A 60634-nucleotide genomic window follows, 5' to 3' on the forward strand; every position below is an offset into this window, starting at 1 on the left:
TCACATATAAAAGTAGGACGGTGGCATATGTTAGACAGTCTGTATAAGTCTTAAGAATTATGATGTTATTAATCTAATTATATTAACTAAGTTTATTAATTCAGTAGGTAATTAAGGTTCGGCATATATGTATAATCTTTAACAATAAGTTTCATATTTTGTATAATATAGAACTTGTTTAAAGGTACTATTTCGTTTACACTTTTAAAAATATGTTATTTATAACATTGGCACAAAGAACAATAAAGACTAGGTAAGTTGTAACTTACCCTAATGTACAATCGAGGTTTCCAAAAATCTTTTGTAGGGCATTACATACATATATCTAACTTATAACAATATCCAAGATAACATTGAAGCAGCTTCAGTGCCTAATTAATAATATTTTTTTGTATTTTACAAAATAACGTTTCTGTGCACGAGGTATTCATGAGATCACAGATAATGTATGGCATATCCTGAGTATGAAGCGATCGATATCTGGCTCATATAGCATACTTATAATATTAAAAACTGTCGTGGGGTGCATAATTGCCTAATAACAAAATACAGACGACGAAATAATACCACCACTTCAAGTTCTCAATTATTTATTTCTATTAACTAACATCAATATACACGTCACAAATAAGATCATCGGTGCACGTTTCAACACGTTTAAAACGCACATCAGCGCCTTCCAAAACCCAAACGGAAGTAACCATCACTACGAAGAAAAAGTAAGATTTTTCATTGATGAAACTCGACACGGCTATCTTGATAATTTAATCTGCTTCGTCTTCTTGTGTAAGACCTATGAACAGAAAAATATGTTGGTAATTCTTCGTTTGTTCACAGTCAGTTATGTTAAGTTAGACCATTAAGTTCGAATAAAACAGCTTGTCTCATTGTTATTGTTACATTATGTATGTTGGGAAAATCATTCTTGGGAGGTTCTGCCTTATACTAGTACTAGCTTAACACGGCGACGTCATATAGAAATCATAGGACTTCTATTAGGCAAAAAATTAAGACCTATAGTGGTTTGGTTTACAATACGTATCTATATAGAAAATATTAAGTGGAAATCCATGAACAAATGGAAATGTATAGACATTATCAACATTATTCTAGTACAGTAAGCAAGTATTGAAATATAAATAGGTCACACAATGCTATGATTACATATCTGAATAGGCGTAAGTCTGGCCATAGAATTAATTTAAAGATTACGTCAATAAATTTTATCGTAACGATTTTTGAAATAAACTATTTCTTTTTATTTTATTTATATTGCCCTAGATGCTATATACTTTTAAGAATTTATTATAATAATAACGCCTGTAAACATTTTCAGGGCAATTAACTAAGTTCGCCGAATGCTTCTATAATCTGTAAAGGTACATAGGTGATAGCAGAACAGAACTAGGAAAATAAACGTATTTCGAATACTTATTTCGGACGAGAAAACTGTCCGCGCTTGAATGCTACATTTGTTTACATTAGATCAAAATTTGATTCAAATGAACGTTTTCAACGCTCTGGCACATGAGGAAGCGAGAGAAAGGAGTTACTGTACCTATTAGATTTTCTTTAAACAAGGAAAACCAGCTTGTATTGGACCTCGATTCTAGACAAGCTGACGGCCACATTTGTAAATGAAATACAAAATACTTTAAAAAACAATGCGCTCCCTGACAACACAGCCATGACGAAAATCCATGAACTACAGTTTTAAATGCTTGACTATCATTATTCACCAAATGTAGTCCCCAGTGTGAGAATTTAGTCAAAGGAGGGAGGCCATTACCATAAAAAATTATCGTTTTGAACAGAAATATACCGAATGCTATTTAAGGATTAAATACATCAGAAAATAATGGAATCCGGAAACGGATCCTAAAGGGTTACGGTATGGGTAGGCGGTACCTGATGGTAAGTGGTCACCATTAATAGCCCTGTAAGAAATAACCATTACTTACATCACAATGCACTACCAATCTGTCGTGATATTATGTCAAACACGCGTAGGCAGGAAGTAAGAAAAAAGTCTTAATTGTATTCCATTAATTCCAGGTACAGGACAAAAGCAATAAATAATAAATTTCATAGATATCTGAGAGGCAGTCTACTTAGCGTTGTCTTACAGCGCACTCGCGTCGTCTTTGTTACGTTTAAGCGAAAAAGTAGAATGTCTGGAATATGCTTTACAAGCTTATAATAGGAGTAAATGTATTTGGAATAGTCTTAAATAGTTTAAATCGATAAGATAGTATACGGATACTAAAATATATAGATATTTTGAGATGCCTGCGGGCAGCATGGTGGAATTGAATCCAAACCTTTCTCCTCAATTACTAGAAAATGTTTTATCCAACAAGTGGACATTTAAAAGCTGTACATTTTTATAAAAATAAACTATTAAGTTTTAATATTTTTCTAAAGTAATAAAAAAATAACAGCAGTAATATTTACACCTAATTTTAGTCTAAAATATCTCTTCCAATTATGTTTATTGTTACTTTTAGTATGTACTTAAAATAAATCAATAAATATTTTTCCAAACTTAGCTCATTAATCTTACTTTCAGCAATTATTTACAGAGTGACTATGATTCTGTGATTCTAAACACATTTCCCTAAAACATCCAAAGATAAGACTTCTTAATGAGAGAATATTCTCACTATACACTTTATTACTACTCTACAATTTATTACTACTCTACAATTACTCACTATAATTTAACAATTCTTCTTGAGAATTGTTCATGAAGCAAGCATCGAACCAACGCTGGCTCGCTGCGCTTACTGCCGCTCCGACTCCGCCACTGGTTGTACCCTGATTGCCGCTGGGCCCAGCGTTTTGTGGACAAGCGACTGCATTTTGGACATTGGATCCGCATTTGAAACATGTCACGTTCCGGATATTCTCTCGATTACCAGTAGTAGCAGTTCCAGGCATAGATCTGTTGTAGGCTGCCGTCTGCCTGGCATATCGTCGGAAGCGGCAATTTGAAGCTCGATGGCCAAATTTACCACAATTGAAGCATTTTATTGAATAATTTGATTTTCTTTGTTTATTATGAGTCCTTCCATCAATCGACGAAGCTTTTCTCTTTAAGAAAGAATAAGCTTGTAATTCTCGTTGCATCTTGGCCAGTGTGGACATGTCGGTGGTAAATGCTAAACGCTGCAGTCTTGTGTCAAATTTTGACACTTGGGACAGAACCATTGCAATTATAATCTGCTCAGTTGTCAAACCGTGCAAGCTCGACATAAGCCCGGTCGCTAAGTGAGTAGCATATGCCGGTAATGATTCGTCTTCTGTAGGTCGACTATTCCGAAAATTTATTACCACAGCTGCCGGTGTCTCGAAACAATATCTGGTTTTAAACATCTTTTTAAAGTCTGGCCAGGTCATATCTTCATGAGACAGCTGAGATAACCAACGCAAGGCACTACCTTTCAAGGCTGTACTGATGACCATGAATAATGTACTGCCGCGTAGGTTACGTTCCGCCATATAAATGTCAATGAGATCACACCACGTACGTGGATCAATATCAGATTTGTCTGGATTGAATTCAGGTATCGGAATCTTTTCTTTACACTCCTGTGTTTTCATTAATTTGATCAAGTCCGTCAAGTTCTGATGATGGGACTTCAAGAGACTGACTTGCGACTTCGTATGCAAATAAGTTTCATCTGAACTTGATGAACTGGACGAGGTCGTGTCTTCTCGGGTGTCGGGGCTGGGCGGCTGTGATGTACTGGAGTCCTCATTACCCATTGCAATGCTTGTAGACTGATCCACGCGAAGAATAAATACTTCGATAAGATTATAGATCACGCGATCACGGATGATGTAAACGTGCGTTCTCTTCAAATTCTCTCTTGTAACTGAATTTATTTTCGAAAATGCGCATCTACGGTTTAATCCAGGCACTGAAAGTTATCGATCCTGTCTTGTATAACCTAACTATTGCCTACTATAGAAGACTTTAAATTGAATTATTCTAGTCTTTGTACGGAATATGTATTAGCGAATGCCATTCATGAACCTGTTGAGCTGACGGCGTTTGGTAATTGAATGGATAAATAAAAACTTGTTGCCTGTGACATAACCTAACTATGCTGATCAAAATAAACTGTGCTGTATCTACGAAATTTACTAATCTATAGATTGAAATAGTATTTTATCATTTATTGTTAGTTTTAATGAAAAAATAATCATGATTCTACTTTGCAATCAGATAAAAATAATATAGTAAATATAAGTTTGAAAAGTTGGTACGAACATTTATCTCTTAGAACAATAGCTTCATTATACTATACCATAGTCTTTTATAACTAAGTTCTGGTGCGAAGAAATCCCAGGAACAGCCGGAAAGCAATCAGCGACAGGTAGGAACAGTAACTAAAGTAAAAAACGTGATGTGTCGCGTCCCTCGTCCGATTTACTTTACACAACCTCTTAAAACACCTTTTTATTATATACGGCAATAGTTAAGAAATTTTAAATTTTTATAATATAATATTCAAAATTTAAATGTCAGCAAGTTTAAAAAGGTTTGTTTTGTTTTGTATGTAAAATTTATACATAACTTTTGATCTGACTTATCTGACTGATTCAATAGATCAAATCAAATCAACATATTCAAGTAGGCTTTTACAAGCACTTTTGATTCGTCATTTTACAATTAAGTGAATTTTATCTTTGAATTTTATAATTTTAAAGATGTTTTTACAGAGGTTTTAATGAATTGTTACTTTTAATACCGGAACAGGCGATCTTTTGTAAGGCTTTGTTGACCTAAGATATACTCAAAACACATTAAGGTACAAACACTAAATCATATACAATTTCTTAGTACAAGTTCATGTCCTCAAGTCTAGCTTACTTACATTAACACGGTGTACAAAGTTATCTCGTATCATAATCAATTTAGTAGGAATTGAAAGACTTTTTATTTATATACCACATATATTTAAAAGTATATATTTTAATTCTTAATTCATCTTATGAAATAACACAGATTTTTAAAAACATGTAGACTTGATTCTCTAACAGCGGGCACGTAAATACGAAACCCCAGCAGATATATGAAGGAGGACAGCGCTGCACCGGGCTGGCGGCAACCGCTGCGGCGACCGACGGCCGCGCGACCGCCCTCGACGGACAAATGTTACAACACGGTTCGACAGAGTGAATTTTACATCAAAGTCTTAAGATATAGAGTACACAAGTAAGATTTCATTGTGGCGGTTAATTTATTATAATAGTTTTAATCAAACAAATATTTAATAAATCTACCTTAATTAGCTAGTACGATCACTTTGGGAGCCTATACACACAGATTGATGGTATTACATAATATCTACTAAACTATTCGATGGGTAATATTTAGTACTGTGCTGGGTAAATTAAAAGAAAATTTCAACATTGAGCTTTGTCTCCAGAAATAAACTCGTTTACTCCACTCGTTAGACATAGTTTATCGTTAGATAAGTCTTCTTTAGTAATGGAAAAAGATCACATAGTTCCGAGGCTGATAATGAGGCTAACTGAAATTCCTTCCACCCTTGGACTAGATATAATCGACAACTAAAGCTTGAGATTTCATGTGTTAATTGACTAATCAAAATCTAATGTATAAAAATAGTTAACAAAATCAAAATTACACAACACCCAGGCCGCCAGACCGCGTTATCAGCCCCTCGCGATCGTTACCAAACATACATTCTCTAAGACATGAACTTATAGACAAACTTGTAAATAAATTATTTCTTTAATGTCAGGAATAAAATACAATTTATACGTAATAAAATCGAAATGATATATTTCGCTAGTATTATGCAAAAATCACAGAAAATACAACTTTTCGAGGGATGTACGCAGTACAACGTGCGTATGCCCGGTTTCTGAAGCTTTTTGTGGCAGTTTTTTATTTATTAGTTCTAGCGGTTCGGTAACGTTCAACGTATCCCAACATCATAGCGTAAACCAGTATCAGTTTCACTGGGGTTAACTTAACAACCCATGTGTGCCGTTTATTGGTACTCCGACTATATTTTACGTTTCTTTTGTTACAAACTTAACTCAGTAACTTTGTTGCTTTGTAAATACTTTTAAAAATTAACAGTAAAATATGTATGAATATTATTTAAACGCTAACACAGGTAATATTTACATTACTCACCAGAGTCTGAATCAGAAAGTACTAGAGTTTAATTATTTAATATCAGTACCCTGAAACCGAAGCTCCAAGAGAAGACTACCCGGTATGTTAACGGGTGTAGTATTGGGCGTTGATATATTGTTTTGATACCAGTTATTTAGCGTATACTCACCTGACGATCAATTGCTTTATTTTGATTTTATTTACGAAATTTTTCACAATAAATATAAGAGACATATTTTTTCACAAGAACTATTAAGTGGCACATAAGGAACTGGCTGTCGGTTCCATAGTTATTGAATAGCTTGACGACGTAAATCTATTGCACAACTCTGAAGTAATAGTGAGTGCGAACTAAACTGGGAAATTCAAAAACCGGGCATTGGAACACTCGCAGAAGAGAGGGGGCACTTTAGACTAAACATTTACACATACAATCCGTTTATATCGTGTTATTATAATTGTGAATCACATCTAATATATTTTATTTACACGACGCTGCAACTCAAGCTTTACATCTCAAATAAAATATAATAAAACCGTATCATTTCAAACATACTAAACTCATACAGCATTAAAATTAACGTTTGCTCTTTATTAAATAAATTCAATTATACTCGAAGCCTTATTTCCCTTTGCGGCTAGAAAACGATAAATAAAATTATGAAATGTTTTCGTTAAAAAAAACTGATAAGAAAAAGCGCTGATAAGATTAAAGTGAATATACTTTTTGATAGATTCTCTATTAGACACATTAAATTAGCGCTGATATTCTACGACTAACCTACGAACGCCTATTATCATATTATTTTAAAGACAATGCTCTATCTCCTTAGAATTCATATTTTAATAGATAAACTGTGAAATCAATATAAGATGATATATCGAATTCGAAATAAAATATACTCCGCTAAAAATTTAGCTAATATACTGCAAAGGTTGCTTAAAAGTCGATTTTGTTAAATCAACCCCAACAGTACGTAGGCTCATTTAAAAATTTAACTAAAATATACTATAAAAGATATACAATATTTACAAAACTGAAATTAATTAAACTTTAGATTAAAAAGTTTCTGGTCGTGATGTCATAATAATGACATTCATAAACAACTAGAATATTATGTACAAAATATTTACAAAAATTCATTATCATACCCTATATAACGCAGCCTTACTCGAGCAAGTGACGTTTGTCATCGCCGCTGCGCTTACGGCCCTTCGCGTGAGCTAACATAGTGACGAGTTTCTTGTGACTGTCGCCGACTATCCAGCCGTGCTGCTGGGGGTGTCCCTGCTCGTCGTCGCCCTCCGACCAGTAGTGGGGCGGCGACCGCGGCCGCGCCGGCAAGCCACTTCCTGCGCTGCGATTACTGCTATCTACCCTGCTTTCATATTCGTGTTTCTTTGTAGAGACCAGCCTGCTCGCCTTTCGATTGCTGCTCGACTGACTGTCTCTCTTCCTACTTTTCTTTTTGCGTCCGCTACCAGCGGCTACAGATTCGGCACTGTTTGGTCGTGGAGGAGCACCGTCCGGTTCCGATTCGGAGCTCCAAGTCTCAGCTAGAACATTTTGCTTTCCAACAGTACATTTTCTGCGTGCTCTCTGTCTAGCAACACCAGCATCTTCCGACAAAATGTGGTCGTAAGAGTCCACGTCGTAGTCATAACTGTCATACTTGGGTGTTTCTCTCTTTTTCTTATCCGATTTATCTTGGTAAAACAAATCCTTAGATTTTGGTTCCTCGTAATCAAACTCATCACTTTGTCTACGTAGAGCGTCATCTGTATCTGGCGCAGTGAGATTTTTATTGCTTGATTGTAAAGGTTCGTATTTCTTTGAATGTATCTCGATTGGCGATTCAATTTTTTTATGGTCATCGTTTCGTTTCGAGAGTACTTGGTCTGAAATTGAAACTGGGTTGATATTTGGTTCCAGTTTTCTTGGGGGTGTTATAGACTTACGCCTTGTTGAAAATGATGCCAAAGATGGATGTAAAGTCGGTGAGGGCGTACTGTACTTTTGAGTCAATCCAGTTTCACTCGTCAGAGTCAATGCTTGATCAGATCGTTTCAAAGATTTGTTAAAACGGGATTGATCTTCTTTTTGAGGTGATATGCTAAGATACACCCGTGATGGTGGACCTTCATCTTTATCACTAGATACTTCATCATTTGCGTCTTGAGAGGTTTTAGGTTCATTTTCCAGTAAACTATCAAACAATTGGTCTAGATTAGCTTTAGGCTTTACGGTCTCTACACTTTTTGGACTTTTTCTTTCAGTGCGCACAGCGTTATTTTTGAATATTTTTCCCATCACAGCATTTTTCTCTGTTGCTTCTTTTCTTTTTACCAGAGTCGATATTTTGTGTTCAATGTTTCCTTTTCCATTGCCTAATTCACAAGATAGCATACTGTTTTCGGTTTCGTCGTCACTACAGACATAATCATCTGACATATAAACGAAGTCATCGCCATCAGACCCGCTTTCACTCGATACTTCAGCTAATTCGGTTTCATGTATCGTTTTAGATGTACTTGGTAATTCTTTATTGTTAATGCTTTTAAGTCTTTCCATAAGAGTTGATGGTCTAAATTCAAATACCTCGGTGTCTTCGGTATCCATAAACTCGTAGACGTCAACTTTTTTCTGAGATAAATCTTTTGTGCTATTATTACTTTCACGGTAGCTACTTTTTTCGGAATTCGTTCGTTCTCTCTTCTTTTTAGAACCACTCTTTCTTTTTTTCCTGTGAACTTTTTCGATTGGTACGATCGCTGACATATTAATATCGGATGTTTGAATTGACACCTTAACACCATCGAATCCTTTTAAAGCACCCTTGGTTGGCACCGTGTTTTGCCCTTTCCTATTGTTCACTTTTTTCTTTTCTGATTTCTTTCTATTTTTATAACTGCAACAACAAATATATTTTAAAGGTCTTAAATATAAAAAATACAGACAATTAGCCAACAGAATAAAAATAAATATGTACTTCTATATAGAAATATGAAATGAAAAATTTGATATTAATATAATTATTTAAATAAGATAGTACCAAAAATATTTTTTACCTGGCGTTTAATTCGACGTGCGTTTGAACTTGTTTGGCAGCAGCTGCTTGAGACCGACACTTCCTTTTTATTTTATCAAATTTATCTTCGAACATATCTATGTTTTCGACGACGTCAGGATATAATTTGTCTTTAACTTCAATATGCGGTTTATAGTTAGATCTATTAGACTCTTCTGTTATTTCATAAGTAGATAAAATGGTTTGCGAATCCGTTATAGTAGTCAATTTTTCCGGCGATTCTAACTGATTACTAGTTAATGGTCCTTTAAGTCCATTCGCTTCTTTTAGGTTGGATATTAAATCGTTCTCTAAGTTTCGAACTTCCTCACTTTCCAAAATCTTTTTTGCTGTCACCGAGTCCATTTCCTCATCACTTTTTATAGCACATCTGTCATCAAGGATACTTTTTTCTAACAACGCTAACTCTTCTTGGCATGCTTGTTCACAATTAAAGCTATTACATTGACGGACTCGCTTGACTGGTGTACCTTGATTTTGATGAGATTCTTTTAACATTTCACAACAATCTATAAATAGTGCCTCATCTCGACTTAAGCTTCGACGAGAAAGTTGTTGCTCTCGTATAGTTCTTTTTACATCAGCTAAAATTTCTTCAAGCGTTGGAAGAACAATATCTGCAGTAGATAAACAATTCTTTTTCCGTTTCGCTATTTTATTTTGAAGCACTTTTAATCGATTAAGTTGCTGTCTATAGGCGAGCAAATAGTTGGGTTCCTCTTCAATCAGTACTGTTTTAACTTTTAGTTCAATTTCACAAAGTCTTGAAATATGATATAGAGATAATAAATGTCTTACATAATTATCCCACCTACGAAAAAATTTTTTACAGACAGTGCAAAAACTGGGTTGAATTATAATGGTAGTTTTCTTTTTCCTTCCTCGTTTTGTAGCTTTTTTGGGAGGCGAGACGGTACATTTTGATTTCCTTAATGACAATGCCTGGTCCTCTTTATTACTGTCATTTGCAGATTTTTTTGTCACACGATCTTTGGAAGCATAATAAATTTCATCGTTTTCAATTAAATTGTATGTCTCTGAAATTTTCTTAGTGGCCAATAAATTAGATTTTCTAGGTTTTCTTTCGGAGAAGAAACCGAAACTTTCCATAAACTGCTCGGAACGTAGCTCTTCTTCATTTTGTGTCTTATTAATATTATTTTTTAAGTCATTGTTGTTTATAGATTGGGTTTGCTTATATTTTTTACGAGATTTTGATTTTTCGTCTGTTTTACTGTTTTCTTCATTATTAAGAGATTTTTCCAGCCGTTCTGATGTAGGTGATATTTCCATGAGCTTCTTTTCTTTTTCTTGTACATATATTTTAAGTGGAACATCGCTTTTTGAAGATGCATCTGAATCGCTGCTGCCATCTTTCGTATCAACATTAGAGTTATTATTATATTCAGATGTATTTCTTTTATCGAGATTATCATCACTGACATCATCAACAGGTGGTTTAGCCTCGGATGGTAATATGTCAATTATAGCTGAAGGTGCAGTTTTACTTAATTTTCGAGTCTTTATTGCAACGACCGCTTTCGATGTATTGAACTGAACTGAAGATACGTCTATCCTAACAAATGATTCGCTTTTATCGATCACATCCTCTAAATCTTCAATTTTATCAATATCGTAAGGATCATATAATTCCGTTCCGGAAGATTTTACACAAACTGACTTTGATCGTGCTCGCCTTATTGCCTTGTTGTAGCAAGTTGTATTTCGTGTAGCAACTATTGTAGGTAAAGAATCTATGTTTTCCTTCAGTTTTATTTCAGTTTCAGTAATTTTTATATCTTCTTTACGTTCTGTATGTGAAACTACGGTGACTTCATCGTTTAATTTAGGTTTCTTTAGTTTCAAAATTGGTAGCATTTCATCTCTATTAGGAGAATTTGATTTTCGTTTTTCAATTACTTTTTTAGTAATGACAGTGCTTGGTATTTCAAGATTACCAGTTGAATCTGTTGGATTTGTAGATATTATTTTAGTGTCATCAATTTGAGAAGTCACTAAAATTGACGAAACCTTGCTGTCGGGTGTTTTCTCTGTTCTATTCTGTTCTAGACATTGTATCTTTTCATCGGCTACTTGTTCTTCCGGTTGTTCATTAGTTATTTGAACATTCGTAATGGACTTTTTCTTTTTCAATTTCTTTTTGGATTGGGGCGACTTTTTTCTTTTATTACATTTAATTTCATCAGTTTCGTAATTATTAAACTCACTATCACGATTATTATCCACTTTATTTTCATTAATGGCCTTTGATATAGATTCGGAAATTGGTTTATCAGCAGAAGTGGTCAAAACTGGTTTTTTATGATTTTCTTCATCTTGCAGAAGTTTAGAAAAAATTAATTGCTTTTTTGTTAGTGGGGCTCTTGGCTCAGCATTGTTATCAGCATTTAAAGAATTATCATTCAAAATAGATCTACTATCAATAAACAACGATTTTCCTCGTCTACTTCGTCGCAAAGGTGTGAGATTAATTTCATCTATTTCGGTTTCATTTTTATTTTCAAGAGAATTTTCCACAGTTGCTATGCTGGGACAAATATTTTTAGATTCCACTATTTTAATGATATTTGCTTGATTTTTTAAGTCAATTACCCGAGTTTCGTCTATTTTCACTTCTTCAGAAGACACCACATCTTTGGAAGAAAGTTTCTCTCTCTCTATAGCTTCAATATCATCCTCAGCCGTTGTATGAGGTAATCTCATAAGTTTACATTCATTTGAATCTTCTGTAACGTCTTTCTGGCTTCTAATATTTGCTTCGAAATTTGATTTTTCCTTGATAACGTTTTCTGAAGTAAGGGAATCACTATACGAACTATGAGTTACTTCTGCTTTTTCTTTTCTTGCAGTTGTATTCGGTACAATTTCTTTTTCATTTTCTATATTTATTGGTGTTGATCGATTATTATCTGGTTCAACTTGTTCAGAATTAACGGAATTATTAGATACCTCCGTATTTTCTATACTTTCAATATACATATTGTTTTCTTTATTAATTTCATCCTCACTCTCAGCTTTCGTGTTCAATGTTGGCCCTTGGTGCAACACATAGTTGGTACTCTCTATAATATTCACGCGACGGCCTTTTCTGCCTTTTTTTCTAGTAGATAATTCAGACAATTTGGTTTGATTTTCATCACTTTTTATTTTTTTTGTATTATAACTGGTATCACTTGAACTTTTTAGTAATTGTGTTTCACATAAGCTGCCAATTTCCGAAGATGATGTTTTGTTAAACGACATTTGGTTTTTTTGGTCAGACGACTTATTCAATGATCCAATTTCTTTTGTTGTATTTATCTTTTCTTTTAATGTTTCATCGTCGCGAGATGCGTGTAAACTACGTCGTTTCTGTTTTACAATAACAGCTAAAGTCACATCATCTTCAGAATCATCATCATCTACGGTAAATGCTTTTTTTGAGCCAGGGGATATGAAAAATTCAGTCTTAGTCACAACTTTATCCTTTAGTAATCCATCACCAATTTTTGAGTGAGAGCAGTAATCCTGTTCAATGTTTTTCGAAAATCTTACATCAATCGCATTTAACGACACGGGAAGTTTTGATGATTTATCGGTATTAGCATGGTGCATATTATCTTTTGTTATAATATCATCTTTAAAATTTGAATGTGTATCTTTCGAAAGAGACGAAGTTACTATATTTTGCTTCTCAGGTAAACTATAATTTACATCATAATCCTTATTTTCATCAGTCACTTTATCTACTGGCATTTGTTTATCGTTTAAAATGCGTTCGTTTGGACACAAATCACTCCTCACATGGACAGTTGGAGACGTTCTTATAGCTGGACGATGTTGAGTGCTACTTATTTCATCTTGTTGGATAGCCATAGTTATTTCAGAACTTTTATTTTGAAGTTCTTCTTCGGCTAAGTGTGAAGTACTATCGACGTGTTTTTTTGCCAGTGTATTTTCAGTTAAAACTGTTCGTTGCCGTTCAGATGAAGTTTTGATACGTACTGCCCTTAAACTTGCTGTTTTGTCACTGTTCGTCTTTAATGCTTTGGATTTAGGAGCCGCAATTGAACTCGGTATGTCCTTTGAGGTGCGAGTTAAATTCGCGTATGGTTCCATATTATACGAAACATCAGGAGTGTCTGGTGAAAACTCATCACCCGTCAAATCAATTATGCGGTCTTGGCGATTATATTCGTCTAATGTTGTTGGATAAGAGCTGGCTTTTAAGTTATCACTAATCATAATATTTTGAGGAGTTTGTTCATCTATTGAAATTCTAGACTTCCTTCGATATTCTATTGATTTAATTTCACTATTTTCATGGGTTTGATTTGAATGTCGATCTGACAGTTGAGGTGTAGGCGGTGTTAAAAGTATAGAACTCGAAACCGTAGGTGATGTTTCAACAAATTGTAAAATTTGAGAAGATGTAGTTTGATTTGGTAATAAAGATAGACTTTCGGATGATTTTAGGTCACTTTCCGAATGATTGCTTATAAGTGACGGTGACGAAGAATTAGCGGAAACACAAGTCGAGTTACGCCTCACACTTCCAGTATTTTGAGATGACACTGGCGATGTTGATGACGATACATATTGAGGCAACACATTAAGAAGTTGAATGCGATGATCTGCGGGCATTGTCCCTAAAATTTCTACGAGCTCTTTGGGTAACATAGCTATCTTTTTAGCTGTTTCTGGATCCTGATCTAAATTAGTTTTATTGTAATTTTCTTTTAGAGTCTCCATATTACAATTATCCATATCTATTCTATACGTAGAAGCGGGGCTTTTTTCCTTTGATAAATCATTTTCAGAAGATAGTTTTCTGTTGTTAATATTAATAGCTTTATGTCCTAATGGAGGAGAACTTGATTTACGAACAACAGTTGTTTCATTTACAGGCCTAACTGGTGAAAATGCTTTTGATGTAAGACTTAAGTTGGAATTCGTGTTTGTACTTGAGGGTTCTGCTTCTTTATATTGCGATAACGTACAAGCTTCCTTAGCATTTTCATATTCATAACGGCTTGGTACTAATTCACGATGCATTAAGCTGCAAATTTTCGTCTCACCACTCTTTTTAGTAGATAAGCTCAGTGGCTCATCACTAATCAAGTAAGTCACATCATTGCGATTACCACATTCTTTTATCGACGGGCAGTTAATCGATATAGGTAAGTCACATGGTCCAGAAGGTGTTGATACTAAGCCAGCCGTAGTCATATTTTGTGTTTCATTTAACAATGGTTCAGAATACGTGATGATAGTTCTTGGTTCTAATGCAGCTGCTTGGATTGGTACTTGCGCTGTAAGGTTGTAGTGAGCACCTATAATTTGTCCTGAATCTATGGAGCTTAGATGTGCTTGTGGAGCTATACCATCAATAACGGGTCTTATTTCATGATTATTTGAAACCACTGCTTCTAAATATTGAGGAATTCTTTGCTCATCTAAATAATAATTATTATGTATTGTGTCTTTATTAGTACTAGACAAATCAGCTGGAATTTCTTCATCATTAGGACCCGATTGTTTGTTGATGCTATTTGAATGTGTGCGGTTAGAAATATGTTGCTCTTGAGAGATGCAAACACTTGAAATATTCGATCTACTCCCAATTCTCCGAATAGATAAATCAGTCGGTTCTTCAGTATCAAGGTCCTCCCTTTGGGGAGCAACCATACACATATCTCGTACATGGGTTGTTGGATGAGATAAATCTTCAATGATATTAATTTCTACCGAACTGTCGTGTGTATAAAGCCTCCTTTTTTCATAAGTATCCGTCAATAAGTCGTTCCTTCTCATTGACAAATCTGTTGGTAGGCAGTCGTCTGGTTCATATATCCATCTCTCAGGGTGTCCATACGAGAAATCAGTTGCATTACCCTCTAAGTTATTACTCCTCTCTGACAATGCTGTTGTTGTTGAGTGTGATGGCAACAATTGAGAACTATTATTTACGCGTAAGTCTACTACTTCATCATTATTGTTGCAAAGATCTTTTTCTGGCTCAACAATATTTATACTTTTATTAGATAAATCTAATGTTTCATAACTATCATAATTGCCTTCACAGTATATTACTTCTTCTGTAATGTAGTGTCGTGTATCTTCCAAGCTAGTTGTTTTGTTAGAGAGGTCAAGAGGTGCCGTCGACGTTGAATCTATATTATAATGAACAGGAGCAACATCATAATCGTTAGCGTATTGCATCATGGGCACATTTGAACACATATTTGAACACAACTGTTCTTCGGGCATATCACTCGCATGTAATATTGGTTTTTCCACGCCGAGTTCAGTTGTTTTATCTTCTATCCTCTCTTGAACATAATAATGATCGGTTTTTTCATTCGTTGAAGTCATGTTGTTGATTACAGTGCTATGATCAAAATTTCTTTCATTTGTTTTTGTGTTAGGCGGTGCATCGACATCTGATATTTTTTGATGAGTATTTCCTTGAGAACTATTTATATCAGTAATTTTTTTTTGTCGTGTTCTTGTAGTAGCTTTATTTTTAGGTTTCGTCATACTATTATTAGAAGTAGATCTCGTTTTAGGTCCTTCCTGACGACTCTTTCTTGATGTTTTATGAGTTATTTGAATGTTTGTTGGTACATTGGGGTATTGGTAATCAGGTAGGTTTTTAAGATTTCTGTTACTTTTAGACAACATTTCTAGATTCATTGCATGTTGTAGTAGTAACTCTTCTGTTGAAACAACAGATCTTCGACGAGTTGATTCACGTTTGTTAAACCTTTGGCTACTTTTATTGGTAGGTAAAATTTGTTTATTATAATAAAATTGATTCCAATACATAAAATCATTATTTGGTTGTACATCTATGATTTTTTCACGACGAGAACTGTGTCCATGTCGTGTTGAAGATCGGCGTGTTACACGGCTGCTGGTGTCATAGCTTAAAGAAGTATCCTCCACACTTCTATTAGGATAAAACATTTGCATTGACCTTTGTGCAGTTTCTATATTTGAATCAGTTGTTGAACGTCTACGCTCGATCACAACAGGTTCTGGCCCCAACGGCTCGTCGCTGCCACATTGTACGGATACATGTCCTGGTAAAATATTAGAATTCGGTTCCACTAATTTATTTCTAAGCATTGCAATACAATCATTTAATCCTTTACGAGGTTTGTTTAATTTGTTTCGTTGGAAACTTTGCGCATCTAATACTTCTGAATGATTGAAATGTAAAGGTGGCTTGTCCAACTTAGTTACCACAGCTTCATTTTCAAAAAGCATACGTTGACCCGACGGCAAATGTTGATTAACATTGTTACATTCTTGTTGAACTAAGAACAAATGGTGGAACTGGACAGATTTATCATGAGTCTCAGAACTTGCAGTTAAGCGAGCAATAGAATGCTTTAAAGGAACGTTCTGAGACGGAGCAAAAGAGTCGCGAGAGTTACTGTTTTGTCCACTGCAACCTGGAATTTGGCCGTCTTTGTTGTTTGATCCACTACTGCGATTTCCGTGTTCTCGTGAGCTAGATGAACCGTCGTTAATATTTATTCTCTCCGAGCTGTTATTGCTTGTAGACATTTGATTTATTTGTACATTATCCTCATTTTCTAGAGGTTGCAAAGGTAAATCTGAGCATTCCTTCAATCCATCGTCTCCACTACTTCCGTTTTTTCCTTCGTTTCCGTCCGTGCCATCATTTCCGTCAGCGTCGTCATCTCCCTCAGTTCCGCCAGTTCCATCATTTTCTCTAGTACCACAACTTCCATCAGTTCCGTCAGTTCCACCAGATTCCATATCTTTAGTGGCGAAGACTTTTTTTCTATTCTTGCTGATAGTATTTTTTTTTATCAAAGAACTTTTATGGCTTAAAATTCCTGATGATGCTCTTTTCGCCGAGTGGGTTGTAAGTTGAAGAGCTTTATTTTCAGGTTTCTTCAAATTGGACGTACTTTTTTGCCGGTCTTCATTAGTAGAATTGCTAGTTTGCGGCAAGTCATTCGATTTTGGTTTTTTTAACATCTCATCAATCGCTCTTTTCTTAATAACCATCTTTGACCGTTGTTTGTTAAGCTTTCTTCGGGGGCGTAAAATGGGATTTAAGGGATTTACTATCGCTCGATGACGTTTAGCCGGTAAATCTGCTAGCATTTTTCTTATAGTCTCGGCTGAAAAAAAAAAGATAATATTATTGTCAGTTTTACAAAGTAATTTCAATTTATAACAATAATAATATTATTTTATATTACTATTACTTGACAAACAAAACTTACCGTCTCCAACTTCTGTTCTTATTTTTGGTCTAGGTCTCATATGCGTTTTTCTATTATGCCTAGAATGTCGAATATCTTTACGCATTTCTTGCCGTATAGTATTATCTGGAAGACGAGGACGACGCTTTCGAACACCAAATGGACGATATCTACATTTTCTTCGCACAGTTGGTGTGTCACCTGCACAATCTAGCATATGCTGATGCAGATCTTCCAAGGAAACTCCTTTTCTACATTTTGTACACTCTCTGAATCCTCGAAGAGGCCGAGTTCTGTTATTCAGCTGACTTGGAGGCACATACAAATGCTTTAAAATATCCGAATTTAATAGAACTTCGCCAACTATTTCATAATGTTGTATTTGCGCATTAGGATGTTGAGTAGAAATGTGAGACGAGAGAGCTCTAGAGTCACGAGTTTGCGCTCCACAAGCACAACAAACATAGCACCGCGGCCTCACCCACTCACCGCTTAGAACCGCTGGCTTTAAGTCAAAATTAGGTGCATTTGGTACTAAGCCGAGCGAAGCAGGAAAGTCGGAGCTATCACTAGTTTGCAACGTAGGGCCAGTATAATTTACTACCTGAGAAGACGAAGTTGGAAGTTCTCTGCTCTCTAATATTTCTTTCAATTCGTTTCCAATAATGCTTTGTTTTTCGATTCTTTTCTCTAGGGGTGTCGTAAATTTTTCTTCAAATTTACGTCTCATGCAAAGTTGAGTCCATATGTCTAAACTGGAAACCAGTGTAATAATGCAATTGTTTGTGTGCGAGTCACGCTTTATTTGTTCGGGGCTCATTAAGTTTTTGTCACTTTCAAGATTGTCCCATTTCCATTTATGCTTTGGCGCAATACTTCGTGGCATGTAGCCATCAAAAACGTTCCTAGAGAACTGATCAGATGCTAACAGAATAGGAAATCCTTCTACTGTATTAATAGCAACACTATTTTTCGCTTTTCTTGTTTTTATAGTGTTTTCCGGATCTGGATTAAAGTTAAAAGAACCATCGAGAAATTTAGCTAAATTCTCCTGAACATTACTAGCCACTTTTGAGTAGAAACTTGTATCAAAACATTTTTCAAATTTTTGATTTGAATCGTCGATATGTTTTAACCAATCCTTTCTATTGTTTTCTCCTGTCCTCGGCGATCTGTGGACTACTCCCAGTCTAGATAGTATTTGATCAGCGTCTGTGTTGTGAAAAGAGAAATTGGGCGGTATCCTCTTATTCCACTGCAAATCGTCTAGGACAATGATTGCATTCTTTTCGATAACATTTACACTGCCCAAGCTCTTTCCAGGCGGCAGTATTAAATTAGTCGTTATGTTATCTTCAATGTCGATTGGATCGTGTGGATGCGAAGGCTTAAGTTCACATGATATAACGATACCGTTAAAAGCATGTCCGGTATAATTTTTATCATCGTTTTCAAACTCTCTATCATTGATACTCCTAGCCTTTTGGCTCTTTTTTGGAGTCGTTTTCTGGCGCAACTTGTTACGGTATGGTAATTTAGGATTTTCACACACATTAAGCTTATGCTCTGCTAGTTCCGTAGTAGAAGGAAATCTTGTGTGACAATCGTAACAAGCGAAATATTGATTTGGATGGTTATCGACCATGTGTCGAATAATATCGTTACTGTCAGCTTCCGTGTGGTTACAAAACAAGCAGTTAATAACGTTATCTTGCTTTGAACTCAAAATGTGAATGCGTCGAATATGTTTAGAGACAGCTTGCTTAGAAAAGAAAGACTTATCGCAGTAAGTGCAAAGAATTTGCGGAGCAGGTGAATCAGACTTGTCAGTGAGATCATCAAGTTTATTTGGAGACACTTTGGACGGGGTGCTAGATTTTTTAGGTTTGTCCTGAGCAGATTTGGAGTCCAGTTTGCGTATATTTGTAGTTGTTAGAGGACTGGGGATGGTAGATTTTCTCGGTCTCAACCTTCCATTTAAACCAGACGATGGTTCATCTTCACCCGTACTCATCGTGGTCAGTTCCAGAATTCTAAAAATAGGAACAAGTGTAAGTTATTTTTATGCCAGAAATACTGCATTGAATTGATCTCGGTAGAGGTATTGTTTGCTATATTGTATGGATATACATAAATGTACTCTGTTTTATTTTATTGGTTTAATTTATTTGCTTATTATTTGATCTCATTTAAAACATGTTTTGTTGTCATCTTCTTCTTACCCAACGATTTCAACAAAATATTAAAAAAAATTAATAAAAAAAAAACAACAAACTATAAAGTAACCGTCGTGTCCACTGGTAATATAAATGTTTATATAACCTTTGACCAATTAGTTTTATTAAAACTCTTTATTAAAAAATAAAATATTTGGGCACTTTGCATAACGACCAAAACGCGACTGAATACTTACAGTACTGAATACAAGACGTGAATGTGCAGGTCTAAATTATTGTGGTTATAAAGCGTTAATTTAAATCTTCGAGATACACCGAATGAAAGTAATCCTGACATATAGTTTGTAAGAGGCTGGTGAACACGTTGGTATATGAATTGCTCTTATTTTATATCGACGACGGTTAAAGTTCAGATCAATACGAATCAATGTAGTGCAGACCTATGTCGATAAGTTAATAATAAGTGCTGTGTCGCTGCGTTTTTGTGTGAAAACGCTTGCATAAATACTATTTTCAATTCTTTGGTCATCTGCGGTCGAGACTGCTTAAATTAATAGGGAAACAAAGGATGCCTGCCTGGGTTTAAATCCGAAATCATCGGTTAAGATGCACGCGTTCTAATCACTGGGTCATATTAGCTCTTTATTTATTTATTTAACATTAATATTTTCCGTTGATGTATTTATATTTAATGCTTGCAGCAAGTAGTATGAGATATAGTCCAGCGACCAGTATTAAGTAAGTATTTTTCCGCGGTCTTTCTCGATCATTATTCGAACAATGAAGTCCCAACCCGTGGGGAGATGTGGTCTGTAAGTCCTATGCGAGTCACTTTTTCATAAATCCAAAGCGCTACCAATTGACAATGCTACGCTCTGAAGGTAGTAAGCGTGGTCATTTATGTTTCTTAAGGTACGATTACTATTATCAATGATGAATGAACGACATGAGCATATCATATAGAAATTGTGTTCACCAACTCGCCAACCATAGTGGTCACATGGTCTACAATTACTTTTGTTTTAAATTAATTATATTTGAAAGATCCCACGAAACGCTAACAATTCAGTGTTACTCCAATTGCACAAGAAATACCCACCGCTTATAAACTGCAAGGCTAACTATGGAGTAAGATTTTTTTATATTATGCTTTGTTATTGTCATAAATACTAGTGATAAAATAATATGTAAATATATGTGTCTGTTAGTCTGTGGTCGAACAAATCATATTCCCCTTAACCTGGAGGACTATAATGAATTTTCTCATCTCGGATCGAAAACACCAATAGCAATTGTCAGTTACATCCGTCCCGGTTGCCGAGTTCAACAGCGTGGACTAATTAACTTGCTATGGTTACGCGGAGGCACCGCGCTTTCATGAGCTTGACCTGTCTATAGTCTTGAGCATTCTTCCAAACGGTGTTAACCTACATTCTCCATGAGTACTCATTTAGTATTCAATGAAATGTAGGGTTGCTCGAATCAGATCCGACATCTCTCGAATGCACTGCCTTATTCTTATACGTTTGCAGTCCAAAACGAATGCGTTGGGATGTAGCTAATGTTCCCTTTCGTGTTCTGGACAGCTATCAAACAATCGTCGCTTATAAATTCAAAACACATGTGCGTCAAGAGTGACTCTAAGGCTCTTTCTCTCAGGTTTAAATATATTTTATAAATATAAAAAGAAATCGAAATATTCAGACCACGCCGTAAAAAATATATTTTTTTTTTGTTTGAATTAAAGACACATAGAAAGACATTAAATTTAAAACATATAACAATATATAAACACAATATCGATATTTAAAAAAAATAACATTGGATATAACATGCGAAACATACAGTGCATGCAACTAACAAATAGAAGTTATCGACCGTCTACAAATTTAATAAATATAGTAAAAATGTTCATCAATAAGAGCAGCTTAGACGTTTTAAAGGATCTGACACGCCCGTGGGACCCCGCACAGACACAAGACTCATTAACTTATTAGTCTTTGTTGAAGGTACGGCCGTAAGCGGTCGGTGCCGCGTTACTCGGTCACGCAGTTACGCTATGTATGATCCTTTAATTATTTTCAAATTACACTTCAATTATCACAATCGTAACCTTTATTACTGATCATAGGTTAACGAAAGCAATATTAAACGTTCACTTATTTTTAGACTTACCTGCTTCGTACAAACTAAATGTATGGGGTGTAATAAAAAACACTATATTATGAGCATTTATTGAATTGATAAAACATATCAACTGAAAGTAAAAACTTTCATCTGTGTCGTCTCCTGGACTACAAATATCAACCTAACGTTCCGACGGTGCGTGTTTATATTAAACTCACACATCGATATAAACTTTAACAAACCCAAACTATGGTCACCCAAAAATTATAATTATTAATTTAAAAAAATATTTTTTTTAAGAAAACGAAACGAGGACTATCATCATATTTCACGATTATTCGAGTACGAGTCTCTATAGCGACATTGGCCGAACATAGCGTAACTAAGATGTTAATGATTACGTTCGTTTTAGAAACGATAGCTTATTCTCAAAAATTTCGAGTATATATTTAATACGTTTATTAATATATTTAAAAGCGGACCTAACCCAGTAATAACCTAACATATAACCTGATAACTGGCAATTAATCGATAAAAATCGGTCGACTTTTTATAAGATTCGAAATAAAATTTGTTTTGGTTTCCATATATGCAAAGGAAAAATCGAACCATAATATAAAGATTTTTGTAAAAGTCGATCAAAATGAAAAAATATCGAAAGTAGTATTAATTTTCTTTCGTTAATTATACGTTATTTCAATAACAATGTATGTCGATGCTTCTATTTTAACACGGATATAACATATTGATTGCAAACTCTACAGACAGATCATTATGTTATTTAAAAAACTATATTATAAGAACAGAAAAAATAGTAAGTTTCACTGCCTTTTTTAATCAAAAGATAATTAAATAAAGAAAATCTATGTCGAAAGACAAATAAGTTTAAAAAATATATATAAAGTATTTTTATAAATAAACTTTTTTCCCCGTTTCTGTACGACTTCTAAAGAGCAACAGATTTCGTCTCTATTAATGTAGAAAATAATATTTGGACGAACGCGATAAATATCGAATTATTTTTGTACTTAGCATTACAGATTATTATATATTTTTGAACGTATAAGATAGACATGTATAAAATTAATTTACAATGTCAACATGGAATTAAAGTGATCGCTATGTATGATCACCCTTTTGGTCATCGCGTCGTTTACATTAATAATTTAGCAAACAACATCAGCAACTCGCGTGCAACAGGTTTGTTTACAAATATTCTCGTTCTAATGGAACAAAGTTCTTGTGTATGTGTTCTGCGTTCATGAAATATTACGATACAGAAAAAAAAGACCTACATGTTTGATGATACTCAATGTTCTTGAATAAAAAGCTGATAAAACTGACTAAAGTCGAGAGTAAAAGTTTGAAATCAACGAACGCGATGTTCATTTGCTCTGAGGTTATTCAGTTATTTGAATATTCATTTATAATTTGACAAAGTATTTGTTAACTGTATTAGTTAATTACCTTAAAATAATTGTTAGGTAATTAATATGTGTAATCTTCTCCTTCTTCTGCAAAGCTGTGTCCAAGTTTGCTACAAATATTCTTTTAATTCGTCTTCCTTAGGACATCTCCAAAGCGTTACTTTTGAGTTGCTTCTCTATTATGTCAGCCTCGCTACGTTACTTATAAACAAATGTAACTCAAGGTATGAGCTGCTGTTGTTTGTATTCTCAAAGAGTCCCATTTGATCTAGCTTCTTTATCTTGGGCGTGCTACGTCTGGGCCTCGCAGGTGTTGATTTGTATTTAGGATTGGACATTTTATCACTGCCGCTATATTAAATTCGGTAGGAGAATAAAGACCTTAACCAGAGTAATCATACTTATTGGCTTTATTTATGTTACTTTTGAATATATCTTTTAGACTGCAGTATTTGTTCCATGGTTTCGGTAATCTTCAGCATATTGTTCGTTATTGTTTATACTTTTGTCAAAACTACAGGTTTTTTTTCAAAGGGATAATTTTCTATGTATCAAAGGAAGTCTACTACTTTCATTATCTCATTGTGTTCATTGACAAATAATTGTAAATGTCATACTAACAGTGGACTGGACGGAGTGTCCTAGGTTTTAACTTTAACAACACGTTTATCTTCTCGCACCAGTCTTGTTCGTAAATGATAGCTTCCAGACACGTTGTATTATACCATACAGAGGTACTTGGGAAAGCTTGAACTCCTAATTTTATTTTATCTATATATTTATTAGATATGCTTCTGATGACCTCCATATTAGCTGAGCTGATTCCTCGTTCTTTCAAGCTTTTCTATAGGAAATATATGCCTATATATGCATATATTGCCTACATGTGTTAAGATGTCTTTGATGTGTCTTCCTATTATGTTTTACAATATCTCTTTACTATCCTCGATCTATCGTTTTAAAGTTCTATTGCCTGCCTCTTGCCTTTTATTATGTGCTACGGAGTGATTGTTTGCTTTCCACGAATTACTGATTCAAAAAAAATGTTAGCTGTAGTGTATTTAATTGCTTCTTTTCGACTATGGAATTTTTTTTTAAACATAGTATTCAAGTTAAATGATGTATAAGATCTTTATTGTTTTTTCCGGCGAAAACAACAATCGTCTAGTCTTTTCATGAGATCTCGTACATATTTTGTTTTTTTTACTATGATTTTATTTCTTTATACAATGCGGTGACTTCGAGAGATACCGTTTTTCTGTTCTTTATTCTTCTCATATTCCTAATAAAGTTAATGAGAACAAACCGATAAGTTTTTAAGTCGTTCACGTTCACCTACCAGTGTTTGGTTTATCAAGATAAAAACGCTACTTTCAAAAGCTTGAAACATCAAGTTTTGATATGTTGTCGGGACACGTCTGTATTGATGAGTTTTCCTGGCAAACAAATTGGTCAAATAGCATTGCTGATAAGTTGTCATTCTAGTTCTATATTTGTTCTTCACTCTTTAGCTGACGTTCTTGTGTAAGTCTGAATTTGTCTTCTACTCTCGTTCTGATTATTTCAGCCTGTTATGGTATAGCTGAGTGGTTTACCAAGTCCGCGTCTATGTATTGGAATATTTTCTGTTTGTAGGACAATCTCGGTTTCCCTTCACCATCAAGGATCACCATATCCATCTTCGATTTCATTTTTGATACATGTTATTTATGGTAGAAATTTTTTGTCGAGTTTTATAATTCGTATTTTCTCAACTCGCTCGCTGCTTAGATTTGCGTACACATATCCTTGTGACTATCAAGTCACCAAATAGGCTTGTTTGTTTTGTTGTTATTTATGTTTAGTACTGCGACGCTTCTACCGTAATTACCTAATACACACCAGATAGAGAGTATAATTTAAAGTTTACGTCTTCTTCCATTTGGTCAACAAGCTGTTCTCATTTTGTAGACCTATTCTATTCTATTCCTTAAGTAATTTAATTCATTGATTTTTCTAATTCTATGAGCAGCCGTATATCGCAGCAGTAAGGTTCTGACATAATAAATTACAATTTGTTTTGAAGTGTTTGGTTATATTCTTCAACTGTGGTGGGCCGAGGTGGCAGATGCATTGTGTTTAGTTACTTTACTTATTGATGTTACTATGTTTACTTGTCATGATTACTGTTTGCATTGCTAGGTACTGACTACTAAAATGTTTAATAAATATGAAAACGATTTATTATGTAATATTTTTAAAGCCTGGAGAAATGAAGCTTTAATTTTTTTTTATAGAACTATTGTTATAATTGTGATATAAATTAACACGTTCTGTAATTATCGATTATATCGACAATAAGTAATGTGCGTTCCATCGAAGCAAACATGTTACCGCAATGCAAAATAATTACTAAAGCTACGGTTACACCTTTAGTAAGAAGCGTGACCGGTAGAACGAAACGATTTCGCCGTTAGTAAGTGGTAAGAGACTAAGCTTTCACTTAGCCATAACATGCTCGGACTCGTGATGACATCTTATAGTTTTTGGTTTCAATGTTGATAAAACAACACACCTGAGTTTTTACATAGGCCGTTCTTGTCACAAGTCAATGTCGGTTCGACATTCCCAATATTAAACGCCTGGATTTGAGCGAACCTCCACGTGAGAGCGAGCAACTCTTTGACGTCTATCAAACCCGTCAGCGATCGCAAAGCGTTTGAAATACAAAACAGCTTTTTCGCTTTTCTTTGTGAAAATTTTCACAAAACGCAACAAACAATACACATATTTAGCGTGGTCGATTACCAATAAACACGAACGAGTTGTAATTGACACATACATCTAGTGAAACGGCGACTGGTGGAGGGTGAAAGCTAGATATCCATACAATCATGCAGACAATACCGATATACAGTTCTGTAAGAGTGGCAGGCGGCACCACGTACTCACTTGGTCAACAGGAACAGGCGATCGGGTGAAAAGTCATCTAAACAATCGTCTGATGCGAACGGCAGCGGCTCGAAGTCTTTCGACTCTACATCATGCTTACAGCCCAACGTCAATAAATCATCTGGCAGGTATCTGGACCAAAAGTTCACCTATTAACGTATAGGCACAGCCTCGTCAAAAAGCTAAAGAAAAAAGAAAAAACAAAAATAAATAAATCGTTCAAATGATAAATGTAACGCAAATTAAAATTAAACAATAATAAATTAGTAAAACGCATAATTAAAAGTTCGCTTTGCTCGTAAGATACAAGATTAAACAAAAATGTTTCTCATATAAAACACTAATATGTATACAAATGTAAGTTAAGTGGTATAGAAGGAATGAAAAATTATAAAGTGAACGGGATTTAAAATGTTTTATAAAATACACGCAATAAACGGACTGGGTGCGTTCAGAAACGGCTCGCCCACCGACCACCCCCTCCGGGCTACGGCCCACGTGCCCCCACCCCGGGCGCCGCTTGCCGCCTCCCACTCCGCCCACAGCGTGAAACCCGACTCCCTATCATCGAATGCATCACACAGGCACACTAAGCCCTTGTTAATGTTAAACCTTAATTGATAAATATCAATAACTATGATGGTATGCAATTTAATAATTTTTCTAAAATTGAAACAAATCATTCATTCGCGATGGCGTAATGTAGCGGCTTATAATATCACGTAAAATTAGAAGCAATATATAAAACAGCGCGTCATCGTCTTCACCGTAATTATTCAAAGACCAGCCTACAACACTCAGCATATCAGTGACCCACTTTAATCACATACGAATATCACAAAGCAACGCCTCGCAAAAACTATTGCTGTCATTAGGAGACCGTCAATTTTCTTATTATATGGGAATATATTTTATACGACTTTTTTTTATTTTGACGGTGACATACGATAGTATTAACAATATCCAAGCGATATTACGAGTCGATTAGCGAGTCGCTCGAACAGCACAAACAATCCAATCGTGGTGCTTTGAAAAATTATCTCTACCTAATTGAGCGATTATGCCCGATTACAATACAAACTTCGACCGACACTTAGTTTTTAAGTTTGGTCAAATATATTTATTAATTAATTCATTAATTACTTACAAAGATTTAAACGCAAAGCGTACATAGTATGTAGGTCATAAATAAAAAGTGTCGCATCGAAAACATACGAAAGGAAAAAACAAGAGTGAAATAAGTCGTCGCTAGCGGCGAGTTAGCGGCGAGCTACAGGCGGCTACGGGCGGCCACAGGCGCCGGCACGCAACACGTACAAACACTTTCGCACCACGTGCTCTTGTTTATTCGGCGATTGCGGGGATTCGAACGCTTACATAGCTATATATATTATAACTGCCGTTTTTCAGAGTCAGATTTAAAATTACAATGAAATAAATTCGATAGAGTGATGTGTGAATGAAAGAAAAGAATAAATCAAAAACGCAAATTACAACAGAGTCAACAAGACGACGAGACTAAGTTTGCATTAGGTCAGCAGTGGGCAAAGCATTCGTATAGATCTGACTCAATAATTAAAATTGATACAATATGATAGTACTCACGGATGCAGATGCGGGGCGGCGCAAAGCGCCCGCCCCCGGTTGTACGCAGGGCCACACGTGGCTCTTCTCCGCGGTGGCCGCTATGCAAACAACTGCTACGAACGATTTCACAGCGGAACCGCGTAACAGCCAGGTTGTTGCAGCTCCTGGCCGATATCAGTGGATATCACCTGTAACACCACAATCCTTCAGCAGCCCGCACGACTGAACATTTTACCGTGAAACTTACTCGGTCTTTTAAACGATGTTGTTACTTTGAAACTTAATTGAGTAGCACGAATCAAAAAGAGTCAGCAAAAATACAAAATTCACAGATTTTACTTCGTTTGGTCATGAAACCACAATATCGCGAGTAAGATTTACTTTATTTAATGTATATAAATAAACAAAAAAGTTTTCATATACTTGAGAAATTGACAGCATTTATAAAGAAACTTTTAAATATTAATAAAGCAGTTAATATACTGGTATACTTAAAATATCGCTAGTCATTAATTAAATTAATTTTTCAACAAACCGAAAATACGAAAAGCATAAACAACATACACGAAAGCAAGCAACGACGCGCGGTAGTGTGGCGAGTGCCGACAGGCGACCGTCTGCGAGCAGCGCTCCGTGATATATGACAGATGAGGCTCGTCTACAGGACGGAGCCTGCGGCCGGGCTGGGCGGCTAGCGTCCGGGGAAACGAGAACTAAAGCCCTAGAGCGCACGAGCGAACTGAACACTACTTTTTTTTTAAACTCCCGGTGCGAGCTGGCAATTACGTAGGTTCCGTGATAATTTTCATTATGATGTCCTAAACAAATACGATTCGTAATAGAAGTGCATACGACTCAAATCCGCCGCGGATGATGACTCTCTGTTCGAGTTTTATACAATAAAGGTTACAAGTGTCATTGTTTTAGTACGTCGGAAATTTGATATACTTTTGTAACGTTCATTACGTTCGTTTTATTTCATGTTGATTAATTAAAGCGAATTTAATAACGAAAAGTTATTGATTACTTGCATTGCGCATGGATATGTGTTCCTAGATTTTCTTCACCTGAGTCGAGCTTCCCTTTGGGATTATTTTTTCTAATTATATTTCCTATTTGCAATTTAATAAATAATTCGATTGAAAAGCAAGTTCACTTCAAAATGAATTCAGAAATGTGCTATATGTCAGCCGTGTATGATTTGAAGTTTATGTGTCGAGCAATGAATATTAGAGTGTGTTTTGTGGCCACGCCAGTGTTCATTGTAAACAAAGATAAAACGTCAAATACTACTGCGATTATCTTTTAATCGGCATTACCCTCCTCAAAGCTAACGCTACCGCGCATTGGGCCCACATTCCTGCCCGGTTGACTTGCTCGTTTGGGCAAATCTATACTTCGATTTCGATACAGTTACTATAAGTACACTCAATGTATTGATGGACATCATATTGCAGTACCTTCAAAACTCTTATAATCTGAAAATTTTCTGGTTCCTAGTCTTTTTCGTCTTTACGAATACAAGAGCTTAAATTTATTTGAAAACTTAAACTTATAGAACTAAGAGGTTAAAAATAAACTTCGCTATTACATGTTTTACAAATTCGGACCCGTTTTCACAAGCTGTATTTAACCTGTTATTTCTTCAACAGTTCTAAGTCCTAATTATTATGTTATCATATAATTCAAGAATTATATTTGATTTAGAGGTGTGTCGCCAAAAGGCCGTCAAACAATGATAGTAGGTATTGATGTCTTGAGGTTGGAAGGATGGTTGGCCCAGTGTAACTTCAGGCACAAGGGAGATAGGTATGACAAGCCATGGCATCTCATTGGCGATGTATCCTGTTGGCCAGTCCGTCTACCAATAATGTAAAATAATTTAAAAAAGATAATGTTACTTTATTTTGAAATTACTTCAACAAGAAACATACCTGATTCTCTCACGTATTTCACAAAAGTAAGGCAAGCAGAACCGTAATTTAGTACAAAATATACAGAAATATTTCCTATCTCACTTGAATACAACTTTGAACCCTTGTTTTCACTAATGTTATTTTTTTTAGAAATATTGTCAACAATTGATAAAATAACTATACTATCTTAAATTATCTTTAATCGAACACCAAAAGTGGATAACAATTGACTAGTCACCAATAATATAACCACATTTTGTATCATAGTTTATTTGACTAAGTATTATCTACATATATAAAATAACAAGACCTGACTCATCATCGCCGAGCTTAAACTGCTAAAATGAGGGCCTTGAAAATGGAGAAGCAGGATTGACTTATCGAGTTGACACTAACTAAGAAAGGAATTTTGGAAATTCTACCTTTTAAGGGATGAAATAGGGGTTGAAAGTTTGTATGCTAGTCCGTCATTTTTTTAATTTAGTGACATGAAATTTTATTTTTGGGATACTGATTAACATAAATCGATACCTATTTCAGCGTTTTTAAATATTCTATCCATAAAGGGGTGAAATAAGGGTTGAAAGTTTGTACGGTAGTCCGTAATTTTTTCAAGTTTGAGACAAGAAATTTTATTTTTGGGATACTGATTAAACAAAGATCGAAACCTATCTCAGCGTTTTTGGATATTACACCTCTAAAGGGTTGAAAGTTTGTGTGAAAGGTTTATAGTTATTTTTGGAGTACTGATTAAAAATAAGTAAATACATATATAAAGCCTATCCGGATATTCTAGACCTCCATTTCACCCTTTAGGTCTGTGATTGCTTATATTGATTGGTATGGAAATTCGCCATTCTACTCCTAGGAGGGTAAAATAAGGGTTGAAAGTTTGTGTGAAAGCCTGAGAAAACCTGCATGTATCTAATTTCATAGAAAATTCTGCCATATGTGTATTCCACCAACCCGGATTTCAACAGCGTGTTGGAATATGTTCCAAAACTTCTCCTCAAAGGAAGGAGGCCTTAGCTCAGCAGTAAGTAAATTTACAAGTTGCTGTTGTTGATGCTTAAAAATGAGATATTTATTTAAACGTTTTTGGATATTCTACCCCTAAAGATTGAAATAAAAGTTGAAATTTTGTATGTAGGTTAGTATTGAGATCCGTCATTTTTAAGTTAAAAGATTGTCGTGCCAAGAATGTTACTGAGTGATTTAAGACCTCCATATGCAACGGCACCAGACTAATAGTTAAGGCACTCAACCGGAATGTCATAGAGGTTATAGTTATCACTTGATGATGGATGGATAGATGAGAAATAGTGTAATATATCTTTTAAGTTTAACAGAGAACAGTTTGCGCTTAAATTCAATTAACAAAGTATAAGGTCAATCCGTTAAAATGGACTACATGGATTGAATCGTCTTAAATTAATGTCATATTTTAAATTAGTCTGTAAAGTAATATTCAGTTACTTATCACCATATTTTACGTGCGCAAAGCCGCGGGCAACAGCTAATCGGATATATAAACAGGGTATATAGCTGGTACCATAAAAGAAAGTCAGGTTAACTACAATGATTGAAATAGTTGATTGATTTATGCGATATTCTGTATACGTGTCACATTACGTAGAATTACGTACACAGATACATACATGTAAATATAAATTTACAAAATAATTACAACACAAACAATTATAGAATGTACAAAGTTGCATTAGGTGTAACAGGCGAGCTCATCGCCAAGGCAAAGACATCTGCCAGGCAAGTATCTCTACCAAATACGTATATTATATATCGAAAAGGTCTATGTTTATTTTACCGATAATTTCATGTCGTTCATTCGTTTACGGTTCCATATGACAAAACCCCGCGGATAGAATTGGCAATGGGTAAACTTATCCACCGCAACTGGGAACTCTTTAATCGCATATTATATAAGACATTAATCCTACGGTATCAAATTGATCAGAAAGAAAATGCAACGGAATGAAGAAAAATGAACGCACTGTTAAATTTTTCGATGAACCAAGAAAGAATCAAGGAGATTAGAGCGCTTGAGTCCGGATCCCTTTATGCAACTCACCGTAAAACTATCTTTTACAAGTGGTATGGTTGTATACGTGTTACAGTTTTAAGAAGGTCGACCATCAATTGAAGACTACCCAACCCTTGGAATACTGATTGATGGATTAAAATTTTCGAAAAATCGAGTAAATGAAGCTGAAAAAATATTTACAAGAGTATGAAAAACCATTTTGGGACCAAACAAGAAGTTATAACGAAATTGATCGTTGTAAATAACTAATGATTCTTAGAGATTTGTATACTTTATATAACTATTTGACTACATTACCATTAAACTTTTATTGTTTTTGCTTATTTATTAGAATTAACTTTATCACATGATAGTTCATAACAGTACAGTTTTTATTAAGGTTTATGGACTATTTTCACTGTACGGGTCAACTGGAATAAATAATTTACAGAACTCCGTTCATCATGGTCCCAGAAATTCTTGCTTTTCTGTACGTACTACAATAATCATCAAAAGTACTACTTTCATAGTAGCTGAAAGAAGACCAAATTATTGGAATCGGGGAAAAAGCTCGAGAAAATTAATCCAAAGGTGACAAGGCAGTGCGCTAATTCTCGACAGAAACTTTGCAGTGCTCGCTTTGCTATTCTATATTAAATGAATTTGGACCTCTTGTTCAGCCACACTACGCCTGGACCCCATTGAACTAGTTTGTTTAACCAATGTGTTAAACAATAAGTATGGAACGAAAAATATCCGACGATAAATGTCGCCAATGAGGCCATTTTAAGGACTATGATGTGATTTAATAAGTTTAACCCAATTATCGGGTTAATTCAAGGGAAGCAGCAAGCTACAGACCATAAGTAGTTAAAATTTTCATCAGCTAAAAGAGTGCGGCAACGGAGGCTATCCCTACTCCTTATAACTTGTAATACCGAAAAGCCTTGCATTGTTTTCCTAATCGCTGTCATACCCATATAATACCCGTTTACATAGGAAAGTATGAGAAGTTATTTCATTCAAAATGTTTTAACTGATACCAATTATTATTACAACAAAACGCGTGCAAGCAATAATTTATAATCCACATATTTTACAATACCTTCAGAATTATATCGTTAGATCTTTTATAAAGTAGAAAATAGTCTAAATTGAAAGTTAAGCGGGTTAAGCTTATGTCCCTTATATACTAAAACATTTTTCGCAAGTCGCAGAAACTTCTGGTATAAGTTTTATAGGCATTGGTTTATTTGGGGATTTTCAGTGAGACATCACAAACCATCTTCTCATTTATTCATATATATGAAGCCTAGCGTATTTAATAAGTGTTCATTTGTCACGAGAGGTACCTACAAGACGAACTTGTAATACCAAGTTTCCGTCCATGACAATTCTTGCTTCCATGGGGAAAGTCTTCGAACCTTTAATCAAATTTCGCAGATATATTTCGTTGATAATAAATGATTATGATGAGTAACGATACTCAGATGAGTGGTACAGTTTCAAGTATTTTGTATTTTTCAAATACCCAGCAACCTATTGTATTATATTCTAACTAAGTATACTATACCAGGGAGTATGTACCAACACAAAATTATACAATAATGATTGATTTTGAACATCGTATAATAATACAATAATATAAGTAAATAATGACTTGAAAATCAGGATCAATAGAAAACGCAATACTTTTTAAAAATATTCTATTTGTTTTATATTGCTTCTAAAATGCATGAAAAGCACGTAAGCCATTATACTTTGAATCTGAGCCCTGTCGCCACAAGAAAGATGTGGTACCAGGTTTTTAATTTTTTTTTATAATTAGTTGAGGTTCCTTCAACCCAGTGTTTGTAATTCTGGTACATATTTTCTGTAAAATATAAAATTAAAACTCAATATTTAAATAGCGCGCCAAAACTACAACAATATTAATTAAAATATAGCGCTAATGGGGTCGGTGACGTCACTTGCTTGAAATGCGTTATATGTGCCACAGATTACTGTGGCACAATTAAAACATACATATGATGCAACCAAAACACAAGTGCTATAGGATTTACATTTTAAAAGTGATTCATGACCTAACTTCTGAATTTCTTTGCCAGCCAGATCACATGAAAATAATATAAGAAAATCTTATTAAAACAGTTTCAAAAACTAATATAAAGCATGTAGCTGCAAGTAGGCAAACTAGATTTACAAGCAATGCTTTTATAGTGACATCACCATAAACCCGACCAATCAGAAGCGACAAAGTTTGAAAATATTATGCTTTCTTATTTACGGACTTTTAAATATGTTAATAAATAACTATTTTTAACACTCATTGTATATACTGATAACAGTAATTGACACTTTATTTTTCCCATAGTCAAATAAATAGCCTAATCGGACTTTGGATCGAACATTCCTTAGGAAAATAGAATACCAGAAGAATTAATAATGGGATATTTATTTACTCCAAAGTGCTGATGACATACGCAAAAGACAGTAAAATTAGTTAAAATTATTAAAATTCAATAAACAAACACATGTTCTTGTACCTTCATTTTTACTACTAGGCGCTTTTGGGTCGTGTCATTTTAACTTTGCAAGATAAGATAAAGAGCTTCTACTTCAGTTTTCAATTAATTTAAACGTACAAACATTGCAAGTTTAGTAAATATCACCAAAATACATACAAAGTCGAAAAGAATGTGAGCGCAAAATGGTCTGATGATGGATCTTCAACTTAAATATTGTTTTGGCGAAAAATCATTACGATTTTTTATTTTAATGTGACTTGATTACAGTTTATTTATATTTATCTATCAAAATAATTATTTTTCAATAGTAAATAACTTTTCCAATGAAATCTACAGATTTAATCTTCTCATTTCATTTAAGAGGATCAAAGGACTCGGTTGGATCTTTTACTTGAATAATATTAATTAAAATAATTATTTGAAAGGCTTCTTTTTTCAATTACGAGAAATTGTATGCAGTATATTCTCGGATATTTCCATGGAATAAGCTGAGTATATAGCGATCCTCTTAGCTTATTTTAATAAAATCTTTCGTTTATTTCAATCGCCTCATATATTTTTCAGCTTTTATATTAACCGTCAACAAAACATTTTTGTTGTAAGGAAATTGATTGGGTTTCGCGTATAAAACTTTTAGCAAATAAAACAACAAAAATACTTACCTTCTTAATTTTTTTATGGATCCTTTATGTGTCTATACCAATATATGTATATGGTATTTGATCGTTTTACATTGTCTATTCTATTCTACACGCTAGACTGTATTCCTATCCTGCTTAGTTCCTATTAGCTTATACCGTCAGGTTATTTTTCACACAACGGACTTTCCATAAATCTGTACGCTAAATTAATTCAATAAAAGCTTTCGCAATTCACTCACTCTCGTAATCTAGACAAGTTTAGGTTTAGGGATTCACAGGATTTTCGAGGCACGACAGTGACAGTGCATGCATTGACAGCTTCCGAACTCCGAGCCTCAGCTGAGAATTTCTTGTCATAATATATCCAGGAGTTAACACTAGTCTCGCGTGGATTTAAACTAGCGATCGATTTAGAGCCACGTGTTGTATACAATGAATATAAATTCAATGCACGTAGTCCGATTAATCTATATAATTTGAGTCGTGGGCGTACTGACGTTTTTTCTCCATGTTTACTTTATATACATACGTATTGTATACGCGTGACAGCAAGGAATTTAAATTTGTATTTGTATTCTGATATCTTTGTGGATATAAATGGGAAGGCGTGGTGTATTTAGGTATTATTTAAAGAAAGTTAACACATAGTTTAATATATTAAACATACCCCTGACCGTATATTCGGTGTCATATTTAGTGTATCAGTAACTTAATGCCTACATTGTAATATTATGATAGTGGGTAAGGTTTGTCAAACTATGACCGTTTTTCGAAATTCGTCCCACTATTATATATAGAAGGAATAAAAATGAGGCTCAGCTGTTCAATACCCTGTCATTATAACAATAAAAAACCAAAAAAATTACGAAAAATACGCATTGATTTTAAACTTGGACACGAACTTTGTCACTGGCAGTAGGAACGTTGGCTATATACATTTCACATTCAATATGTATTGGATCAGAGTGTTGGGCTACAAAAGGGATGACTGAAAGACAATTGCATGTTGCAGAGATGAGAATGCTGAGAGGTATGTGTGGTGTTACGAGAATGGATAGAGTAAGGAATGAGTACATAAGAGGAAGTTTGAAAGAGACACCGATAGCCGAGAAGTTATGTGGAAGGCGGCTATCATGGTATGGGCATGTAATGCGGAGGAATGAGGAACACATTGTGAGAAAGCCCTTGAGCATGGATGTGGATGGATATAGAGGTAGAGGACGACCAAGGAAACGATGGATGGATTGTGTGAAAGACGATATGGCTAGAAAGAATGTTACTTGTGAGATGACGTCTGACAGAGAAGTATGGAAGGAGAAGACATGCTGTGCCGACCCCAAATAAAATTGGGATAAGGGCAGGAGGATGATGATTCAATATGTATATATTTGTTCGTTTCAAACGCTAAGTAAAGTGTGTTAAGTTGTATGTATGTATTTCGAAAGTATATCAAAATATTAGCCTTTGGCACTCTTTCTTTAATCACCGTAAAATTTTGTAATATTAAGTACAAAGTTCTTGCTTTGCGTAATAATATAGGTATAGATAACGGTAGATATAGTGCTATGTATCGGTTGATGTTTATACAATTTTCAAGAGTTTCCTGTTAGTTTATCAGAGAAGTCAAGTTATCATGACTACTCTTTGCCGTCCCTACGTCCTCGTCCTCCGACTGGAGTATCCGTCAGATTACAATCACTTTATATAAAACCTTGCAATCTGTTAATAAACAACTATTTTCGTAAGTCTTTATAAATAATGATTTAGATAGATTTTTTGGTGAAATTCCTAAATTTCGATCAACCCCTGCACTAATGTCGGTGTCGTTTTAAGCCTCGATTCGGTTGATTGTTTAGAACCCTTAATTGCGGCTCGGAGCCGTCGTCTCGAGTACAGATACACATCCTGTGTGGCATTAGAGACCTAAATTACGCTCTCCGTTCCGAGAACTAAACTTTGTCACTTAACACTTGTAGATGCGTGAAGAGAAACCACAATGCGAGCCAATTGATCCGTCGACTGCACAATGTGCACTGTTAATATTACTACAAAGCCAATCCATTGCTTTAGGGCTTTGACAAACATGCTAAGCACAGTGCAGACATTTTTGTTGTATATATTTTGACACCCATAACTACTGACGGACCACGAATCGACGACCTTTATTGTTTTAACTGTGATTTAAGGTTAACAATTTATTTTTAAATGAAACCTTCATTTGTGATATTAACGAAAGCGGCCTTTGGTGGTAGTCGTAAAGTGGTAAATAGGTTCTCATATAGTTTATGTATATCTGACTTTGTTCCAACCACGATTATAATTCGCTTTCCGAACTGACCTAGGCAATAAAGTACGGCCACAGAACAGATGGTCTTCTAAATCTTAATAAATATTCTTATTGCTTTATTCGAATAGTAGTTTTAACTACTTTTTAAACATCACGATATTGTATTAAAGAAAAAAATCAGAAGTATTATTAAAAAAAATATGTAAAACTATCACTGGTGTTTGGAATTATTATATTTCAAGTAGACATTACTTACAGTAGAAACTATAAGAACAACAGGTAATAAAAATCAAAGATGGCAAAGATCAATCTAATCACCGAAGATAGGTAATTGACAGCTTCAGCTGGTTGTAAATTATGAAACCCTTTTTACTATACGACTACTGTAGTAGTCCAGTAAATAAAACACCGGCACACATTACGATATAATGGCATCATCATCGAGGGCTGCCGCTCTTGGAATGACTCTGATACTGATCATGTCAGACGACATTTTATACAAATTTTAGTTAAGTAAGTTAATCGATAAAAGTGTAGAAAATCACATAAATAGTATATACTGAGACGGTAAATTAGCTCACTGGAAGTTAAATTAATTTGGTAGCTAGTCGGCTCGAACGGAACTATCCTGGACGGCTCTTTATATATAACCCTATACAAACAACCCGCCAAGGAAATCGTCTCCTAATACCTACATAAATTGCATTTACTGATAAAGATTAATTTTATCACATTGACGATTTCTAGCCGAGTTTAAATAACGAGCGTCTAGCACTCTATCGCGGAGGGGTCAAGGGACGCGTACAGCAATCGCAGCCGTAACAAAGTATGTAACATTACCTCCACGTGTAACTCTACAGCAACGGCTCGTTGGAGATCTGCCCAAATCATTCGTAATTAGTCCCGATTACGTTTATTGGTCATTTATTGGTCTGACGAAACTGCAACATGCATTATCATTAGGATTGAAATGAGTTTTACATTTGACGATGACCCTCGAGATTGTATAGGAATTTGTTAAGAGTCCAGCTGTATAACATGATTCCAGAAACATGGATTTCTTCAGTTCACCTTAGATCGTCAAATCTCAGATCGCATAGTATGCCTCAGATCGTACATTTTTACTCCATTACATGGCATCGTATTAAAAACTTTTTTATCTACGACAATAAAGAAACAAAATTAAATAATATCAATAATTAAATTTTGACTAATATTAAGTAATTAAAATTAAATTTTTCGCTGTAAGTATCATTACCTAGTTCAAAGCAGGGACTGCCTAACGACACATATGCTTTACCTACATACATATACCTATGTAGAAACAAATTAAATAATCTCAATAAATGGAGCATCGCAGAGGATGGATGTTTTTTTAATGGATGAAGACCTATTAAGTTTATATAGTAATATATGTAATTACTTGTATGTTACATATTTTCTCTAATATTTTTTAGGTATAGCAAACAGTATTATAAAATGACGATTCAAGAGTTTAAATGTCTTCTTTATTCCGCATAACCCGGTTTTACTATTATACATACAACACTTATCTAGCATTTTTTTTAATCACGGTACCACAAATTTAATAAATTGTCAATATCTAAGTGGCAATTAAATAATCTCCTTCAGTGAATGAATTAATTTGTAACAATCGATTATAATTTAAGATCACCGAAAGCGATGAAGGTAGTGTTCACAAAATACGAGCCAACAATGCTTAACGAACAAGAAATACCTAAGCAATTAGAAGAGACATAGGAATGTCCTTGACAATGAAGACGAATGCAATCCATCGCACGCTGTTCCAAGCCGGTCGACGAGTTACAGAATGTAAACGGCGATCAATTTATCAAATCGATCGCTGCTTCGAATGTTTCACTCGATCGATATATTTACCAATAATAATTGTTATCAATTATTAAAAACTACAGGTATCTAAGCTTATGTTACAGATACATACCTACCACTTAAAGTGATAAGCCGCACTAGCATATTTCCTTTTACTTTTGTTAAACGGCGATGCATCCGAATGGGCACACTCGCGGAAATGGAGAAAGAACATTATATTCAGCAGGAACCGCGAGAGATTACCAAGTGTTAGTGTTGAGTGTGAGTATTAAAACGCTCGTGTGACGTGCAGGAGTTCGTCGCGACTGTGTACTCGCTCGCGCCGCAGAAACGTTATTGTGCCGTAATCACCCGCGTGTCGATTACGATCGTGCACACCCCACACAAACACACACACCGCTATTAGCAATTATCGATATATAGGTTACTCATCTTATTTTAAACGCGCCTTCTGTGTATCCACTCACTTGTTTGACGTTTGGTCTGCGACATGAGTACTAATGACCGCTAATGTGAAAATGATGATTTGGTTATATTGTAACTAATTCGAAGTTTTTTTTGTTAATTTATTATCAACAAATAAAATAATTTCAATTTATTCTGATGATGTTGTCGTTTGAACAGCTATGTTTTTATGACGTCATAAAAGTAGATACGACATTGTTTATTAAAATAGAAAATTAATTCATTATTAGTTCTAATACTTGTAATGTTGGACATTATTTATGTATGTTGTCGTTATGACAGAATTTAATAATTTAGATATATTAAACAATACAAAACTTATGATGAATTAGTATTTCTTAACTTAATTTTAACAATGATGGTATAGTTAAATGTAAATTAAATATAACATATAAAGTTTTTTATTACATTTGATATATTACAAGAAGCAATGATTATCGTTATTATCATACGTTTTAGAGAACATGGATTTTATAGAAAAACTAGATATAGACTTAAAATATTCGATTCACATTTGATGTGATAGGAGCGCGCCCGTAGTCGATGCAGTCGGCGGATGCAGTAAATTATTATCCATCAACAAATTTCCAAAGCAACCGGGACTGCGGACTGTTTCGTGCGAATAATGATCGACATCTTCTTATGGGGCGGCCAGTTTCAAACACAAGAAAACATTTTCTGTGCTTCATCTGATCTACTATTATTAATCAATTGACTTTTACAAAATATTTGAATTTCGAATTTAAACGTTTATACGTTTAAAAAGTAGAATATATAATTCAGGCCAATTCAGACACTTAATCATGCTGCCTGCTCCTTGTGGCTATATAGACCAGGTCACACATAGGAGATAACTGATGCTTCATTTAAGATATAACAAGAGGCATATATAGCTCGGTGTAAAGAGAGCTGTTCTGTTTTAGGTGTTAATACTCCTAGATAAAAATCGGTAAAACCAGTAAGACCTATTTTTCCGGAAGTTTCAATAGAAATATTAATGAATAAGCATAACAATGGAATGGAAATTGACATATGCTCGGAGTGATAGACTCCTTCTTGTTACGATCGGCTCTAGGGCCTATATAGGTTCTTCACCGCACATGACAAAAAATACTCGGAAGCATAATTTTTGTATTGCATTGAAATTTGCCGTTGCTTTCGGTGTGGCTTGACGATTATCGTGCCCAAATAGGAATATCTTTTGTCGTGGTAGGAATATCCTCCTGAAATTATGATATCCGATCTTTCAACTAAAACAGTGAAATTGGTTTGATTGGCATTGGTTTCTATATTGAACAAATATCATAGCAATATTTATTCGACTTTTTCAACATTCAGGGAAAGGGTCATCTCCAATCGAATCTGAACCTTGTTAAGTAATTAGATCACTATTTGAGGATGAGATTTGATTGACGATTGACTAACTATGTACACCATGGCTCTTGTAAACCATGTCTTATAACTTACTACTTACTTATTTACTTATAGAATGTCTTCATAAATAATATTCACAGTTTTTTGTTATTATATTATTGTTATTGCTTATTAAATATGTGTTCATTGTGATGTATTTAAGGTACTTAAATTGATAAGGATTAATGTTATATTGCTTATAATCGCTTCGTAAATAAACCATTACTTCTCATAAAAAGAAAAGGATAACATATTTTGTAGATAAAGATAAGACATAAGACATAAGGCATATACCATCGCGAACTTTTAAGGAGTACAACACTATGTTACATTGTTTTGACCTATCTCATTCCACTAAAAACTTTAGAAATGTTTAAATTTATTAGTGTTTATGTAGCGTATTATGCTTAAATACCTTCCTTTCGAAATACTCTTTTAAAAAATCCGCATCATAATCATTTGCGTGAAATACAAATATGTATGTACAGGGACAGACAGACAGCGGGAAGAGACGTTTATATATGTGTATCATCGTAATGATAACTATGTTTTTCTAAGAATAGTCGAACTAGACGAAGTCCTATCTGAATTTTATTACAACGTAATTTTATATTTTCTCTTTTTATGCAGTTCCGGCTTGGTATTTCGCTTTAACTTTTGCTCCTTAACGAATAAAACTAATTATATATATATATATATATATATATATAAGCCCCTTCCCTTTATATACTCCTCATTAGTCTCCGTCATACCTAGACAGGTACTTTCAATTACGTTTTAGACATTTAGGCGTTGAATTAAATGAATATAACTGTTTTACAACATTCTACAGATTGTACAGATGACGCGGTCAGTTGAACAGCGATATATCTCTCACCCTCTCACATCTTTACTTAAAGTACTTCAAACAATTTAAGCAAGACAAAAGGTAATATAAAAAAAAAGAATTGCTACACCCTTCCTCGTCTGCCTTTTTGAGGTTCATGAATTAAACTTTGTGTTTGGTAAAGTATTTCGCTGCAAGTCTTTAATTTTTTTCTAAAGTAATTTACTTTACTAAAAAAACTTCTCACAAAAGTTTTCTTGCTTTTTGCTACGTAAAATCAATATTATATTCTAACGTGAGTCTGCTGTTGGCCTACATACCGGCGTGAGAGATATACGATGGGAAATCAGCAACGTACGTTTAAATATTTAATAGGAATATTTGTCGCTGTCAACCTAAGCCGTGGAATTGTGTAATACTTTAGATGTATATTGATCCAATTCCATGAAGCGACAAATTTAAACGTACATTTACTGTATGAAGGTAAACGTACCATCTAATGGTGAATTCTAGTAGTAAACTGGCATGATCGTTTGAAACGCCAACGATACATTTACCAGCAAAAAAGTTCAAAACTCATGTCTACGAAATATTAAAAGGTAAAAGAGTTTGGAATTAGTATATCTTTGATTTGATAACCTTAATTTATTTTTAAAAGGTAAATCCTGTATTTCTTAGCGACTTTTCTCTATAAACATACAGTTGAATTTTCATTGTAATTAAAAACGTCGATTCAAATCAACCTAAATAGAGTACATTTTGATTTAGATGATTTGATACTACTAACAGCACTACAACAACTAACAGCAGCTAAACATAATTATAATAAAAAAATTATACAAAAAAATATATATTCAAATTCAAATGGGACCAAAGGGAAAGTATAACAATAACAGAAAAGAATTTTCCAAAGCTGTTCTTAAACGAAGGAGTTGCGAGGTATGAATTATAAAAAAAAAAACGACATGCAAAGGAATTTATAACCTCCTTTTGAAGTCGGTTCATAGGAGCTGTCATTTTTAATAGCCTTTAATAGTTTCAATGGTGCGTAAAAATAGGCATAGAAACATGTCTAAGAATTTCAATTATAATACAATTTTAGTTTTCATACATGTGCAATTGAGAAGAGAAAAGCCAAGAGGTCGACAGTGGAACAGCACTGGTACTGGTAAGCACTACGTGTATATCAATACTTATATAATATTATTCAATACTTGGGACATTACCGAAGAGAAACATTTTTAGCATGATAATTGATTATCATCCGATAAAATAAATCATTATTTACATCGCCTACCTCACAGTACCGCGAGGCTCATTGGGCAGAACACGTGTATATTATTGTAATATAAATGGAGAATGTCGGGTATTACGGCTATCTCTAATTTTTTTGTGTTTATGTTCATTTCGTATTTTCGACCAAACTGCACTTGAGAAGAGACATTTTCATAACATTATTTTATCGATAATACAGCCGAAAAACGATGAGAAGGCCAAAATCATATATTTTATGAAGTCACAAAGAACGTGTCGTTTAACAAATGAAGCGGCACGCGCTATCGTATTCAGACTCCCAAAGGAACGTCCAATGTGGAGTTTGACCCCACGCGTCGTTTTTAAGAATTTATATTAGAACAATCGGAACTCGATACATACCTAAAGATGTTTTACCAAACACTTTGCTATCATATATATTTGTAAGATGACCAGATGCGGAGCCGGGGGCAATGCAACAAATGATTAGGTATTATACTAGATTTCATTCATTTACTAAATTTAAATATAAAAAGGCGAGTGGTTACATAATGCAATTTCACGTTGTAATTATCTTATAAAATTATCGAACAATTAGTAAAATTAAAACCAAAAACCCTAGTTTTTTAGCTCTATATAATATATCTACATACCTAATTATAGATGAAAATGAACTAAACGTTCATTTTGATTCATATTGGTATGTTTTTTATACCACATATTAGGACTTAACATATTGCACGTAATTATTAATTATTCCAGACTAATTGACTCGTTTTAATCAAACTCATGATAAAAAACTCAAGAATAAAAAAAACAAATTACCAAGATCAATGTACAAAGATTATTATTACGATTTATTGACACCTACAATAAGCAGACTTTGTCGGGAAATTGCATTCTACTGAAAGTGAATGCATAATCAGAGGATATGTGTTGAATAAATACGTACGCGGCTAGCAACAATCACATTAGAATACCGTTTTAAAAGCTGAGGTCCTTGTTGTCACGTCAGTTCATTGCGTGACGACTTTATCGTTTTATTTTTTTATTTTGTGAGTTACGGGTTTTTGTTTTCAGATGTTCTCTGTCTCTGTCTCAATAACATAAACTATTTTGTACCATCATATTCAGGACCACAGGCCCTGTCACGGTAGCATGCGTAAGCGATGATCCCGTGGCGCCCGCTGAAAGACGGAGAGGGTACCGCTGGTTTTTATTGGGTAAAACTGGTGTACCTGGGCGCACTCGGCGTCCAGGGAACCGGGGAGTCCCACATACCCCCACTTTCCATCACGGGGGAAGAGCGTAATGCGCTTTTCCAGCGAAAAAAAAAAGGACCACAGGCCCTCGGCCCTAAAGCTATATTCACAAGTTCTAGAGAATAATAGATAAATATAGCTATAAACCATTTCGTTGAAATACATATAAGAATTTAAGTTCAAAATACATGAGCGGCTTACATGACTGAACACGAATATTTTACAGCCGGTAATCAGCTTGTTTTTCATATCGCTTTCATATCCCATGTTATAAATAGAAGGTACATCACACAAACGTTTTTGAAACTATCAGGCCGTCAGATTTTGTCAGTCAGAAGAGATTGCATAAAAAGATTTTGTATTTTATGTAGGTATTAGTTAGTGTATTATTTGAAAAAATAGCCATTATAAATTACGTGAGAACATCGAACGTTCACAAAGGTGCGTAATACTCAGAAATCGCAAAAATGCAAAACCGATTCCAATTGATAAAGTGGTCAGCAACCAAACGATTTGACTCATCGTCATGTAGCTGAGGACCTCGTCGTTAGGTAACCCTGTTCACGACTGATACTCACTACAGTTTCGAGTATCACTCACCCTAACAGAGGTTTATTTGACTCACCGAAGTGGTCACGGTGTCGAGAAGCAATACTAGTTTCTCACTTTCCAATGCAAAGAGCAAATGACGAGACGTTGTCTTAATTCCAAATGGACGCCTAATCAGAACTACATGAACACAAAACAAGTAGTCTACAGTTCTTTAAAGCTTATCGACAGATGCTTTTCGTACCATTTTTATGTAGCTAACAATATTTGAGCTAAAGTTTATTTTTTCAAAGAAGAAAAGGATAACTATTTTTTTACGAAATTATCTTTAGTAAGAATTAGTAAAAAGTATGCTGATCACTAATACCAAATAATATTAGTGTCAAATAATAAATTTTATATTTTCTTTTTAATCCTATTCGTTTTTTTATGTATGTATAATGTACGTCTATTTGACACACGAGCTAATGAGCAACCTCGCGGTAAGTGGACGCCGTCGCCCAGACGACACAATAAAAAACGTAAAACATTCCTAACAATGAAAAAACATGCCAATGCGCCGACAACCATGGGCACTAATTACACTGGCTAACCCAGGGTGAGATCAAACCGAAACACAATACGTTTGACTATAGATATAGTCATTTACGAAAGCGCGCTTAATGTTAACGTTACGTTTTCAAAGTTTTATTAATGAAATTAAAAAACATATTCTAATTTATATTGTTTCTTGCTGTTTTAAGTCTAAATCATCTCGCGCACATTAAGACTTTAAAGGTGGACGGACGAGCCTTCGTGAGTAAATAGATCTACAGAGTGGTGAAGACGTCTGCATGACATTTTATTTCAATTATAACATTTAGGAATTTTAGGCACGGGAAATTTGTGTAGATAGATGTTACTACACTTTACTTGAAAATTATAAGATCGGGAAAAATAACCAAAGCGATACAACAGGCCTAAAATATTAAACTCAAAATTTAAATCCTTTATTGAATATAGAGGAATTGCACTTACTTATTGATTGTATGATTATAAAGTAGCACCACTGACTAGCTCACTCCAAACTAGCAATTATTATAGCGATGTGGGCTGATACTATTTTGTCAGTACATAATGTTTATAATTTATATAAATATTTAATATATTTATTTACTTAAAGAGAACCATAAGCGACTGAATTTGTTTTTTGTGAGGCAAAAACTTGACATGAAAAACACATAGTTACTGCTTTATTTAAAGTGGCTATCTGAGATTCTACTATGATAATGTTATTCAAGTGAAATGTAGGAGAATTAGGTAACCTGATGGTAAGTAGTCAGCACCTTGGTGCTGTAAGAAATAGTCACCACCAGTTACATGGCAAATGCTTCACCAAACTTGGGAGCTAAGATGTTATGTGCTTTACGCCTGTAGTTAACAAACAAACAACTGGAATATAACAAAACTTAGTATTTCTGTTCTACAATGGAATATATGTATGTTAAGTAGACGAGGTTAACAGAGCCCTACAACCAAATAAAATAGTTATATTGTGCATTGTGACTTATTTGTCAAAAACAATCAAAAAAGAGGTTTAACCTTCTACACTATAAATAGAATGGGATCTCTTGCGTTAATTAAAAACTTATAATTTTTTTATGGTTTTCACTTATTCTACTGTCATTTTTGTGTTCTGGCTTGAAGGATGGGTAAGACAGTGTAAAAGATATGAGAAAAATAACATCTTAGTTCGCTAGGTTCCCATGAAAGTGATTTCCATGATCAGTGGAGAGCAAACGGAGGCCTCATCGCTAGCTACAGTCACATTTGGCATGGATAGTTAAATATTCCAAGATCATATTAAAAAGACAAATTTATTACTATAATAAACATATACAAAACAAAAAAAAAAAACTAAGTATGTGCAAGTAATATGAAAAATTTGCAATAGATGTTTTTAGTCAGTCTTTAAATATATTTAAAAAAAAATCTAGTTATAGGTAGTGTGTATGGTAAAACACATAGTTAATAAAAAATCTTGTACAGCTTTGTCTGTATATAAATATCATTCATATATAAAAATCTTGTCTCCGAGGGGATATACATTTATTACAACTCCAATACATATTTTTCACCATTAAATTTTTTTTTTGTTTTTGATAATAAGTCTTGGATTACCAGAACAAAAAATCAACCCTGATTAAGATTCTCTATAAGCCTAGCTGTAAAAATAGAGAATTTTGAATTATCATGGTAAAAATATAGATCATGCAATCCACAGAAAATTGTCAATAAGCTAATATCAATAAGTATCATTATGATGATGAGTATTCACATGATTTGAGTATAAAAAAATCTATATTGACATGAAACTTAAACAACAAGCAGACTTGCAAGACACAGATTATATACTCTTATATAATAATACTGTTCTTGTCTCTAAAGTGTTTCACACTGAATGTAAGTTTTTTTTTAATATAGATTATACAATGGAGTAGTTTAGTTCAAATAAATAAATAGTTATAAATAATGAATTTGATCTCAATGCAAATAAAAACATGTTAAAAAATTTGTAACCACAATGACTTATAGTATAATATTTAACAGACAAGAAGGGTTTATTTTCTCATGATTATATATATATTTATGATATATTTTTGAACATCAAACATAAACTGAACTTTCTAGTTCAGTCAGTAAGCAATTCGGAAGTCATTGCATAATTACCTCAAATAATGTTTCATCTTAAATTACGAATTGACTGCAGATTCTACTTTGCTCTTTGTATATGTGAAATATATGGGACAGTGGATAAAACAAGTTTGTCTTAGCCATAGGTCATAAGTTCAAATCCATTGGTGTTCCTCAAGTTTATCAAGTACTTTGTATGCTCACAAATTATCCATGTTCTTGATATGTTAATAAATATCAAAATTATTGTTCTACTGCAAGAAAAGCAAAATGCGCTATTTATAAAATCATTTAGGGACTATGAGTGATCTTTAAACACAGCAAACTAAAAAAACTGAGACATATTTCCACTGGGTTGTAGATCAAAAAGGAAACAAGCTGGCTAGGCAAATTCCTTCAATTGAATACTGTTTCCTCCAAAGCAATAAGTTTTAATTATAATGATCCATTTATAACTTTTTTTAAGTTGGTGGCATTATTTTACTAAACTAACCTAAACATTTATATAATTTCATTTACATGGTTTGCCACTAAAATGCTTAATGTTAAAACATTTTTTTCAAGTCATGATATTTGATGCCAATGACACGAATCTGCACAATAAACATAAAATAATATTATGCATATTGCATCAAGTTTTTTGATGCAAAAATGCTATGTTAAATGATTATTGTAAAAATTGGTCTGACATTTTAATTGAAAGTCTATATTAACAATTGAGATGTTTGTTTTCTATTCTCTAACTAAAAACACTTATTGATATTTATTATGAGAACCAAGTTGGAAAATCGCCGATTCAAACATAGCGCAAGTTTGAATTGACTTGTGTTAAATTTAAGTTTATAATTAAACATGGTCTATGCAAAAAATGGTATCATAGTAAGGAAACTACATGTATATATGTCACATTAAAAAAGTGGAGCTGATTACCATCTCCTTAAACGGACATAAGATATTTATCTGTTATCTGTTAACACGAGTATATTTTAAGTTGTTAGAAAGTTAAAAAAAGAGGCAAAACATATTCCTAACATTTTTATATAGTAGACTTATTTCATAGGAAATGTAATTTTAGAAGATATTCGACCTCATTTCAGCTGATGACATAAAGAAGCTGCGCATTTAACAGACACAATTATTATTTTTCCAACATAATCAAAAAACATGATATCCTTTCAAATTTTATCTTGTATACTTCTTGAATTAACTGATAGTGTTGCTATCACTCATCAAATCATTCAAGATAATTATGGGGTTACACAAAATATGGTTGAAATTTTTATTTGAAACATAATGACAAAAGAAATAAGAGCCAGAGTATATAATTAGGGTTACTATTAAATTTTATCACACAATAATGTAAAAGTGCTCAAGAAACTCTAAACAAAAATATTTTTAATAAATAATTGAATTAAATGAGCACAAAGTTGTTATAGCAATGAAAAATTATGTAAGTATTCAATGTGATTTATCAGATATATCATATGTTATCATCAAAAAAGACTTAGAAATACCACAATTTTATAGACAAATTCCAAAAAATATTATTATTTGAATAGATAACTTAACATATATTTGTTATTTATAATATAAAATAGGTCCTTATTTATATTTTAACGTGTATTTTTTTTGGAAAATTTTGACCTACTTATTATTTTCATGTAATATTATTCTAATTCTGAAATATTTATTAGAATAAAGTATTTGGAAAGCTATAGGTACCTACTACCGAATGTGTACGACACCTAACAAGGACGAAATATACATCTTTCATTTCCCGTATTAATTACAAATATTTCCATCAAAATGGCTTAAAACTACCTAAAATCATACATTCTTCACGAAATATGCACTAAAAACCACAATCGAATCAGATTTTAGTGAAAAGCTAACTGCTATAGCTAGTTATATTTTGTAGTTGGTACCATGCACGTAGCAGTAAAATATGGAGGATACATCTCAGAGGCTATCGAAACGCTCTTCTAAACGGAATATAACACTAAACATCTATTGGATTAGCATTTTTATAACGTTAATTGATGAATAACGATGATTTTTATTGATAAAACGTCTATTTGAATAAGAAATGCTGTCAATTTCGACACGATTGTACCGCCCTGTGCTGATGTTGATGTAGCATAATTTTATTACTTACCGCGCTGATGACTGACATATTCCACATAGAAAATAAATATATAAGAACAAAGATAGGAATCGTAAGAAAATATTTAAGTAAACGAATTGGATTTAGTTAAGTTTCACAATTTTTTCCACAAAACAATAACACTACGCGCAATCACTATCGCACCTCCACTCTGAAGTTGTTGACAACCGAATCAATACGGCCAACATTATATAAAAAGAAAAAATCAATTATATTTTTTGGAACTAAATTTAAGAATATTTCTTGTTAATAAGCTTATTTTTGGCGTAAATTGTTACTTGTACTTTTTTTAATAACATAACCAAACGCACGGAGACAACGTTTCACCAAATTTCAGAATACTATTTCACGCATGTCCCACGACTATTGATTTTTAATCCTCCCTAGAACAGTTAATAAACGCAGATTTACACAGTTCTATATTTAATCTAAATAAAATAAATAAATTTAAACTGTGATTTTACCGAATAAAATATATTATGTAATATGATCTCGTGTGCCCAATGGTTTTTTAATTAGTAACTACAATAAAATATAATTCTAGTTAATTTTAACAACTTGAGAAAACAAAGATTTTTTGTTTTACAAAAACTTTATTACTTTCTCCTTTATTGTACTTTTTATTAGTCTCATAATATTTCTTTTAGGTTTTTATTAAGACTCAAGTATTGACGACACATCAGTATTTTTAAAAGGATTTTTACTGTTTTCTGATATAATAAATAACATTTTTAAGATCGTTTAGAACTTAAGGTCCATTAGAAAATATTTAATTGTGTAGCATTATTTTTTAATTGAATTTAAAATTAGTTACATAATATTGGATAAGCATGCGATACTACCTATTTCTAGTATATTACACTATATCTATTACAGTATTATCTAGTGGTAGTCTTAAACAAATTTACAACAAAATAATTATTAAAATAATACACTTTGTATTAATTGACTAAAAATAATATCTGTGTGTATTATAAATTTAGAAAAAATATATAAGAAAGTAAAAAATATCAACAAAATAAAAGATATTTAGAAATTTAAGCCGATCGATAAACCTATGTAAAATATATTTATTTAAAGCAACAAATTCTATGTTACGGTACTGAGTGAAACAGGTAAATTACGAGTTTTTTGCACTAGAATATACTCTGTAATTTATAACTTGACATTAAGCTAAATGTCGATTGGTGGATGTTGTTTGTCATTCGCTCGGGAAAAGTGACGATTCGTGCTTGCTTTTTAAAAAATATATAATATCTAGTTAATTTACGGGAATTCCGCTTAAATAAATGCCTTAATTGCAATATTAACGTAGATTTAAATTTTTACCATCAAGTTTAGCAAATAATGTTTGTGTTTTAAGATGAAACTTTTTAAATTATTTAAAAATACATTTGCCATGGCTGTTTTTCTAAGTGCTATTTGGTTACTGTTTACTTGGAGTAATGTGGGAATGTTAAGGTAATTTCATATTTTATTTTTTAAATGAGTTAATTTAAAAAAATATCATTTATGGTAATATTTTCTGCATTCGATTCTTTATGTAATATCTTGCTTTTAGTGCCTGAAAAATATTATTACCGCAAGTTTTCTGTAATAGCGCAACACAAGTCTGATATCATAAGTTATTTACGGCAATTGCATTCAATTGGTAGCTTACACAACTATCTAACAAGGAATATTAAATTAAGTAATGACATATTTAGGAAAGAAATAGAAATTGATTGTATAATAAATTCTCTATATAATTTGTTTTTTATTAATTTATAGAAATTTTTACATAATTTTTCAAACCATACATAGTTATTCCCTTGCTTTTCAAATGTCCATTTGAAATTAAATTTCAATTCTTAGTAATACTTAGTAATTCAATATTATAAAATAATTATTTCCAACTATTTTGGATAATATTGCTAAAAAGAATATGCTCATTATTTAAACTACAGTTCTTTTTAAATAATTGATAGACCATTGTTTGACTAATTAAGCTGTTTTTAGACTATATTAGACAACATCCACTTTGTAATTATTTAATTTGTAATAGGTTTTGCAAAAGAGTCAACTGATGGACATCGGTTCTGTAAAAATATTATACACTTATTATATTGCTAACACGCTATAAACCTTGGAAACAATGGAGTTATGTCATTCTTCAAACACAATAGTAACAAATATTGTGATTTGGCTATAAATTATGTAATGCTTTTTCTCAGAAATTGAAAGTTACATGTAGCTTTCTCTCACCATTATTCTAGTGATTTTTTGTAACCAATTTCTTCCCCAAAAAAAATAAAAATTGTTAAGGAATGTGCTTGTGTGCAATAATACAATTAGTGAGTTTATGATCAATAGCACACCTTGGTAATGAAACAATCACCTTCTAGCTATTTTGATTCATATTCAAAGGTGTATATTTAAAATAGACAAATAAAGACCCGCTGAGTTTCTTTCGCCGGTTCTTCTCAGGTCAGAGTGTTTTATTTTCGAATCAGTACTGTTTCATTTGACCATTAGTAAGTCAGTGTAATGCTTCTGTATGTATATAAAGTAATTTGAGTTGATCTGAGTTTATCAAGACACATTAATAAAGAAGAAATTTTGAAATATTATCAATAAAGTATGACTTTTTTATCTCAATCAATAAACCTAGAGATTCTTGAAATTTGATTGAGATAAAATAAAAAGAACAGCAATTGGATTCTGTTGTAGATAAAAGAAATAAACACTTGACAACACTTGAAACAATTTGATAAAATAGGTCACTGTGTCTCTCTTAAACAATTTTATTGTTTCTAATCAGGTCTTATATAATATTATAAATTGTTCATACCTTTGTTTATGATTATTATTTAAGTGGCATCAGTTAGTTAACCCTTGAAAAACTATTATAACATGCTTTCATGTGAAGGAGTTTTATCCATACCTATTAATATATGATATGTTTAATTACACTGGTCATTTTGGATTTCCTATCCCATTAGTTATTAGGGTAAAAGCACTTCTGCTCTATAATGATTGTTGAAGATAACCCAATCTCATTTCGGAGTGCCCACATTATCATCATCCTCATTTCTTCTATAATCTTAAATTAGGAACAAGTTCCTTTTCTTCCAAATTCCAAATTACGTATCTAATGACTGGTTACACGTGGACGTAGACAGTCACCAACAACATGAAAAGAATTAAACAAGAATAAAAATATTGTGTTTGAGTACTGGCTACTCGTTCATTGTATTTTTATTATTGTTCTAATAAAGCTGTAGTTGATAGTTCACATGATTTATTTTCCAGTTTTCAAACTGATTCAAGAAGCATTCCAGTTGCTGTGAGAAACAAGCTTTGCAATGTTAACTTCAACGACGACAGACCGCACATCTCCAACAGTACAAGTTTGAAAATGATATATTATGTGACACCTACATACCCCAGACCAGAGCAAGTGCCTGAACTGACACGATTGGCGCATACCTTGATGCATGTGCCTAGAATTCATTGGATTGTTGCAGACGACCAGCCTTTGTGTTCAGATCAAGTGTCCAGCGTGCTTAGGTATGTAATGTTTGGACTTGATATATTGTTATGATATTTCATTATAAAATTTTATATATAAAACAATGTAGTTATGACCTACAAATTAGAAATAGATAATGCATAGAGGTAAATTTTGAAAATTATCACAGCATATCTCTGTGTACGTTTTGACAAAAGCGAATGTTCCTCATTATTTAGTGTGTACTCAGCTTTGCTCCCAACAAATTATGTATATATTGTCAATATTTTTAAGGTTTCTCCCTGAAGTTTTCTTTATTAATGTGAATGTTCTTATGTACTTGCATGTATTACATTAAAACTAAATAACTAACTGTTCATAAGTGGAATATTAACCTATAGTTTTTAGCTATTTTTCTTTATTTTATAAATTTTATTCTATCGTCATCAAATATATGTCATTGATAGCCAGTTTTTAGCACCATTGAGATTTTTGATTAGTATCCCTTTTTGACGGAGAATGAATGACCAGTTGTCTATATATTTGTAATACCGCTTTTGCTATTCACTTCTCGTAAGCCGGGTCGAAGGTTAAGCCACGGAATAATAAATGCGACAGTTGATGTTTATTTTACTTCTGTAAAATCGGTTTCACCACGTGGATATGATCTTTAGTATTGAATTTCTTCCTTAGCTCTGCTCGTTATATTGTTTTGCACGGTTATACGTTCAGTTTATATTATTCCCAATAGTGTATATGTTATTACAAGTATAATTATTGTCAGCTGATTAAACAACTAAATTTTCGTCTTGCTTTAGCGCAATTAAAGATATTTGCACGCCTTTATCACCTGCGTGACAACTAAAGGCGTGCAATGAGCTGCGAACTAAGTAGACCTTTCTAAGATTCTTGCTATTCATGTACCTCGGCTGATGTTATTGTATAATCATTATCTTCTAATGATCGATCTTCGAAGGTAAACATTTTACGAAATTTCAGACGGACCGGCCTGCCTTACACACACATATCGAGTCCCAAACCATTCATTTACAAGAGCACAAATTTCCCGCGCGGTGTCGCCAACCGGCGCGTCGCACTCAATTGGCTGCAGGAGAACGTCGCCGAAGGTGTGCTGTACTTCGGCGACGACGACAACACCGTGGACTTGCGTCTCTTCGACGAGCTGAGGAATACCAAGAAGGTGTCCATGTTTCCGGTCGGACTCATCGGGGAATATGGAGTTTCATCGCCCATTGTGAAGGACGGAAAGGTAATAACATGTGACCATAAATAACAATTAATTTGACTTTGAAGGCAATTTATTTTGACATAATATGTTGTGCTGATAACAACATCGGTTACAACCTTTAAATATTAATATGAAAATGAAAGTCATCCTTGTCACATCAATAGCCTGTGTCGTATATCGTAGTAGTTTATTTTGGGTGTTACTGCGAAGCGCTGATAAGGGTTACCGCTGTGGCGCTAATCTTCTGTGTTTATATCGTTTATCATCTGTGTAATGGTTTAATAGCTTTTGTTTAAGTGAGGCATTAACGAAAACCTTCTGGTTTGTGTCCACCTTTAAAGTTTGTTTTGGTGTTGCTACACTCTTCCCCATTGGGCGCTTTGGGCAATACCCAGGGCCTCGCGATCGATAAGCCCCTCAGATCTAATACAAGAACTACAAGAACAGCCTGTAAATTCTTACTGCTGGGCTAAAGGCCTCCTCTCCCTTTGAGGAGACGGTTTGGTACATATCCCACCACGCTGTTCCAATGCGGGTTGGTGGAATACACATGTGGGAAAATTTCTATGAAATTTGTCAAATGCAGGTTTCCTCACGATGTTTTCCTTCACCGCTGAGCATTAGATGAATTATAAAGACAAATTAAGCACATGAATCAGAGGTGCTTGCCTGGGTTTGAACCCGCAATCATGCATACGTTCTAACCACTGGGCCATCAGATATAATAAATAAGTATAATATAAATATGTGATTGCTAATAAAAATAAATCTGTATAACAAAATAGTGTTCTATCAAATAAAGAAAAGCCCCCCGAAAGATTTAAGACCGCCCTGGTTGGAACTGTTCTCACATCACTGGCATATATATCGTTTTGTTCGTCATTTGTTTTATTTATATATATTATATGTCGTATATATAAATCAATATTTTTTTTCTTCATGTTGTGGTAAACAAATAAAGCGCAATCTAAGTGATTTATCGCCGAGGCCGTGATACATCCGTGCGTTTGTTCCGATATACGTGATAAATAACTCAACAAACAGCACTTCTACACTTGCGTCCTACTGACAGTAAACATCTGCCGTCGCGATAACTTTGTACGAGTGAAAACGAAAAATATTTTCTTAAATATATAATTACAATATTTTGGTATTTCATTGCACTTTTGTAATATATGATTCTACTTTAATTTTAATTTGCAAGCAATAGTAAACAATAAATTCATCGTTTATTTTGTTTTCTTTTCGACGTTGATAAATGACGTCATTAGGGCTGTAACGACACCGCCGGGCGATAATTCAATAGAGGCCCAGGTCGAACGTTTACAAGTGCTAAATGCGAACGCCCCGCCCTCTCCCTTGTGTGACGTGTCTCGAAGTCGTCACGAGAATTGTTAGTTTACAATAATTATAATTCTTTTTAAACAAGAAAGGAAACATGTACCGGCATGATGTATAGCTCAGCCTTGAGTTTAACGGTATTTATATTAATGACCTACCTTACCTAATGTTCTACCTTGGCTAATGTGCAAGCGTGGTAGTCAATATGACTAATCTTAATATTAACATGTGATAATATTGCAATCGTAAGTTTAATGGAATGACTTCAACATACGTTGTAACCGTCAAGTTGTTCAAAAGACATATCGATACCGCTAAATTATATTTTGGTCATTTTCACGGTATTAAGTATTTAACTTAGGTAGGCAGATTGACAATGGGACAGCTGACAATATCAACGCCCATAGAATACTACTTTCTTTTCATTATTATTACCGCTATTTGAGGGTAGGCGAGATGAGTTTATGAGTTGATAATTGTGGATCTTGGAGCTTTTTGCAGGATGTTTTTAACTAAATATGAAAATTTACAGTTGCATCTCTATAAAAATATATCGGGACAGCTTATGAGGCATGTACAATAACATTGACTATTTTAATAGAAATGCAAGAACTAACGATAGATAGACGATGATAAGATTCAGTAAATCCTTCCCGGGGCAAAGTAATACGTCTCTCTAAGAGAACCCCGCATTTTTTACTACGTCACCTGATGCGTATTTATTTATACATAAAATATGTTAAAAATCTTGGAGATATATTTTATGATAGTATATTTGTCGTTGCTCAGGTATTTCAATGCACGTGTCATTGAGCATTATTTTTTATAGCATTGCTGTTCAGACGAGTAATTAATTAGTCAATCGATGGTACGAGATCACCACCGCTCATAGACACTGACGCCGCAAGAAATATTTGCCCATTCTGTTCATTTGAAAAGAGAAACTATGCGAGTTTCTTGCCATTTCTTCTCGCTGGAGGCTGCTTTCCGAAACGATGGTAGTATTTAATTACCGACGCTTCAAAAACGCTTCATTGTGAAGTTTACTTGAAAATTGATTTGAAATTGCAACTAGCCTTGGAAGCTGAGATGCTTGCTCTTTGTGCTACACTTTCTAAATCTAGTTTAAATATTATTGAGTTTGACTGTTGGTTTTGTCTGATGAGTAGGTGGTAGCCTCCCTAACTACTCGTCAATTATTTGTCTATTTATTGCTTTGAATACTACAGATGACGTCGCCATGAGTTACCTTTCTATGCATGCAAACTGAGCTAGATATACTCTAATATATTTTTTATTTTGCGCTAACGTTTTGTACGTCACGCAGCTGAAGCGCCGTAGTAGTTCTGTGTAATCGTGTGAATAACGATTGCGATTAATTTACAGTTAAATGTTAATTGTATGTTATCAAAACAACTAAATTACATAAATAATTAGTTTTATGCGTGGAGAATGCCGCGTACCATATAGTCTCTAATTCATAAGAAACGGTGCTTCTGTCAAATAGTCAATAGTCAATGGTCCCAGGTTATGTTTTGTCAATCGTATTTTTAAACGAATGTAATTATAGTTTGTAAAATTTTAACTAAATATGTGTAATTATAAGAGAAAATCACACAACTGTGCTAATAATGAGACGTACGTCACGTATACAAATATAAGTAAATACTCAGTTACCACAGAATATAAATAAATAAATAAATACTTGTTAAAATATTTCAGGTCGTTGGATTTTTCGATTCGTGGCCGGCTTCGAGAACATTCCCAGTGGATATGGCGGGTTTCGCAGTCAACATCGAGTTCCTGAAGGAAACCGCCAACATGCCGTTCATCGCTGGACACGAGGAGGACAGGTTCCTAGTCAGTTTAGACCTGAAGGTCGAGGACATCGAGCCGCTGGCCGCCAACTGCACCAAGGTTCTAGTCTGGCACACGAAAACTGTGAAACACAAGAAGCCGACCCTGAAGATAAACATAAACAAGTTAAACAGCATCTCGAAGTATCAGAACTTCGTCAATCTCCTCAAGGAGACGTCCAGGCTGGGCATGGCCGACGTGAACTCGGAGGCGGGCATCAAGTCGTACATCACGCGCAACAGGAAGACGGCGGAGACGCTCGCCGACATCCAGTAGGAACCCGACTCCCGTGCCAGTCACACAGTAGGTAGATATTTGCAATTGTGTCCGCGCGGTGGGGGGGGGGGGGGTTGTATCGTTCCACCGCAATAAGAAGTATATAGACATTTTACGACGTTCACGAAATCATATATGCGTAGATGATAATGAGGTCGGTTTCAAATGGTACGGGTAGTACTGTATTGTCGCCCATATACATCCGATCGTTCTCTATATTAATAGTTTTAAATGTAAAACTAAATTGTGATTTGCATTAATCGAACATACTCTGATTTATTTAAAACAAAAATGGAGTACAGTACAGTTGCAGTATACGAGTCGGTCATTTGCTCCGTGTATACAGTTACATAAGGGAGCTCGGATTGTAGCCGGCGGAGAGAGTGTGCGAGGGTACTATGTAATTAAGGAGTCATAGTTACGTTAATAGTCGAAAAATAAAGCGATAGTGTGAGGCAGACCCCGCAACGCAGTCAGCTGTTTCCATGACGCCTACTCAACACATAATTCTCTCCATTATCAACAACAACAAACAACAGCAGCCTGTAAATTCCCACTGCTGGGCTAAAGGCCTCCTCTCCCTTTAAGGAGAAGGTTTGGAACATATTCCACCACGCTGTTCCAATGCGGGTTGGTGGAATACACATGTGACAGAAGTTCATAGAAATTTGTCACATGCAGGTTTCCTCACGATGTTTTCCTTCACCGCTGAGCACGAGATGAATTATAAAGACAAATTAAGCACATGAAACAGCGGTGCTTGCCTGGGTTTGAACCCGCAATCATCGGTTAAGATGCACGCGTTCTAACCACTGAGCCATCTCTCTCCATTATAGTCATTTTTATTCGAGTCAAGTATGTTTGTGTGTGTATCATTATTACTTATAAATGTGTTGTGACATTAACGATCAGTTTTAATAAGAGCGAACGATGCAATTGTTTAAATCCAGAACAATTATATACTAATCGTCCGACAGCTCTTCTTGAGCTCAGCCTTCTAATACTTATATGCCTTCAGTGTATTTTTTGATTATTTGTTTTCATTTTCGCTCACCAGTAGCTCTAGTCCTCCTAATTGTATGAACATCCAATCTAAAAAATAGATTTAATTATAATACACACGAACAAACGGCGAATAAAATTAAACTTTAGTTAAAGTGTGAAATATATATCGTTCAAGTCGCCGTCTGCCTTTGAAACGTTTTCAAATGACTGGATATGTATCTTCACACCACTTGTACTGAAAGGGGTGCCGACGTGGAGGTCGATGACCTCCTAAGTCACTGAGAATCCTTTCCAAAAGCGCTGCAAGTAGTAATAGAAAACAGACAAGAAATCTTATATATATATATATATATATATATATATATATATATATCGAGACAAAGTATATTTTACAGTAGAAAACATAAATCAAAATACAGTGTCGCAGGTAAAAAAATAATGCCCATATATATTTTTTTATAGAAATGGAATCCGAATGGTGAATTTATTAGCTTAACTATGAAATATATAAATAGTTATACCTTGTAACTATGTATGTATTTTAATATTAATAGTTTAAAAACGTGTGATCGTAGCTAGGTAAGCTAGATAGGTGTTTAAATCGGATGTCTTTAAATTATACGCAAATTCTATACAATTCAAAATATTCATGCAAATATTTAAACTAGGAGTAAATATGTAAACTTGCGTTGTGTAACTCTGACGAGTATGTAGTGGTAACTTTTATTGGATACATAATGTTCTCTCTTCTCTAAGTTTTCTATTTATCGTCTGTGGCACTCGATGGTAATCTGTGAAAACGATTAATTAATTAGCAATAAGGCAAGTCATTAATTCACATCCTGCCCCTAATGAATTCCGATTAAAAACTTATTTATAACGAGAAGGCCTAAAGGTAAATATGCAATGTTACTTATTCGAATGTGTTGGTTAAAGTTATATATATTTATTGTTTATTTCGAGGGGATGGCCGCTCCGTAGCGGTCAGTTGTCATCTAAACCTAATGATCTGATAGTCGTTGTGATAATGTGTATATAATCTACTAAAACATCGCTGATATGTTTTATCTAAATTAATTTTATGAGTGCTCGAATTATCCCCTCTCCCTCCCATCGAGTTAATTAAACCGATTTGGCCGTAAGCCGCTCGCGATCGAGGCTATCGTCCGCGTCGTCACGAGAGCGATAACCGCTATCTGCGAACGCCGATGAGATTTGCTTTGATCATCGACTCCACTATCTCATACACTCATGCTATTCTATGTCACATATAGTACGACACAACTCAGATGTAGCATCGGCAAAATTCACATCCGAATTAAGTACGCTCTTCCAAATTATAAATATTTATTTCTCATGTGCATATGATCTTTACGCAAACGTAATGACTTGTAATATCGTATGACCTATAGTCTGCTTGCGTTAAGAATGCAGTGAGTTGTCACTGTTTACCGGCCTGACTCCGCCCCCTTTGACCAATCAAATATTTTCAAATTACAAAGTCAAGTTCACATTTAATTAATTATTAACTGATATTTTTATTTTTATAATTTAACATTTAATTTATTCAAGCTGTACACGTAATAATAAATGTAACCTATAGCTACTAGATGACGTTATGTCAAAATATGTAAATTTCTACATCGCGATGGCAAGATTCGCAAACGATTGTATAGAGTGTTAAGAATTTTGTTTCACTAGGCCTGAGCATATAACTCGCCTACCCCACCCGGTGACCCTGTAGAGGCCAATAGGGCTAAAAGCAATACACATTTCGAAAAAAAAAAAATGATTATTCATCC

General features: G+C 34.0%; 3 protein-coding genes across 4 annotated transcripts; 1 reads left to right on the forward strand and 2 right to left on the reverse strand.

Annotated features, from left to right (window-relative positions):
• Positions 1 to 626: 626 nt before the first annotated feature.
• Positions 627 to 3895, reverse strand: LOC124543272. The gene is made up of 2 exons (XM_047121434.1): positions 2715 to 3895; positions 627 to 793 (listed from the first exon to the last, which is right to left on the reverse strand). Exons 1-2 carry the CDS (start codon positions 3766 to 3768, stop codon positions 765 to 767), a joined length of 1083 nt encoding a protein of 360 aa, XP_046977390.1. The 5' UTR covers positions 3769 to 3895; the 3' UTR covers positions 627 to 764.
• Positions 3896 to 6325: 2430 nt separating this feature from the next.
• On the reverse strand, positions 6326 to 49937 carry LOC124542928. 2 transcript variants are annotated; one of them, XM_047120873.1, is made up of 6 exons: positions 49606 to 49937; positions 27763 to 27932; positions 26158 to 26289; positions 17517 to 19528; positions 9230 to 17411; positions 6326 to 9069 (listed from the first exon to the last, which is right to left on the reverse strand). In XM_047120873.1, the coding sequence occupies exons 4-6, from the start codon at positions 19507 to 19509 to the stop codon at positions 7329 to 7331; spliced, it is 11916 nt and encodes a 3971-aa protein (XP_046976829.1). In that variant the 5' UTR covers positions 19510 to 19528; positions 26158 to 26289; positions 27763 to 27932; positions 49606 to 49937; the 3' UTR covers positions 6326 to 7328. The 2 variants fall into 2 exon arrangements, with proteins under 2 accessions (XP_046976829.1, XP_046976828.1); XM_047120872.1 differs by having other exon boundaries at positions 26158 to 26339.
• Positions 49938 to 50831: 894 nt separating this feature from the next.
• Positions 50832 to 57890, forward strand: LOC124543076 (galactosylgalactosylxylosylprotein 3-beta-glucuronosyltransferase S-like). The gene is made up of 4 exons (XM_047121108.1): positions 50832 to 51075; positions 52906 to 53163; positions 54104 to 54374; positions 57417 to 57890. Exons 1-4 carry the CDS (start codon positions 50978 to 50980, stop codon positions 57825 to 57827), a joined length of 1038 nt encoding a protein of 345 aa, XP_046977064.1. The 5' UTR covers positions 50832 to 50977; the 3' UTR covers positions 57828 to 57890.
• The last annotated feature ends 2744 nt before the right edge of the window (positions 57891 to 60634 follow it).

The sequence above is a fragment of the Vanessa cardui genome, chromosome Z (assembly GCF_905220365.1).
Source record: "Vanessa cardui chromosome Z, ilVanCard2.1, whole genome shotgun sequence".
In the NCBI taxonomy this organism is placed as follows: domain Eukaryota; kingdom Metazoa; phylum Arthropoda; class Insecta; order Lepidoptera; family Nymphalidae; genus Vanessa; species Vanessa cardui.

Bases quoted from the DNA above. Each gene is read 5' to 3' on its own strand.
- LOC124543272 (XM_047121434.1), bottom strand. From the start codon at position 3,768: ATGGGTAATGAGGACTCCAGTACATCACAGCCGCCCAGCCCCGACACC. The intron at 794-2,714 runs GTGAGTAATTGT...TTCTGTTCATAG, and splicing joins AGAAGAATTGTTAAATTATA to GTCTTACACAAGAAGACGAA.
- LOC124542928 (XM_047120873.1), bottom strand. From the start codon at position 19,509: ATGAGTACGGGTGAAGATGAACCATCGTCTGGTTTAAATGGAAGGTTG. The intron at 17,412-17,516 runs GTAAGTTTTGTT...TTTTTTTTTCAG, and splicing joins AAGAACAGAAGTTGGAGACG to CCGAGACTATAAGAAAAATG. The intron at 9,070-9,229 runs GTAAAAAATATT...TTGTTGTTGCAG, and splicing joins CACGTCGAATTAAACGCCAG to TTATAAAAATAGAAAGAAAT.
- LOC124543076 (XM_047121108.1), top strand. From the start codon at position 50,978: ATGAAACTTTTTAAATTATTTAAAAATACATTTGCCATGGCTGTTTTT. The intron at 53,164-54,103 runs GTATGTAATGTT...ACGAAATTTCAG, and splicing joins CAAGTGTCCAGCGTGCTTAG to ACGGACCGGCCTGCCTTACA. The intron at 54,375-57,416 runs GTAATAACATGT...AAAATATTTCAG, and splicing joins CCATTGTGAAGGACGGAAAG to GTCGTTGGATTTTTCGATTC.